This window comes from Centroberyx gerrardi, chromosome 4 (assembly GCF_048128805.1).
Source record: "Centroberyx gerrardi isolate f3 chromosome 4, fCenGer3.hap1.cur.20231027, whole genome shotgun sequence".
Taxonomy (NCBI): domain Eukaryota; kingdom Metazoa; phylum Chordata; class Actinopteri; order Beryciformes; family Berycidae; genus Centroberyx; species Centroberyx gerrardi.
In genome coordinates this window covers 22635559-22707647 of record NC_136000.1, presented here as the reverse complement: position 1 = coordinate 22707647, position 72089 = coordinate 22635559, and the positions used below count along the sequence as shown (strand labels likewise).

The window sequence follows — 72089 nt, the reverse complement described above, 5'->3', positions numbered from 1 at the left end:
TCTGCAAGTCTTAGAAAAGGTCCACAAGTGTTCTCAAGTAATCCTGAAAAGGGGAGAAGGGGGGTCTGAGGGTGCATTCATACATCACTGGGCACCATCTTTGCAATATTGCTTTCAGGCCGCGCTTAACCATATACCAAACCTTGACACCCAGGGCTTTAGGCAGTCTGAGTGGGAGATTGGTGCATGAGGGAAGGGGTCTTCATCATGTTTTATTTCAGGCTCTCAGTGCCCTCTGGCGGTCCTCAGAGCAGGCAACAGACCCCACTGCTCCTCAGCTAGTCTCTCCATTAGTAGCTTAGTGCCGCTCCAGCTCCCTTTGTTATTCCTGCCTGGCTGCATGCTGTACGAGGATGTAGTGGCACACAGAGCCTAGCACGCTTACCAGACCAGAAATATTGGGCCTTTCTGCAGCAAGCAACCCTCCTCTGGTTGCAGATGTCTCCCTCTTTTATTCTGTACCTTTCTTCATGTCTGTCTATCTCTTGCAGCATCTCTCTGTCCCTCTCTGATCCCCTATGAAGGGCTGCATCATGTAGGCCAAAGGCAAACAGCATACCATGGCTTACTGTCCCCTGTGGCCAAAGCACTGTTCAACAGACTGTACTCTGTTTCTATTTTATCTGAAGCATGTGTCACTGTTGCGGCCTTTGAAAGCAATTGGGAGTGTGTCAAACAAGGGATTTAATTTGTTGGCTAAAGAGCTGACACAGAACAGCACACAGATATTTGAGCCTTGGACATTCCCACATCTTGTGGTCTGTGCCATGCCTCTTGGTGCAGAAAGATGCTGATTGATTAAGAACATGTTCACATCTAAACAAACACACACACACATACACACACACACATATTCCCATGCTATCAACTTGTAGAGTCAGCTTTGTTTAACACACCAAAGGATTTGGATAAGTGATTGTCATTGAATCTGCATAATTAGGACACTATGTCATCTGAATACAAATGATACAAATGGCCCAATTGCCCTGATGAACTGTCACCATACAAGAATAATCATTGGACATATCAGCAGTATATTACTGAAAGGGTAGCATCACTTGTTTATATCAATTTTCCTTAAACACACATGTTTTTCTATGTGAAAATAAACTCAGGTGAACTAAAAAGTAAAAGAGAGGATACTATATTAAATACTGCATTTTCTATGCTGTTGAAACTGGAGGAACAGCCTACCTTTTTCCCAGTGACAGGGGTCTCTTTGATAAAAGGTTGTCTTTCACAACAGGTCCAGTGGCAGGCAGGGCAGACAGGCAGCGGTGCAGAGCTTTATCTCTCAGAGAGTCACGCAGCTTTTAGTGCTTATTAGCAACATGTCAGTCCCCTCTGGGACTGTGTGGCACCCCAATGAGGAGTGACAGCAGGGCCCTGCTGCCAGACAGTAGGGTCATCATCATCCTCAAAGGCTCCAAGGATACAGTACAAGTCAGTGAGCGGCTGCCCGGCTCTGGTCCACACTTCCAAGATCTCTGTACGTAGTCTGCCATGCAAAACATCCATCTGAGTTGTAAGACCATGATAGCAACAGGGACTGAAAGCTGCTCAGTCCTGTGAACCACTTTGTTCACAGTGGTTCAATGTTTAAAGCATGAGCACCAGAAAAGATAAGGTGCAGTTGATCGTGTCCACACCATACCGTACATGGTTACTTTCATGCATTTTTATTGATTTGGTTTGTCAGATGCATTTGATTACTGGCCAAGTCAAGTAAATCTTATTGGGTGGATTGGGTTTAAACTACATGACTCCTTGACTATTTACGTTAACATATTTATTACCTTAAATCACATATTTCATGTATGTGGTTTTAACAGGGTGTTTCAAGTAGATTCACCAAATAATTTCTTTGCCACAATGTTCATAGACTGATAGATCAATGATATATGAATATGTATTACTGCTCTCTACAGGCAGCATGGGGAACTGCAACACGTGGCTTTTATGGCAGCCTTATTGTGGTTTTATTTGTGCAGTAGTTACTGAAATAGTAAAGTAATTTATATTGTGTTCTATTCCTTTGTAGGAATCACCTGATTACACCAATGTCCAAGAGCTTAAGTATTTAGACATGGTTATATCTGAAGTGTTGCGCCTCTACCCAACTGCATTCAGGTACAGTAAGCACGTTAATTGAAGATTAATGATGCATGTTTACCAGATATATCACTATCAAATGCATGTAATCCTGTGGCATACCTAGACATTGGTGAAATCCCAGCACTGGCTTATAGTTAATGTGGAGTAGGGCAGTTTCTTCTCTTTCACATTGATTTTCAGTTATCTTTATACTGACCAATACGATGCATATAATTATCACTTGTCAGAAGGAATACAGGGAAATGATGTGTTGAGGTGTATAGAGCATGCAGGATCCTTCTTTTCAGTGTTATTTTGCCCCACACAGGTTTGGCCGTCACATTGACCATGACTGTGTGGTGAATGGCCAGTTTCTACCTAAAGGAGCGTCACTGCAAGTCCCAACATGTTTCCTACACCACGACCCAGAACACTGGCCAGAGCCTGAGAGGTTCATCCCTGAGAGGTAGGAGGCTGTCCTTACAGTACATAAACAAAACTACAGTGTCTGTACCTGTATTTCAATTTTATCAAGATCTAGCAGATTTCTGAACTGTACTTCTTGACAAATTCTAATTCTTCTTTCATCTTTTCAAATATCATCTATGTAACTAGCTAAAGCATATTCTGTTGCTGTGTGTTATGGTTTCTTGGTGAAAGAGTATTCAACTTTAACATGTCTTATACCACCCTGAAACTCTCAATTGTCCTCTCATCTGCCATACATTACTAACACTACATAAACAATGGTAGCAAAATCCATGTATTGCACCAAAGCTAAATGCAGTACAATATGTGTACTGCATTATTCAGTACCGCTTTAACTGCTATCTAGAATCATAGCATACCGTCTCATTTCCATGATCAGAAAGGGTGATAGACACTGTTTACTTTGTCTCAGTTGTAACAGACAGTCATAGCACAGCCTGTAAATGTAAATAGCTCAGCCTATCATAAGGGGATTTGAGTGCAGGTTTTTAAAGGTCCCATATTCTACACTTTCCAGTGTTTTATTTTATGACTTGAGGTCCATTCAAAGCTGTTTGTGTGGTGTCATGTACCAAAAACACTCACAATCCTTTTTTACACATTAATTTTCCAGCATCTCTCTGAGCCTTGCCAAGAACAGGCTGTTTATGTTGCTGTGCCTTTAAGGCTCATTAATATTAACGACCCCTCTGTTCTGATTGGCTAACCGTTTCAAGAGTGAAACATGAGACACCGCAGCCCGGCGGAAAACTCTCCGGTAATAAACAATGACAACCACTCAACCGCTTCGAAAAAAAACACTTTGTTAGTCTAGTCTAGTCTTACAAAAATGATAATGAGCGAACCTTTGTGACGCCACAAAGTTACGGAAGCCCAAACAGCTCGTTTAGAGGCTCGCTTTTCTAATATGGATTGTGTGGATTTAGTTGGCGACCGTGCATTTTGATACTTTCACAATGTTTAGATACCACATCCAACTCCTTTATAATCAAAGAGGCAAGGGGAATCCTGTTTTACACGATATGGGACCTTCAATGTAGTGTTTAAATTGAATTTGAACATCAAGAAAATGACTACTCACCCTCTGCTGCTTTTAATTAATCCCAAAATAAAACTTCTGGTTGATCCCCAGGTTCACGCCAGAGGCCAAGGCTAATCGGCATCCATTTGTATACCTGCCGTTTGGGGCAGGCCCCCGTAGCTGTGTGGGAATGAGGCTTGCCCAAATGCAGCTTAAGATGGTGCTGGCGCAAGTGTTCCACAGGTTCAGCATTGTGGCCTGCTCTGAGACAAAGGTGAGTTGGCCATGGGACACTTTAAGCACTAATGACAACAATCCCTTAAATGAACATTTAGAATTTTAGGATTCATATGACAGTGTATATTACATCCAGGATTATGGATTATATTACAACCCCCCAGGAGGTCCAAAGATGATTTTCAGAGGAGTCGAGAGATTATATATTTCCATATAAATGAGTGGTTACAAACCTTTTTTGGTGAAAAAGTGAATATTTGCAGCCTCTAGGCTTGTTTCAGTAATTAATCATGTAAAACAGCATGAAAGGGAAAATAAAAATCATCAGAGTTTACCATTCTGCATGTTTACACAGCAACAGAGGGACGTAACAAGGTATCAACTCTTAATGTAATAACTTCCCATTAATGTAGTAAACCATTAATGTAGTAACAACTTGCAATTAATACACTGCAAAAACTGACAAACTTGAGTTATTTTATCTTTGTTACAACCCCAGTATGAAAGGAGAATGAAGGGTGAGGGGAGACAACATAAACATGATTATTGTGATGGTAAAATGGGATGAATGAACCAGCAGGAGGACAGAAACACACTGATACATAAGAGTATAGTGAAATATTGTTTAGTGTTTGTTTTTACAGGTAGTTAGAATATTCACTATTAGCAAGGGAGGTGTTGAATCACCAAGGAAAACAAGGAGCCAGAGGGATGCCAAATCAAAGTAAAGAACAAAACCAAACCGAACTAACTCAGAAGGAGAGGTTTAACTCACTATCTAGAGAAAAGAAAGTTGAAACAAAAGCCTACTCCTGACTATCTGCTCTATCTAACAAAACAAATCTGCTCCAGTTTTCCTATCATATAAACAAATATAAGGTTGGCCTTAATAACAGAAATTAAATAAAAGAAAGACAATGGCCATGAGCTCACAACATACACACAACAGGCCAATAGCAAGCAGAGAGCAAAGAGGGAGTTCCAGGAAGTGCCAGGGCTATATAACATCAAGGAGGCCACCGATTGGTTGCTGTTGATTGACACCTCCTCCTTCCTTTGCACTGGTCACCAAACCACGAACCTGAGAGAACAAGGAGAGAGAGAGACCGAGAGGAGAAAAAAAGGCAAACCTCCAACAGAACACAGGGAACATAACAATCTTGTATCCAGACTTATCAAGCTTCTTGTAGGATTTTTTTTTTGTGAAATCATCAGATAATTTCAACAAATTTGACTTTTTTTCAGGATAATGTAAGTTGTTTCAGGACATTTCCTTGGTAAAAGTGAAATTGTCTTGGAGAAAGTTTCTTGTTTCCAAATTTTCTTCATTGTTTTATGATGATTTCTTGAAAGAAGTCATATTGGCATGTATCAAGTTAAATTTATTTAAACCAGCAAGATTATCTGCCAGTGCAGTGAGATAATTTGACTAAAAATATCATGAAATAAGCTTGATAGATCTGGAAGCAAGATAAAATCACTAGACAACATTTTTTGCAGTGTAGTGTAATAATCCTGGGCGCCCCGGAGGCTCAACCGGTAGAGCATGTAGCATTAAAGGAATAGTCATTATCCACTCACCCCCATGTCAGTCAAAACTCTGGTTTAGTTTGTTGGTGCATAAAACAATCCCGGAGCTTCCGAGCACAACTTCGTAGCAGCGTTCTCCAAAACAACTGAAGTCATTAGGGACCGATCTTTCGAGTTCCGAAAAGAGCAGAAAAATAACAGAAAATATCCATAAAATGACTCCATACAGCCAATGATCGCACAGACTGATATCGACGCCATTATTTAGAGCAAATCTTCACTACAGCCGAAAAACATTCGAAAAACATTGTGTGTGCACATTCGTGAATCTCCTCCACTTCCTTGTTTACACTCCTAGTCACACAAACAAAAACTCTGCTGAAAGTGACTTATAATGCTATCCACATACTTATCAGACATTCAAACATCTTCTCACTCTAACGCTATCTTTTCCACTCACTGTGCGATCATTGGCTGTATGGAGTCATTTTATGGATATTTTCTGTTATTTTTCTGCTCTTTTCGGAACTCTAAAGATAGATCCCTAACGACTTCAGTTGTTTTGGAGAATGCTGCTACGAAGTCGTGCTGGAAAGCTCTGTGATTGTTTTATGGACCAACAAACTTCACAGGAGTTTCAACTCGCATGGGGGTGAGTAGATAATGACTGAATTTTCATTTTTGGGTGAACTATTCCTGAGTCTTAATCACAGCAGCTTGGGTTGGAATCCGGCCTGTGCCATTTGCTGCATGTCATCCCCTGTCTCTCTCCCTGTCTCACTCTACTGTGAGACAGTAGACAGTAGAGTGAGACAGAAAAGTGTAATAATCCTGCTAATGTAACAAATTTCCGAGTGATTAATAATAAACTAGTAATACAACTTTTTGTCACGCATTCACATATTTTATTTTATTTTATTTTGTAAAGCACTTTGTAACATTGTTAAGAAAAGTGCTATATAAATAAGTATTTTATTATTGTTATATTTGGTTATTAAACATGGGGCTACATCAGAAAAAGAGATGAATATGTAATGTATGGTAGGTGTTCCTTTCACATATGGTGCTCTTTTCCTTGGAACAGGTTCCTCTGGAGGTGGAGTCTTTCAACACTCTTGGACCTAAAAACGGCGTATTTGTGAAACTCACCAGAAGAGACATGGGAAAAGATCAAGTGAATTCTCCACCAGATGATTAGAAGCTCACCGTTCCTATTCTTAGATGGTAGAAAAATTCCTATGAAAAAAGATAAGCAATAATGAAGCAGTACAATATTGTCAAAATGCCATAAGGTACCTAAAAATGATAGATCTAATGATAATAGTTATTCCACTTAAAATGGTGATTGTAATGCCTATATCTTGTGTGTTTTCCTGGGGTGGTGAATTGGAATATTACTAATACTGTTGAGTTGAGAAAAGTTGTAAACAAAATAGAAATTATTGTAACCAAAAAGCATTTCTGGTAAGGTAAGATCAGGAGCTAAAAAACAGTAAACTAAACTAAACCTGTAAACAATAAAGATAAGTAGAAACACTAACAGTTGATCAAATACATGAATAAAAACTCTTAGTTCTCTTTGAATTTGGCTCAGTGCTGACTCTCATTCACAAATCATTTTTCTGCTTCCTCAAGTTCTTTTTTTCCTCTTGTAATTTTGTCCGTCTGTTGCCATGGGGAGGGTTTCCCCACGGGTTTCCCTCCAGGAGCAGTTTAGGCTTGTTGCTGCTGTGTCTGTGCTGCGCAGCTAAATGGACACGATGGCCGCAAATCGTGAGCCACAGGTAGACTGTTTTTTAATTTTTAGTTGAGACAGATTGCTGAAAATTTGATACAAATAGCAGAGTATAGCAGCTAGCATGTTAATTTGATAAACAATTCCTTTCAAACAAATCAGAGAAATACACCGGGCTGTTAAAGAGGTTCAAGACATAAAAATCCCCATTTTCTTACTTAAATTAGAATATTGGGGCTTCAAAGGACTGTTTAGAGTTAAAACTTAAAGAGGACGTGGTGAGACATAACTTCCCAGCTTGGTGCGGCGTATTACGAAGCTGTGATATTATTTACGTATCACCGCTTCAAGGGGCTTATGTTACCTGACAAACACATGGTTTTAACATTATATCCTATGTTTGCTATCATTAGGAAGTTAAAACTGGCTTAATTGGGAGTTGAGCGGTATCAGAGAACAGCTATGTGAGAGCAGAGGTGGGGATGCAGACGCCGGTAGGGCATTCATTGACTGCCAGGTCTTCCAAACCCTTTCGCCTCTGGACCCCCATAGGCCGTTCTGCCCGTACTCAGCAGCTCGGCGGCGGTGAGGGCCATGGCGGCATATGGGGAATATCTAGCCTCTGCCCCACAGCTGACTGCTCGCCCCCTGACAGAATTTTATCAGGGGTGGCGGAGCCATTGTGTGTGGACGGAATGGATGGAGAGGACACTACGACTGGGTTATTCACTCCAGTTTCAGTGCGTGCCGCCCCCATTCACAGGTGTGAGAGAGTCGATCATGACTTCTCAGGGAGTCAGTGATGTGCTAGTGAGGACTGACAACCGGTCGACAGTGGCCTACGTCAACAGACAGGGTGGCGTTCGATCCTCACCTTTGTTGAGGGCCGTGGAGAACCTGTGGCGATGGGCCACGGAGCACCTCCGTTCTCTCAGGGCGCTGCACATTCCAGGCCTGGAGAATATGGGGGCCGACCTCATGTCGAGGGGCGGGCCCTAGAGAACGAATGGAGGTTACACCTTGAGGCTATGGACCAGGTTTGGTCCTGATTCAGGAGGGCGGAAGTGGACCTGTTTGCCACAAGGCAAAACACCCACTGCCCGCTGTGGTTCTCCCTGTGTCTCCGAGATGCTCCCCAGTTGGGGGTGGATGCATTTGGAAACACGCCATGGCCAAGAAAGCTGTTGTATGCTTTCCCTCCCTTCAGCCATCCATGCGCATTCTACACGTAGTGTAGCTGCGTCGACGCCACTGTTCAGTGGGACAAGTGTGGAGGAGATCTGCACAGTGGTGTCATGGTCGACGCCCTGTCCATTCATCAGATTTTATCTGTTGGATGTGTCTGGGTCTTTCTCGGGCTCTGTACTCAGTACTGGAACGCGAGAGCTGTGAGAAATTGATCTTGTAGGCTTGAGGGGTTGTATAGGCTCATCCTGATTGGCTGCACATGCATGCAAATTTCAGTGTGCTGAGGTGACTGGAGGAATGGTTAAGCTGCCTGTGATCATAGAACTAGAGTTACAATATGTAACTATCGTTCCCTGTAAAGAAAGTTCCATAACAGGACAATCAACAAGTCATGAACAACCGAAGTTGTTAGGGACCTATCTTTAGAGTTCCGAAAAGAGCAGAAAAAGAACAGAAAATATCCATTAAATGACTTCATACAGCCAATGATCGCACAGTGAGTGGAAAAGACCGATATCGACGCCAAAATTTAGAGCAAATCTTCACTACAGCCGAGTAACATTCGAAAAACGTGAATCTCCTCCACGTTTACGGCTTTGTCATAGGGCTACGTCACACAAAGCTTCACTTGGACCTAACCTTTTCGGTCTATGGTTTGTTTCCTAGCTGTTGTAGTTTCTCTCTCCAGCACCGATATTTAAAAAATGATCCGAGTGAGAGGTCTTCCCAGTTGGTTCAACAGAGAGAAGCCTGTGAGACTCCATGACCGGGCGTTATTGCGGAATACAACTGTGACTTTTCACAACAATCTGGTTAATCGCTGGATGTCAATTTCTCCGCTAAATCCTTCCATGTAGTACGGCTGTGTGGTGAACCTTCTCCTCGTAACTGCATAGCTGTTGCTTCATTACATCCAAACATGTTAAAAAGGCTGTCACACTCATTGACTTTTCTTCCCCTTTTTCCCCCAAAGCACCATTGCTCTCTCTCTCCCCTCTCTGCTAACACCTAGCTCTACCTGAGCATTTGTGATTGCCGCACACACAGCCCTATCAGTTGCAGCTTGCCTGATGAAGCTTTAAGACCTTTGTCACACATTAGTGGACTATTAAGGCCATATTTTCCCTTGTTGGACTGTTTTCCATCTTGAAGTTTGTGTGCGTGCCTTAAACAAGTCTTGGATGCTGTTAATTGGGAAAAATGGTTGTGATCGCTAATTGGTATGGAATTTGCTACACAGTTGGTAATTGTGCATGCTAAGTTTAAATTTGTCAGGAGTGCTACCTAAATATTGGATAGCCCAGTTGTGTGCATCCTGATAAATAGCTGTAGAACTTTGAGCTTGCCTGAAGTTGGTTGTAGTGTTTCATTCATGAGAGTATATTTGTTGTATCTTCATGCCCTACCAACCGGAATGTTACTGAGCATGTTCAAATAAGATGCAAAGTGATAATGTTACCATTAAAGGCTTTATGTGTAATTTCAATTCACTGCTGACCTCTATCATTCAGCGATGTCATTATAACAGCAAATCAAGGCTCAAATCAAATCTTGGCCCCTTCTCTGCCTTCCTCAAGCACATACCCACGGTAAACTTACCCAGGGTGCTTAGCTTCTTATAGAGTTACAATATATCAGCAGAAGTCTCATCGTTCAGGAGTGGATAACACATTTTCAAATATTGTTTGAAATATTTGAACTACTTGAGGTGAGCTTGACTTATATTGCCAGAGTTGCACAACATTAAATATGAGTATGGCTCATGTTTTCTAGTATATAAATCTATTCAACTACTGTTTTGCCCAGATCTGCCATTCTACATCTTAACTGGATAGGTCAGACCAAACCACAATGCAACACACTCACATGTCTAGTAATGAAATCGTCCACCTCTTCCTGCACTTTGCGGTGACATTCGGGGTGGATGGCCAGGAGGTAGCAGGTGAAGGCCAACGTGTTGCTGCTGGCTTCATAGCCCGCCAGGAGGAAGACAATAGCCTGGCCCACAATCTCATCCTCTGTCAGCATCATCTTCTGTGGACATTTGGTAGGTGAGAGCCGTAGGTTATAATCATTGTCCTTCTCTGAGGCTGGCTGGGGTGTCTGTTGGTGTGTGTGATCGAGTTGATCACCATGGTTCACCAAATCAAAGTGTTCCATAGACACACACTCCTTGCTGCTCCGCGTGTCCAACATCAGCTGGAGGAAGTCTTGACACTTCTACACACACAAATATATACATATACATATATATATACATAAATAATAATAATGTACGTATACATTTAAAGCAGACTTTTACTGTTACTGTACTATGGAAAGAGATTGTATTTTGCAGTGACTGTATTTGAATTTGTCATGCTTATATTGAACTGTTGAATGCAAAAAATAAAGGCAAAGGCACAATTTGAAATTGAATGGATTGAAATTCAATGTGATTATTATTGACACTATAATTCAAAATTCTGTTTTCTCATTTCAAATTGCTTTTTGTTAATTCAGACTCTCAGAATTCAGTTTTCTCAATTCAGAGCCCCCCGAGACAAACATCTGGGGGCTTTGGAAAAGCAAACTAAAGCTATTCAATCCAACAACGTTGGAGATTCCTTTTGATACTGTTGACCACACCATTCTATTATATCGCCTTGAAACTTGGGTTGGCCTTAAGGGCTCTGCTCTTAATTTATTATGTTCCTACCTTTCTAATAGAACATTTTCTGTTGTTGTAGGAAATGCTTCATCCTCTATAGCTCAGTTTAATTGTGGTGTTCCTCAAGGGTCAATTCTTGGCCCTCTACTGTTCTCAATATACTGTACATGCTCCCTTTGGGTGATGTTATTCGCAAAAAATTATGTTCTTTATCACGTTTATGCAGATGACACCCAACTGTATGTCCCACTTAAATCCACCAATTCTAGTAGTCAAGCTAATGGCTGCATTACAGATATCAAATTCTGGATGTCCCAAAATTTTCTAAAATTAAATGAGGATAAGTCTCAGATCATCCTATTTGGTCCACCAAATTCCACTAGCCTGCTTTATGACAAACTCGGCAGCCTATCAGATAATATTAAGCAGGCTGCTAGAAATCTAGGGGTGTTTTTTGATGCTGACTCAATGATCAAGTTAAGTAGATTGTTCAGTCTTGTTTCTTCCAACTCAAGAAGATCTCAAAAATGAGGTCATTTTTATCTTTTGATGACTTAAATAGAGTTGTACATGCTTTTATTTTCCCTTGCCTGGACTATTGTAACACACTTTATTCTGGTATTAGTCAGGGCTCTCTCAACCGCCTCCAGTTGGTTCAAAATGCTGCTGCTAGGCTTGTTAGTGGTTCCAATAAACCTGGACACATAAACCCTGTACTAGCCTCCTTGTACTGGCTCCCAGTTAGTTACAGAATTGACTTTAAGATATTATTATCCTCCAAGGCCCTACATGGCTTGGCCCCTAGATACATTATTGATCATCTGACCTCTTGCATGACAAACTCAAATGCATGCAATTCAAATACAATCTCTGCTGTCTTTCCATACTCTATCCCTGAAATTGTTTGGAAAATTAGAGTTATATTCTCTTTTCTGCTGATGGATTATACAAAGAATGAACAGCGATTTGAATGTTCTGTGTTACAAAATGCCAAATCAGTTTTTCTAAACAGAATCTGAAAACAATATTCTGTACTGATTGTTGCAGTACTAGTGGGGGGTGGATGCAGGATAGATGCAGGATAGGGGAGTCTAACCTAAACCCAACATGCCAAGACTGAATTGTATGACACAGTAGATTCTGTGTGCAATGGAATCACTATTTTGCAATCATCAAATGTACATTTTTGCTATATTTAAGATATTTCCACTTTGTGCATCTTTTTTTATTTATTATTCAAGGAATTACTTCGGAACTCTGGTATAGTTCTGTGATATAATCACTCTCCACTGCGTGGCCATACAGTATGGAACCGAATATGAAGACAAAATACTGTACAGTATGTAGATCATCTATGTATCATCTATAATATTTGTATTGATTACAGCATTTCTGCATAAACAGGGCTCACATAAATACAAATAGATAGAACTGACGGAGTAGAAGTATGATGGGCCTTAAGAGAGTAAAGGAGAAGAACATCTCGGCATGGTGGATGAATGGGTGATTTGGATTGTTCTAAGAGTCCACCTGGGTACCAAATGCCACACTGCCAATAACATCCATGGCGAAGAAACTAAAACACCTGCAGACCATACACACACACACACACACACACACACACACACACACACACACGCACATACACGCACATACACGCACATACACGCAGCCAATCGATATAGCAAGTCTAGGTAGTCCAGTACAGTACACGGAATAATGCCTAAATAGCCATAACATATCTTGTCTTCATCTATGTGACAACCATATATGCAGAAGAGACCCAATGAGTCAAGACCACATAGACTGCTGTAGCTGCAAGGGTACAACATATACTTCAGATGCTTTGTTCATGGTGAAAAAACAAAAATTGCAGAACCGAAAACACAGGAGAATGGATGTGGGTTTGGTAAAAGATACATGCAAACATGAAACCTACAGAGGAATTTATACAAAGCAATAAAAATTACATATAGAATTCTACCATGTGGAAAAGAAGAGAGTACAGAGTCTAAGGTGATTTGGTATTAGACTGAATCAAAGAAAAACACTGTATGAGGAAAGTATTTATATATGTGTTTGCAATTACCTGTGGATGTCAAAGGCCTCTCCTGACTCTGCATATGCATTCAAGTTGTTCATCAGGCTATTAATGGCTGTGTTGATGAGGGGAACCATCTATACACAGACAGAAAGACAGAGACACTTGCCATGATTGCTGGGATTTCCTGGGAATGGATTACACTTTTTCTTTTTTCAAAGACGACAATGTTTCAGTGGAGAAAATGGGTATCTCTTACAATGAGAGAAAATGCTCTTTCCTTTCATAATAAGATAGAATGAGGCAGCGGAGATCACCGGTGAATGATACAGTAGGTGATACATTTTCATTTATTTTCAGTTTAGAAAAACCCCATGTTGGAAAAAGGACACATGAATGACAATGTGTGTTTGAGCAGTCAGGATCAGCTCGTCTCCTCACCTCCAGCCCCTGTCTGAGGCATAGCTGAGGGGTGCAGGACACAAACACACCACTAAAGCAGCCAAATCAATTAAAATCCCATTAAAGTCAACACCATTACTGAGATCATTACCAAGGGGGAAAGACTCCTGATGATGATGGAGAAATATGAATATGAAGCATGAATACAACATCAAAGGCAACTCATTGCCAACGCAGAGCATTGGCTGCTTTTCAAAGGAGACCAAAACACATGGACAGTTTTGGCCCGCAGAGGACAGCTGCTTTAGCTTGTTTAGCTGGTTTAGTCACACACACTGTAGGTGTCAGTGTGGTTCTAGGGATAGGGAAGGAGAGAGAGAGAGAGAGAGAGAGAGAGAGAGGTTCGAGAGAGAGAGAGAGAGAGAGAGAGAGAGAGAGAGAGAGAGAAGGAATAGGAGTAAAAATATGAGAGCAAATAAGAGAGAGGAAGAGAGCTAAAATGAGGGGAGAAGGAATTGTGGCTTCACAGTCAGTCTGGATCTGGGAGGGTGGGGGTTAAGGAAGGAGGCCAAATATCAGAGAGCCATTAGATTAGAGCCATTCAACTCTAATCAGTAGTGCAGCTCTGTGTGTGTGTGTGTGTGTGTGTGTGTGTGGGTTGGAGGGGCATATAAAGAGAGAAGAGGAAAAGGGGCAGAGAGAGTTTGTATATGTGCATGTGTTTGTAGGTGTGTGGTTTTGCTTGTGTGTCTGAACGTGAATATATGCGAGCGTTAATGCGTTTTTGAAACGGAGGCTAAAACTGGACTACATTTACACATCCCGCCCCTATCTCCCCTCGCCATCTCTCACTATCTCCCCTTCTCCTCTGCTTTGGCACGCCACACCGCCCAGCAATCAATACATGTTGGATCAAATGAGAGATGAGATCTTTACACTGTGGGCGAGACAGGATAGCGTGTTTAGTTCCGCAGTACAGGGCTGTAATTGAGGCACAGTCACATCCACTTTCATTGCCATGAGTGAGATCTAAAACAATAAGATTACTTGAGGGGGTTCGAGTTGGAGAGAAAGAGGGATGTCTGGGCTGGGTATGGATTTAAGGCTGGGTTGAGGGCGGAGGCCCAGTCAGTGGCTGAGGCAGACAGAAGGGGGGTTAGATGAAGAAGCACAGGCCAGCTGATTGGCTGTGACAGGAGCAGTGTCCTCCTCCTCTACAGCACCGAGTGTCTCAAATGAAAATCTATATGGCGTGACGCTGGCAACAGAACGCCAGAGGCTAGGAGAGAGACCACTGGTCAGTCAAACACCGCTGGACCAGCGCCCACACACACACACACACACAGGGTTGGGGAGTAACGAAATACATTTAAAATACATTTGTTATGTATTTAAAATACAAAATTTGAGTAACAGTATTCCATTAAGAGTAACCATTTAAATTGAGGGTAATCAGACTACGGTTAGTTTTAAAAAAATATGTATACTGCTGAAGGGATTACTTTGAATTTCAGTGTTTATTTTAATTCATTTTATTTAATTCAGTGTTTAATCAATTGGAAAATGTATGCAATGATACTATGGGAGTGTCACTCCCATAGCTACTACACCCAGATGCCTGCACACCTGCATGCTCTCTTAATACATCCATGCTGCACACTCACAAGATGATGGAAGAGAAGCAGTGCAATGTCTTCATGTCCTGGAAATACAGGGAACATTTTATTTTCAATTATGACGATAATTAACATTACAGCGGAGGTGGGAAGGAACAAAGTACTTTAAATACTTTGTATCTGTACTTTACTCAAATTACTTTACTCAAAGACTTTTTACTTTTACTCACTACATTTGAAAAGAAAAATCTATATTTTCTAACCACTACCTTATCAAAAAAGTCATCAACTGATTTTTTTCTTCTTTTTTTTTTTTTTTGCATTCCGGAAGCAGCTGATCAAGTGCCCAATGCGATTGGCTGCTTGTACACCAAAGCAACAAAAGGAGGGAAAGGGACAGAGAGAGAAGCAACACGAAGAACAGAGGAGAAACAAGAGAGTAGAGAATTAACGTTAGTGAATTCAGCTTTTTCTGTCTTCTTGTGTTTTTATGTTTATTGTGTTTTCTACAATTGTCTTGTAAGTAAATCTGGATTGTTTGTGATGAAGCCAAAGACAATTTTGTGGACAATAAAGTTTCTAACTAACTAGCTATGCTAGAATTAACGTTAGTGATCTTAGGTGCAGACTCTTTCTCATCTGTGATTCAGAGTAACGCTCAACAGAGAACCTCAATTTAGTACATTAGAAATACCTATTTTTACTTTTATACTTAAAATAAATAAGACCTGTACATTTATTCTTTGAGTTGCACTTTTGCTTGAGTAAGGAATTTGTGTACTTCTACCACCTCTGCATTACAGTGCAAGCTGTGTCTGTCAGCAACTAAACTGCTCTCAGTGTCGAAAAATTTGACATCAAACCTCAAGAAACATCTTGAAGTAAGTTGTCATTTTTATGTTTGCTAGCTAGATAGAGTTTGGCTACATTTGGGTTAGCTAGCAGCTAGCTAGCTACGTAGTCTACATAGCTACTGTTACAACAGCGTATTAGGGCCATGGAAGAGGAAAAAAAACTGCTAGAAATCCTGAGAATAAAGTGAGAAATTGACAAGAAAAAAACTTTTGCATTGTTGTGTTTTCACATGTAGCTAACCTATAGGGAGTACACCAAAGCCAAACCCTGTTCATAAATCTGGAAATTTAATGGTGCCTTGCTAATCGGCAAACGTGCACACCTCGTAGTATACAATTTGTGCCCTTTGCCTGAATCAATAACATCCTTTCTTCCATTCAGCATTGATCCACGAAGCAGCTTTTTTTTAAATTCTGAACTTTAAGAATTGGTTCACTTGCTATCCCTCATCTTCCTTCTTTCCCTTACATCTATTAAAAACAAGCTATTCTGAAAATAATCAAAAATATTTAGATTACGTTACTGACCTTGAGTAATCTGAGAGAATACGTTACAGATTACATGTTTGAGCATGTGTTCAGTAATATGTAGTGGAATACATATTAAAAGTAACCCTCCCAACCCTGCACACACCCACACCCAAACACACACACACACACACACACAGACTCTCGTGCTGGCACATATGCATGCATATACACACAGAGATATCCATGCACCATGTACTGAACACACACATGCACACGCACACACACACACACACATAAACAGGCAGACACACACTAACCTGCCCTGAAGAAATCGCTGCGGTGAAACATTGTTGGTCAGTAAATGTCACACAAATGAGGGAAGAGTGTGCAGCTTTTTTCCCAGCTTCACTCTTGGTATGATGCATTAGCCAGCATCTTGCTGACTTTGTGCTCTTTTCCTCTATTTTATTGACAGACACACACACACACAAATACAGAGGGACACAGACACAAATGCACACATATCCATGTACCTAAAAACAATCATGCATAGCTAGAAAAATGTCAGACGGTAAGTGAATCTCTAAGTTACACAGAAACAAACAGATCAATGATCAGTCACAGCCTCCTCTTATCCCTGTGTGATCTTTCCTTGTCATCCAGTGGCTTTGCTCCTCTCTGCTCAGACAGTCACCCAGAGCTATTGATCAGTTGAGGACCAGAATTGGAGTGAAAGAGCAGTGCGCAATTTGGTAGTTGAAATGATGGGCTCTGAGTGGTACTAATAATAGGACACAAACTTTGAATAAACAGTATGGTCATCTGAGTCTCTCTCTGTCTCCCTCTTTGTTGTACACACACATAATCTCTGTGGCCAGGCTGAGACCAGTGGTAGCTAAGGTTGCTATGGCGACACATCCCACCAGAGTGGTAATTACAATTAACATCCCATTTAAATCACCTCTCTCTCTCTCTCTCTCTCTCTGTCTGTCCCCCCCTCTCTCTCTCTGTCTCTATCTCTCTCAATCTCTCTCTCCCTCTGTTTGTCTCTCTCTGTGTGTCTGCGGTAATTATGGACTTCTGCTCAGTTCACCCGAGCCCTCTGGTTGGCCCTTTTATATTACAGCTAAATAATCCTGTCTGGAAACATTGGAGGCAAAAATAATTATTTTCTTCAAAGCTAAACAGCTGTTTGCTGTTTCGTTACATTCATATACCGGTTATATCATCAGCATTTGCAAATATCAACATGCACTGTACAACTGTACGATGAATTGGTCAGAAAAACAAATTCCCTATTCTTGATAGAAGCAGCAGACTCCTCAAATACATTTTTCAAATAACATTTTTGTCCATTCATCCATCCATTTTCCATACCCGCTTATACCCTTTTCAGGAGCATGGCGGGCTGGAGCCTAACCCAGCATGCATTGGGTGGAAGGCAGGGAAACATCCTGGACCACCAGTCCATCACAGGGCTTACACATAGGCAGACAAATACATTCACGCTCACATTCACACCTATGGGCAATTTTAGAGTCTTCAATTTACAATTTCAATTGCATGTCTTTCGATTGTGGGACGAAACCGGAGAACCCGGAGGAAACCCACCCAAACACAGAGAGAACATGCAAACTCCACACAGAAAGGACCGGGGCCGAGATTCAAATCCATTACCTTCTTGCTGTGAGGCAATAGTGCTAACCACTGAGCCAACGGTGCCGCCCCCTACGGTATTGTTTAAATACTAATAGACTAGTGGTTATAAGGGTGAGTTACAAGGGTGGATCGGTCTTTGGTGTCACTGCCACTTATCTCTCAATCATAGAAGCAGGGCAGAGAGAGTGAAAAGAAATGAAGACGATAGAGATAGAGTGCTACAAAAGCACATGAAGCACACTGCAAAAGCCCCTCACCGTTACATTACAGGCTAAAATAAGTCCTGTAAGTCCACTGACTCCATTTTATTCTTTTACATCAACAATCTCTCTTTTGGGCACACTCCAACATTAAGAGAGGGGAGGAGACTGGAGACTGGAAGACTGGAATGAGACTACAAGTCCCAGGAATATGTTTGAAAATTCAAAAAATAGCACTAATGCAGGACAGTTCCAAGGTGGGGAAGACTAGGCTGTCCACTTCTGTACAGCTGAAGAGGACTTTCTATCTCAAGATCAAGACGCAATACATGTACTGTAGGATGCAATAAAAGGATGAACAGTGAAGAACAACTGCTGTAAGATGTAAATGGACATGAAAGATGAACATGTGATCCATTTGAACGTGGACATGTATAATGAGTAGAACATTGTTAGAATAAATGCTGTGGATTATGGATTTCATCTAGAAGAAGATTTAGATTGTGGTTGAGTGGTAAAGGAGAGAAGAGTTAGAGAAGGATAATAATAAAAGGAGTTGAGTGAGGAGGAATGTAAGAAGGAAGGACAGAAGTGAGTCAGTAGTAAAGGAGGAAGGTGGTGGAAAGGCCTGTGTGAAAGAGAGCGATGGTTACGCATGGTAACTATCTATGATCACAGATGGAGTCCTCTAACGAGTTAATCTGCCTCTCCATGAGTCACTGACGACTTAGTAGAGTAACGCTGAGTAACGGGCCAAGTGCCTTATTGGATGAGGCTCCATAGGGTTGAGTAGGTTCATCCTGGCTGACTGAGTACTCCGCCTGTGATCATAGAACTAGAGTTACCATACCTAACTATCATTCTGCTTCACTCAACTCTCCTTTTCTTCCACCCTGCTCTCCTTGCCCTCTTCTGCCCTGTTCTGCCACACACCACAACCTGTATTAGGTTCAACTGTGGGATCCTGAGGATGAGGAGGGCACATTCTGTCAGTGCCACGAAAGCCCCGAAGACTATTCTCCTGAAATCACAAAGTGTGAACTTGTACAGAAAACACACATCTGATCTTCACTCGCTTTGATTGAGAACGTTGGAGTCGGTTCCATTTGGAATTGTAAGGGCAAATAATAATATTTTTGTTTTGTTTTTGTATTGGATTTCAAGGCTGGGGTTCACGTTAAAAGAATAGCATTGTACTCATGTGGAAGTGTGTGTGTGTGTGCTTATTCTGTTAGGGAAGCTGCTGAACTCCTTGACCATCACTTGTTTGAGAATGTCAGGGTCTGCTACCAACACCACTGGTTTCCGGCCCATGTAGTACCTGAAACATAACAAATTGAGTCTGAGACAAAACACACAAAGACATGCAGGCACATTAGGGTTCGACCAGGTTTTACAGATCTTTTTTATATACCCGTGGAAAGAAACTGAACAAAGAACATCAACACTGGTCAGGAACAAATGGCTCTGGTAAAGAGCACAAATGGGCCTAGGCAAGGCTTTTTATGTATCTCTCTTAACATTTTTTATTTGAGTTTAATCATGACTGTCATGCATACACACACAAAAGAAGTGAAAACTAAAGCAACTTGAAGCAGAAATCACAGAAGCTCCTGCTTGTTATGAGCCTTTTAATTAAGAATTGCTATTGTGTAACCTGACTCTATGGTCCAGATGGATAAAATAACTATTCATTACTGGAAAAAGGTCCTGATTCCAGCTTGATCATCTGTTTACTTATATATTGAGTTATTTCTTTAACTATGCATGTATTTATTTATGATAACCTTTCACTATTTGTTTATTTTAATTTGTCCTGAATATTCCTCCACCGTCGCCTAGCATTATGTATTCATCTCACAACACATTGAGGGAGAATTTAAATCAATAAGATGCTGTTTAGACCATTGTGTTTGATGTAGAAAGGTCTCATTTACTTACCCACACACTCTGCCATATGTGACAGCTGAATTGATCTGTCTTTACAACTCCTGACTCTTTTACATGCCCATATAAGAGCTGCATTTATGATAGATGACTGACAGCTGAAACCACAGAGAAGAGAACGAAACAAGTTAAAGGAACTCAGTGTGTGTGTGTGTGTGAGTGCGCATTAATGTGTACACATGCACTGTGCACATTCTTACATGAAGCACATTTGTGAATGCATGTGTATGGGTATATTTATGTGTACGTGTGTACACGTCTTGTAGGAAGTTTCAGTGTAAGTTACATAGTTACTTCTGCCAACTGCATCAAAAGAAAATCCTCTTTCGTCTTCTTCCAGCTCAGAATCTCAAACTCAACAAACAAAACCTACAGTGGTCTCGCTTCAATCTCAGCATTGAACTGATCTTGTAGTCAAGAAAATTCAATTAAATGCCTTACGCTTGATTTGAAGCTACATCATACAAACTAATCAACCACTATTTAATTTTACATATCTATTAAATACAATGTATTTACTTGAGGGCCTTAATAGCCATGGACAGTTAAGCACATTTGCAGCTAGGCATAAGAACAAAGTCCATTAAAAAAAATAATAGAAACGTGTTGGCTGACAAAAATGTTTCCAGAACACTGAATGTTTTCAGTGTAAATTAATATATGTGAATGAAAATATGGAGCCCATGTGGTTCTATGTTAGCTAAGATCAAAAAGCTAATCTAGGCTACAGATATTAAAGAAAGCAGACAGTACAGACAGAAATAAATCATCATAAAATGTAACACACACTAAAACAGGACATTTCTGCAAGTTTGAAAATGAAAAGATTCCAAAAATGTAGCTTCTTTTGTTTATTGTGGCTTTTGAAAAATCACTGCTCCCTTTCTGGTGCCAAAGTCAAACTGAGAATGGCCTGCCTCTTCTTCTTTGTGATTGGCTGTCTTTTAGAACCAATCACGACACAAGGTGCCCTCAGAACGTTTTTCAATAACTAAAAGTCACATGAGCACAGTTTGAATGCAGGCTAGTTGCACAGCGTGAAGCTAATCAATATGGCAGATAGTGGTAACATGGAAGACAGGACTCTGACTGCTGCACCCTCTGCAACAAAACAAAACAAAAAACCTATAACAGAAGAGGCTAAAAGAGCTAAAAAGGAGAGGGAGGGCAGCGCGAGACCCGGAGCTCCCGGGAGCCCCACGGATTGATCGGCTTGAAGTACCCGTTCCCCGGCCCCCCGGAACACGGCAGACCGGAGACTCTGGTCACCAAACCCCGGGAACCCCACGGACCCATCGGCGGCCAGCACTAGTTCTACAAGAGGCTAAAAGAGCTATAAAGGAGCGTGACAAAGCATGGTGTCAGACCAACCAGAGTCAATGAAAATTGAAATTATAATGTTGCACATACTACAGTATATTCCAAGGAGTCCGCTCACCAAACCTTTTGCTTTTGCTAAGTTTTCTGATAAGATTGATGCCTTTGTTACATTACTTTACATTATATTCTGTATGCTTTATTGTATAGATATGTCTTTACTGATGATATACTGTTTAAAACAGTAATCTCTTCTTGTTGCACTAAGACCTCTGCAACCCTCATGATAAATAGATATGGCCACTCTATTACCGATGAGAACCTACCTTACCTTTATCCTACCTGTACATAGACTTCCCTAGCTCCATTTCCCATTCATTATGTACTATTTTTATTGTATAGTTTTGTTTTGATTTTCTTCTTCATTTTATTTTCATGGTTTCATTTCTTACAATTCATTCATCTTCTATATGTGCTCACCATTCGTTGATACAATTCAAGCTCCTTCACCGTATCTACTGGTCAAAGAATAAACTTGCAAAAAATGAGCCCAGATATCAATCCCATTTATGACAATTGTCACCAAGCCCCCGGTTCACTAATTCATATGTTTTGGTACTGCCAAGCTTTGGGCTCCCTCTGGAACTCCACTTTTAAATCGTTCTCTGACATATTTTCTGTAAAAATCGTCTGTCCTCTTGTGGCACTGTTTGGTCTGGATCCTGAAAATGTTGCAGTTACTGCCCAGCAAGTTAATACCATGACTTTCGCCTGCTTATTGCTAGGCGCCCTATTTTGCTCAATTAGAAGGCAGCTACTCCCCCCTCACATTTGCATTGGATGCGAGACGTCATGAACTCTATTCAGATTGAGAAAGTCACAAAATGGGGCCACACAGACATGTTTTTCAAAACATGGCACTCTTGTCTAGTCTAGTCTTGTTTATTTATATAGCCCTTTATCACAAGCATGTCTCAAAGGGCTTTACATAGCATCATATACAGTACATGTCATATACATACTACATCATATATATACAGTACATACTACATATACACATCATATACATCCTATACTATAGAATACATACTTCATATACATCATATACATACTATACATCATATACTATGTCACTCTTTCTACTTCAAACACATCTGACATAACTCTTCCCTTCCCAACTCCCTAAGCCCCAAACCACCCCAACCCTCATCTCCCCTCCTGGTGTTACCTGACCACTGCTGGCCAGGATGCCAAGTGTGTGTGTGTGTGTGTGCACGCATGTGCATGTATACATGCCTGTTTTTTATTATTATTATTAAACCTTTATTTAGACAGGTAATCTCATTGAGACACGGTGTCTCATTCTCAAAAGAGACCTGGTATGTTTCTGTGAATGTGTTAAATTATGTATGAAGCACATTATCATCTAGTTGGTGTGTATCCATGTGTACTCTCAGCACGTGCTGTGCTGTACAGGATGATAAAGGTGTCTGTGATAGCAGATGTGTGTGAGAGGTTCGCTGTGTGACAGTGGAGCTGCTGGGGAATTGATGGCCTAATGAAATATACAGCAGCAAACCATCCAGACAGCAGCAAGCTAGTCAGTCAACCTACATGCAGTCAGTCAGCTTGCTCAAAACCAGCCGTTTAGCCACCCTGTCACCAACAAGACAATACGTCAGTCCATCAGCCTGCCAGGCAGTCAGTCAGTGAAAAGGTCACTCAAGACAACTAGTCAGCTAACCCTGCCAAGCATACATCTAGTCAATAAGCCTGCTGGCTAGCCAGCTACCACCAAGTCAGTCATCATGCTAGCAGCCAGCCAGCAAGTCAAGGTCAGCCAGCCAACTATCCTACAGAAGCCAGCGGGTCCAAATTGAATAACCCAGCTTGCTCTCGTCACGGATCATGGTGGGCTCTCAGTAGAATACATCAGGCCTGACCTCTGCACTGCTCCTGTATGTGGGGTGTGTGTTTTTGAGTGTGTGCGCATGTGAGAGAGAGAATTCAGCTTGGCTTTTGTTTTTGTACATGGTAATGAGACATAAGAGAAAATGCTGAGCTATAATGTACAGTTTCAATTTAATGAACATTTTTAATTTACTGTGTTGGATATCCCAGATAACCAAATTATTGTGGACCAAATTTATCAAGACTGCTGTTCCCAAATCGCAGACCACTGTACCTTTGACCATTACCTTATTTTTCACCCTAATGTGAAAGGGACAAACTGATTTTGGATCAGCATTCCCAGTAAAAGGGGGTTGATGAATCCCATCCCAGGCCACTAGAGGTCAGTGGCTGGTAGAGCCAGTACTAGTGGTAGAGGGAATGGGAACGCTGCCCCAGGCTTAGAGAAAGCTTTGTCTTGAGGTTTGACCTTCTCAAACACCACATAAGAACAGATCACATACTGTGGCTGCAAACACTCAAATACAATTCATATCCAGTGGAGATACAACCTAAACTTGCATTGACATAACCTCAATACAAGATGCTTGTCTAAGAGACTGGGGGCAAGATGAAATGATAACCAGTGAAACATTTGCTACAATGTGGTTTTATTTGTGGAATTGACATTGACATTATGGGCACGTACGCCAGCTTTACATGTTGAAAGAATAATGCCTCCATCTGAAGACTTTCTGCTACAAACAGGAAAAGTTGAACAGGTTTCACTGTTGCTTTTTGAGAGAGAGAGAGGAAACAAGGGAGGGAGCCCAAGCTCTCAATCAGGGCACAGATCTTCAGTCATGTCTTACCTGGCGAAACAGCAATGCGTTGCCCAAGAACGGTGATGGCTTGGGATGTTTGATTCCACATCGAGAGAGGATCGAATAGGGGAAGACTGAATACCTAGGAGAGAGAGAGTAAGAGTGAAGAGGTGTCTTGGTGGGTGATGAATAAAAGCCGACAGAGTAAAGAATTCCAACGAATATTACCACATCTTCTGCACATACCGCCTAAGCAGCACATAAACACACAACATTATTGAAAGATTTATTTGCTCAGGGAACTGTAAACATCCCCCAAGACTCCTAAAACCTCTGCCATGTAGAATTTCTGTCTCCACATGTTGAATAAAGGATGTGGCCTTAATCAGCTGCTTGCCTGCATTATAAATACATATAAAAACATCCTGGCTTATTCACCTGCTAACTGGCTGTAAATGAAACGTGGGCCAGTGTGTCAGAGAGCCAGTGTAGAGTTGACCAAGCTAGTGATGGCAGAGAAGAGGGTGATGCTGATGCTATTGCTGCTGATGACATCTCTTCAATACACTGTAGCTTTACCACCTGGATATTTCACCCTCTGCACTCTGTAGGCTTGTGTAAAACAATTCAAACTTTAGTGACTCATTTGTAGTGGCTAAACACAATACCATGCCACTCCAAACTACACCCCAGGTTCCCACCACTGAAAATAACCCAAGAACCTGTGGGAAACACTGAGCAGCAGAAAATTATAGAATTTTATGTTGATATAAAGCATTTGGTGTGGGATAGGCTACTCTCAGCAGGAACATTCATTAAGCTGTAAAACCCCAGATATAATGTACCATACAGTTTACTGTTGCTCTGTGTCTGACACTAAGCTGCTATTGTATTCAATGGATTGTGTTCTGTGGCTTTGAGTGACACAGCGGTTGGTGTCTAATGTGAGCGAAAGCACTGCAGACTGGGTGAGAAACCATGTTTGTTTCCTCTGTTGCCGTGGCAGAGAGGGCTGTGTGTGTGTGTGTGTGTGTGTGTGTGTGTGTGTGTGTGTGTGACAGAGAGAAAGAGAGAGAGACAGAGAGTGTGAGACAGAGAGAAAGAGTGAGTGTGTGTGAGAGAGAGAGAGAGAGAGAGAGAGAGAGTGTGAGACAGAGAGAGAAGCTTTGTTTCCTTGTCTCCAACAGCAGGCATGTGTCATTCTTGACTTGGATTAAATCAACAAATGCGAGGCCATACAAGCAGCTAGAATTGAGAACAAGCACAGTTTTGTGTGTGACAGGCAAATATCAATTGTAAACAGAAGGATGCATAAACAAGCAGTGCCCATACACTGTGATAGAGTATTCCATGCATAATAACACAGTAAGTATAAATCAGGTTAGGTTACAATACACAATGTGGTTCACACTGTGTGTGTGTGTGTGTGTGTGTGTGTGTGTGTGTGTGTGTGTGTGTGTGTGTGTGTGTGTGTGGTAGTCACTTTCAGGGACACACACCAGACGTACGACCAGTTGATTGGGGACAGCTTGTGCAATTGGAGACAAAAGCCGTGTCCCCAATTGGTAAAAAGCTGATTTTTGGGTCAGTGGTCAAGGTTAGGGTTAGGGTTAGGGTTAGGTTAAGGTTAGGGTAAGGGTTAGGTTTAGGCAAGTAGTGGTTATGGTTAGGGTAGGGTTAGGGTTAGGGTTAGGGTTAGGGTTAGGTTAAGGTTAGGGTAAGGGTTAGGTTAAGGTTAGGGTTAGGTTAAGGTTAGGGTAAGGGTTAGGTTAAGGTTAGGGTAAGGGTTAGGTTTAGGCAAGTAGTGGTTAGGGTTAGGGTTAGGGTAAGTCTCCAGGAAATGAATGTAAGTCTATGTAAATACCCCAAAAGTGACTTAAGTAAGACTGTGTGTGTGTGTGTGTGTGTGTGTGTGTGTGTGTGTGTGTGAATCACAAAAAAATCATGATCATAAAAATATTGGCTGGAGTGCTAATTCAATGTCATTTTGATTATGCTTATTCCTGGTTCACCAGTACCCCAAAGTCCTTGAAGGATAAACTACAAACTTCTCAAAATAAGCTGGTCAGGATCATTTTGAAGCTTCCTGCCTGCTCTCATTTAGATTCCTCACACTATGGTAAGGTTAAGCAGCTTAGGGTACAAGAAAGAGTCAACCAGATAAAAATGTGTCCAGTTATCTTTCAAACTAACACTAGAGGGAGCTCTACAGATACTGTTCCTTTCAAATTTAAGTCTTGTATGGGCAAAGAGACTTTTCTTTACTCTGCTGCCGGTCTGTGCTATAATTTAACAGTGAACTTGTTTGGGTTTTTTTTGTTTGTTTTATTTTGATTTTAGTTTTTCTTTTTTTAGACCTATGACTGAGGTAGCCAATTTTTATGTTTTTGCTTTGGTTAACTACATTGTGTATTTTTGATGTTTTGTGTCATTGTGGCCCATTCCACTAAATTATATTCATTATGTATTCTGGGATTTTATGATTGTCATGTTATATAAGAATGGAGTTATGGTGAGACTTGATGATGCCATTCTGTCTTTGTGCTGACTTTTTAATAACCCCCACCCCTCTTAAGAACCACAATAGAAATACGCTTTTGAGAAAGCAGAACAAGATCCAATCAACGTGTTCCAGAGATGCTTATTCTGGGAGGGTAGCTCCCTGAGGTGGCGATCTAAGGCTACATGGTTTGTGCAGCTTGTGTGAAAAAGGAGAGACCACCAAGAACATGGAACTGAATAATGACACTGACTCATGTCTACTTGCCTCCGTCCTCCAATGAGGCGTGGCCGGAGGATACTCAGGTGTATCCTCCATGTGGGAATAATGGGCCTCATGCAAGAACATTTTCATATTCTTAACTCAATTTTCTCTTACTTTTTTTCGTGAGGTGGACTCGTACGAGTGTGCCATCTCAGATTCACCAAACGCTTGTATCTTCAGAAAACAGTCGTAAATGGCCTGTGTAAACATGATGAATTCCACCTGTTCTAAATGAACGCGCGTTCACGAGAATTGTGAATTAGCATAATTGACGCCCCAATATAATGCTATATAAAGTTAGGCGTCTGGCCCATTTGTGGGAAGCTTAGTCATAAAAATGACACGGAAGACTAATAAGAATTCTACCAGCTCTGAGATTGAAGTCCTACTATCAGAAATAAGTCAAAGAAAGCATATAATATTATATAGTGTCAATAGTGGAATCAAAGGCCCTGTTAAAGCCAAGGAATGGGAAAAAATTACTTGTGCTGTTAATGCAGTGTTGTCTGTTGTGCGTATGAACTATAGTATTCCTATACATTTTAGACTAGAATACTAAATAAATATCACAACAAAACTATAATTCCCTATAGGTAGGGCTGGGCAATATGGCAAAAATCTTTATCACGATATAACATTTTTCTATCAGTCGATATCGATATACAGTATATATATATATACTGTATATATACTATATATAATTATTTTTTTTATTTTTTTTACAGTCGTGTGTGGGCCCCCATTGGACCATAAAAACATTGGATAATTTGTGAGTTGATTGGTTAGATCAGTACGTGGTTCCCAAACTTTTTCTGTCAGGGCCCCCTTTTATAATATAGGAACATTTTCAGGCCCCGCAGGCTCCGCAATGTGAACGCAATGTGGGGGGGTATTATGTCGCACCCCCCCTGTAGTTCATCTGTTCCCCCCCTAGGGGGCACACCCCCCAGTTTGGGAACCTCTGATACAGTGGTTTCAAAATGTACATTTATTTTGGCGGATTTTATGTCACTGTGTCACTCAGTTCGCCAGCTGCGCTGCAAATTTGTGTGTAGGCTAGCAATAAAATGAGAAAAAGAGAAAATATGATAGCGGCGCACAAAAACGAAAACCACAACGATTGAAAGAGCAACGTGACCCGGAACAGCTAAAAAGATCCCCAAGTTGACTCAAGTCTGCTGTACTGCCACAGCGGGACCCCGAGCTCAGCCAGGCTGCGGCCAGTTACAGCCAATATTTCCAAATATTGATATTGCTCCCCGACTGTACATGTGAGTGGGGAGCGCTCTTTTTCAAAACTGGCCCTGGTCAAAAATAGACTGAGGTCAACAATGGAACAAAAGAGACTGAATCATCTGGCCCTATAGAAAGTGATCCTGAGCAAGATGGATTTTAGCCTTATCAATAACTTTTCTGCAAGGAAAACAAGAAAGAAGGTAAGAACATGTTTTGTTATGGTATGGTAGGCTACGGCATATTCATATAACTGCCCTCACATATTATTAACCATAACCGAACCCATGCCTCTCTAACCTAATACATTACCACATGCATCATAAACACTTCTAATATTGTGCACTGCTGTTTGCTGCCCGTATCTTTTAAGGATCTATTTACTCTGTACTTTATAGGGCTAATCATAGATGTGTATTGTTTGATCTGAGTCTATTGACTGCGATGGACAGCCAATAGACTCCTGTGAGAGTCCTATGATTGCTGATGATGCTGTTGTTGAGACAATGCACTCACTTGGACAGGGCTCTAATGTCTCTACTGTTGTTGCTGCATATCAGTCTCAAAGCAAGCTGTACATGATTTGATGTCAGCTCGCAGATTGGCTGCAGTGAATCTGATTTATTGGTTGCATTGCTGTGTTTACATTACAGGCTAGTAGGCTAGTGTGTGTGTCTGTGCTCCCTGTGTAGTGTGTGTGTGTGTGTGTTCTCTGTGTGTATTCCCTCATATTCTGTTTTGCCTTGGCAGCAGCAGGCTCTTGCCTTTTAAATCCATATACATCCATTCACTGGCTGAGGTGAGTTCAAGTATCTCCACAATTCTGTTGGCTACAAAGACCTTACACCTACAAGACTCAGAGTGAAGCCATGTCAGTACAACAGTGGAATCAGACCACAGAATAGTTCTGTCAATAGGGACTGTAAGCTCAGCTTTGATCACCTTACTTAACTGGGCTCCAGTTAGGGCTGCTGATAACTCCAAGCGGGGGATAGTAAGCTGTTTCAATGGAACTACACGTGATCTAGTCATTATGAATGAGATGTTGATCTGCCCACTCTGATTAGTTGTTCTCATATGTAGCACTAGGTCACAGTGCCAACTTAATCCCAGTGCACTCTCCACAGGATCTGTCCGGTTCTGATTCAGCCAGCGCTCAGCACTGTCTGAACGAGCATCTGAGGGTAAGTGATCAACAACGGATTGGCCCACTGCCTAATTTAGAAAAGACCAGAGGATAACAAAGCCCTTATCTTGAGGAGGAGTTGCTTAGCAGTGCATTGCATGGCAATGCTCGAAGGCGATTATCCACATGAAATGATTCCAGGACACTTTCCACGACGTCCTCATTCTGATCACTGTGATCCTGAACATGTTTCTGGACAGCATATGTTGCACAGCATGGACTCTCTCTGCTTAACATGAGATATCCATAAGCTAAAACGTTTGGGCCATTAACTCCCAATTAAGTCAGTTTTAACTTCCCCCATGATAGCAAAGACCACCACCACTACCTCTTTAAGTTTTAACTCTAAACAGTCCTTTGAAGCCCCAATATTCTAATTTAAGTAAGAAAATGGGGATTTTGATGTTTTGAACCTTTAAATGCTGAAATGACGCTGTGGCTTAAAGGGCAACTTCGCCGATTTTCAACCAGCATTGTATCATTACAATATGGGTAGTATATGCAAATGAACAATGTTTAACTTCCCTCCATGTTGCCTGCACCCAGAGCTCCCCGCTCATTTGCCAGCAAAAGTCTTTGGAGATCGGCCTTAGACTACAAACTACGTTTCCGCATTTTCTGTAGTGGTGCCTTCAAGGACGGTAAAATGTGGGTCTCCCAAAACACTCCCGTCCCATGCTACGCTAGCGATAGGGAAAAGCAGACACTAAAATATCATACTACTAAATACTTTAAAATATCAGTATATTTGGAAGAAAACTAGTTTCATGATACGAGGCCAAATATCGCGCTGTTGAATCAGACACAACAGAGTCTGGAAGAGGAAGCGACCACCGGACCGGAGCGACGTTTCAGACAAAACAGAGTGTGGAGGAGAGGGCGACCACGGGAGCCGTAACAGCGTCAGCTGAGAGAGACGCGCCTGCAGCCGGGGGAGGCTGAACACCTGTGAACGCCCAGTGATGATCGTCAGGGGGACAGACAGAAAACTCCGCGCTGCAACAAACTTCACGGTGCTTTGGTGAACCTGACTTTGTTTACTGACAGAATATTATATCGGACTTTGCCAACTCTGGAAACAGAACAACAGCGAACAGCGACTGTGTTAACTTTACCTGTAACTTGCGGCTACATCCAGTGGCACCGTTCAGCACTCGGTAAGTTGATCCCCTGACTCCAGCGCGCTGGTTTGTTTTATGATCCTTTGAAAACGGGTGCGATTTATCCAGACTCGAGGAGGAAAAACGTTTTGTAAATGAAAATAAGCCTCAGTAAAGAGATATAATGCTACTTTGTCTCTGCTAACTTTGTGTTTGGTGCTACATTGGCCGTGAACACACCGTCAGAGTCAGTTACGCGCGCAATGCGTTCTGGTTGTTGTAGGATTCCCTCTTAAGAGCGATATGAGGAATCTACAGCCGTTTTCTCAGTTTTCTCTGGTCATAGGGCTTCAATTTCAAAAATAATTGCACATTTCTACTACATGGGTGACCTAATTTTAATAAATCATCATATTAACAGCAGTGAAGTAGGCCTTTAAGGACCCGCCCCCTCAACCATGATTCGTGGTTTCAATGTCAACAGATTTCAGGTCAACGCCCCCTCCACACAGAATTTGGATACGTTGCTACCAGAACCTTGATAAAATATAGGCTATTATCAAGGGTCTGAGAACGAGACTACTCCTGGAGGGAAACCTGTGGGGAAACCCTCCCCATGGTGGGAGAGGGCCAAAATTACAAGAGGAAAAAATGAACTTTAGGAAGCAGCAAAATGATTTGTGAATGAGAGAAACAAAGTTGGCACTGAGAAAAACAGAAAAGAGAATGATTTAGAAAATCTACTTATTTCTACTTATCTTTATTGTTTACAAGTTTAGGTCTGACCTTAGAAGAAATGCTTTTTGGTTACAATATTTTTTGTTTTGTTTACAACTTTTCTCTTTATTCAACTCAAAACTATTAGCCCTACAGTATATTGATCCCATAATATTCCAATTCACCACCCCAGGAAAACACACAAGATATAGGCATTACATTCACCATTTTAAGTGGAATATATAACTATTATCATTAGATCTATCATTTTTAGGTACCTTATGGCATTTTGACAATATTGTACTGCTTCATTATTGCTTATCTTTTTTCATAGGAATTTTTCTACCATCTAAGAATAGGAACGGTGAGCTTCTAATCATCTGGTGGAGAATTCACTTGATCTTTTCCCATGTCTCTTCTGGTGAGTTTCACAAATACGCCGTTTTTAGGTCCAAGAGTGTTGAAAGACTCCACCTCCAGAGGAACCTGTTCCAAGGAAAAGAGCACCATATGTGAAAGGAACACCTACCATACATTACATATTCTCTTTTTCAGCTGTAGCACTGTGTTTAATAACCAAATATGTGAATGGGTGACACTTGCACATTGAATTTTGGCTATTACTTTATCAGTTCAGTTATTTCATTGTTGAAAACTGAAAATGTATTCTCAGTTATGTAATAAAACCCTATAACATAATAATTGTTTGGCAGTCACAGTAGAGAGAGACAGGAAAGACCGGGCAGAGAGAGGGGATGACATGCAGCAAATGGCACAGGCCGGATTCCAACCCATGCTGCTGCGATTAGGACTCAACCTTAATGCTACATGCTCTACCAGTGAAGCCACCGGGGCGCCCAGGATTATTACACTATTAACTGCAAGTTGTTACTACATTATTGGGACATTATTACATTAAGAGTTGATACCTTGTCACGTCACGTGCATGTGTAAAGAATGGTGAACTCTGATGATTTTTACTTTCCCTTTTCATGCTGCTTACATGATTAATTACTGAACAAGCCTAGGCTGCAAATATTTTTCACAAGGAAGGGTATGTAACCACTAATTTATATGGAAGTAAAGTATATAATCTCTCAACTCCTCCCAAAATCATCTTTGGACCTCCTGAGGGGCCACGACGATGTAATATACTGTCTTGTGAATCCTTTCGAAAAGTCAAATTTTCATTAAAGAGATTGTTGTCATTAGTGCTTAAAGTGTCCCATGGCCAACTCACCTTTGTCTCAGAGCAGGCCACAATGCTGAACCTGTGGAACACATGCGCCAGCACCATCTTAAGCTGCATTTGGGCAAGCCTCATTCCCACACAGCTACGGGGGCCTGCCCCAAACGGCAGGTATACAAATGGATGCCGATTAGCCTTGGCCTCTGGCGTGAACCTGGGGATCAACCAGAAGTTTTATTTTGGGATGAATTAAAAGCAGCAGAGGGTGAGTAGTCATTTTCTTGGTGTTCAAATTCAAGTACATTAAAAACCTGTGCTCAAATCCCCATATGATAGGCTGAACTATTTACACTGACAGGCTGTGCTATTTACATTGACCGTCTGTTACAACAGAGACAGTAAACAAGTAAACAGTGTCTATCACCCTTTCTGACCATGGAAATGAGACTGTATGCTATGTTTCTAGATAGCAGTTAAAGCGGTACTAAATGATGTACACATATTGTATTGCATTTAGCTTTGGTGCAATACAAGGATTTTGCTACCATGCACAATATACATGGTAACAAAATACCATGTACTACATGTAGTGTTAATACTGTAATTGAGAGGACAATTGAAAGTTTCAAGGTGGTATGACACATGTTAATGTTGAAGACTCTTTCACTAGAGACCATAACACAGGGAGACAGAATATGCTTTAGCTAGTTACAGTTTAAGTGAATAGATGAAAGGCTTAGAATGTGTCAGCAAGTACAGCTCGGCAATCTGCTAGATTTTGATAAAATTGAAACACAGGTACAGACACTGTAGTTTTGTTTATGTACTGTAAGGACAGCCTCCTACCTCTCAGGGATGAACCTCTCAGGCTCTGGCCAGTGATCTGGGTCGTGGTGTAGGAAACATGTTGGGACTTGCAGCAATGCTCCTTTAGGTAGAAACTGGCCATTCACCACACAGTCATGGTCAATGTGACGGCTAAACCTGTGTGGGGCAAAATAACACTGAAAAGAAGGATCCTGCATGCTCTATACACCTCAACACATCATTTCCCTGTATTCCTTCTGACAAGTGATAATTATATGCATCGTATTGGTCAGTATAAAGATAACTGAAAATCAATGTGACAGAGAAGAAACTGCCCTACTCCACATTAACTATAAGCCAGTGCTGGGATTTCACCAATGTCTAGGTATGCCACAGGATTACATGCATTTGATAGTGATATATCTGGTAAACATGCATCATTAATCTTCAATTAACGTGCTTACTGTACCTGAATGCAGTTGGGTAGAGGCGCAACACTTCAGATATAACCATGTCTAAATACTTAAGCTCTTGGACATTGGTGTAATCAGGTGATTCCTACAAAAGAATAGAACACAATATAAATTACTTTACTATTTCAGTAACTACTGCACAAATAAAACCACAATAAGGCTGCCATAAAAGCCACGTGTTGCAGTTCCCCATGCTGCCTGTAGAGAGCAGTAATACATATTCATATATCATGCATCTATCAGTCTATGAACATAGACATAGCGTGGCAAAGAAATTATATGATGAATCTACCAGTAACACCCTGTTAAAACCACATACATGAAACCATGAAATGGTTTAAGGTTGTGAAAAAGGCCCCCTCTTTGAGGCTATTCTTGCCATTTTCCCCTTTACTCCCCCTACTGTCTCTCTCTCTCCCCTCACTTGGACTATACCTCTCTCCACCCGGACTTTGAGCCAATCACAGCGCAGCTTTCTGACGTCCTTGAACACTTTTCTTCGAGCTGGAAAACGTGCTCTTTGCTGACCCCTTTGGCCGCTGAACAAAGGGGGCAGCAAAGAGCACGTTTTCTAGCTCGCCACACAGGGAAGAGCGTAGAAGAAGAGTGGCAGCCATGACATCCGTATGAAAATAACTCGGACAAGCCACACAAAGGTATGATTTTATACTTTATTGCAAATGCTTTCAAAGAATATGTTTTACTCGTGTAACAGAAAAGTGTTCAAGGATGTCAGAAAGCTTGTCAGAATGGCAAAATTTGGTCTGGAAACCTTGCCTAATGATGACAAAGTGCCGCAAAGATTGCTGCCAGTAAGGATTTGGAGAGAAGGACTCGGGACTGACATCCACGAAGTGTGGTGTCAGTCCCAACGGGCCTACAGTCATGCGCATTCCCAATAATTTCCGTCTTCGAATTACAGTGTTTTATGTAGTTGTATTTTCCTTCCAACTAACTGCACTGATATTATCTGGTTTCTAGTCATTTCTTTTTTGCGGCCCACTGGTCCTTTTTAAGAGCCAATTAGCTCTTAAAAGCCAATTGGGTTAGTTGGCACTGACTGGCTTTAGTAGTACATACAAAAAGCCAGCACAGTACCTGTTCCGTTACAGTAGAATAATGAGCCATGCAAAGCAACATTTTAGACAAGATGCAAACCATCCAATATGGTGAAGAATAAAGTTTCAGTTTAGCTGCAAAACAACTAGGCCTAACCTACCTTGCCATTTAAAAAATCAGCACAGACTAAAATATAGTGCTGTAATCAGAGAAAGATTACATACTTACAAGCATACAGGAGACTGAGGCAAATAGACAAAGTATTGTCTTTACATAACTGACGGACAGAGCTGTCTGTGCTTTTTGGAGGCAGTGGCAACAATGCTATTGACCTTTTGTTGGTGACAGTCATGATATAAGAAAACTAGCGTTATATAAGTTTTTACATACATTTCCTCCTTGGCGCAATATCATACCTTTCATTTGCTACACATCCTCTTTTTTCTTTTCTCTCTCTATCGGCACCTGACCAGTAGTGTTGACTGGACATCTTGCCGTTTGATCACCATGAATTTCTTCATGATTGACACTTTAACGGCCCTGTGCTCCGCTGACTGCTCTGCTCCATCAGATCAACTGAAGAGGCATCACTCTGCTCACAATATAAATGTATAAATCATTCCATTGTCGTTTTGCCCACAAGGCCTACATCAGAATGTAAGCCATTATATTCTTTACAATCTGCCTTTGCGGGCCAAAACGTCAGTGGAATGATTTTAATATTGCAGAACACGTAATTACAATATATTTAATTTAGGGCCAGAGTGACACCTCTTCACTTGATCTATGCAGCTTTGTTTTTGGCAGCAGTTTGACTCAGCCTCAACTCATAATGATATAAACCAATATTCACACACGCAGGCCAGCTGTGTTGCTGTTTTCATCTCTTTCCTTTTTGTCAAATTCCACTCCGGAACGAAGCTAATACCGGTCCATTCAGTAGCTTTTCATTTTTTTTAAACTTGCTTGCCACCTCCCTCGCTGTTTAAAAGCAGCCCTCTCCCCCTCCCATTCCTGAAAAAAACTCTTGTAATGGCTAAAGTGTAACGGTAACGGTAAACTTGTTAAACTAGTAAACTTGCTACCTTCCTCTTCACTTGTCATTGTGGGACATGTAACCTTCATCGGGAGAAAGATCTGTCAAAGCGAGACTGGTAACTGGTGACTCTTCTCCATACGTTTAGCTTAGCTATTAGCCTTTATGCACTGTGCTTTTCAAGGTTTGTACTTAGTAGGCCACCATAGAGCAGTGGGTTTGCTGTGTTCTATTTACAAATGTGTTGCAATTTCTGTCACCCTCTAGTGATCAGAACATTTTGCTTATTATAGCTTTAAATATGAGTACCGTATGTCTCATATTTTCTAGTAGAAAAATATATTCAACTACTGTTTTGCCCAGATCTGCCATCCTACATCCTAACTGGATGAGATGTAGGTCAGACCAAACCACAGTGCCACACACTCACATGTCTGGCGATGAACTGGTCCACCTCTTCCTGCACTTTACGCTGACATTCAGGGTGGATGGCCACGAGGTAGCAGGTGAAGGCCAACGTGTTGCTGCTGGTGTCATAGCCCGCCAGGAGGAAGAGAAAAGCCTGGCCCACAATCTCATCCTCTGTCAGCATCATCTGTGGACGTTTGGTGGGTGACACCCGTGGGTGATTATAGCCATTGTCCTTCTCCGAGGCCGGCTGGGGTGCCTGTTGGTGTGTGTGATCTAGCTCATCAGCATGGTTCACCATGTCAAAGTGTTCCACAGAGACAAACTCCTGGCTGCTCCGTGCATCCAACATCAGCTGGAGGAAGTCTCGACGCCTCTAGTCGCCACACACAAAAAAATATATATATATCAGAAAATAAATCACCTACAGACGTCAGAAGAACCACTTTTTAGTGAATTCAACAGTCGACTTCCACAGTTACTGTATTTAAATTGCATACATTCAAATTTCTCATGCTCATATTGATCTGTCAAATGCAAAAATGAATACAAAGGCACAATTTGAAATGTACTGAAATTCAATGTGATTATTATTGAAACTATAATTCAAAATTCAGTTTTCCTTTTTGTCAATTCAGACTCAGAATTCAATTTTCTCATAACTTGATTTTCCATTTTTGATACATTTTAAAGGAGTTAAAAATGAGAGGTGCTCTTGGGCGATATAGTGAAATATAGAATGGTCGCTTCTGGCTGCTATGGGGTCTAGAGGGATATAAGCCTACTTCAAGTTGTCATTGATGAACCGGAACCGGAAAATTCTGTTAAACTCTGAATTGGGCCTCTGTCTTCTTCGCTGGTACTGTGCTTCTTAAATCACTCATTTCGACTGATGAAATACGGTCATAAACAAGTGAGGCGACAAATTTTAACTCGTCTGATCGTTCTAATGATTTAGCTACTTCGATTGAGGGCATCCACCGCACAAAGTTGTTGTAGTCTTACTTTTCGACCATCGGTGGCAGCAGCGAGCATATTGCTCAGAAGCAATACGCTCGCCAGTGAAGAAGTCGAGGTGTCTATGGTTGATTCCGTTACAGTGCTGTTTTTGGGTATATTTGTTTTTAACTATGTTTTAAAGTTTATTTATGCACATATCAGCGGTGTGAAAATAGACAAGTGAAGAATTACGTATATCTGTAAGTGAAAGTGAAAATTGGACGTGTTTTTCTGTTACAGACCTCTCCAACTTTTGTAGGGAGAATTCTTAATGGAGCAGGATAGGGTCCCTTTGGAGAGACAACAAGCAATATGACCAAAGGGTCCTGTATGAGGGCTAGTCTGTTCCTTACAAATTTATTTTTTTAATTAATTTATTTAAAAAGTAAAGTTTGGCAAGGGGAAATTCATTCAAATTCGAACAGTATGAGCGAGACAAATTCAGCAATTCAAATACAATCTCTGCTGTCACTAATCTCTTTCCATACTCTATCCCTGAAATTGGAAAATTTGGGTTTTATTCATTTTTCAGGTGTTGGATTGAATAGAATGAACAGCCATTTGAAGGTTTTGTGTTACAAAATGCCAAATCAGTTTTACTATACAGTATCTGAAAACAATAGTCTGTACTGATTGTTGCAGTGCTAGTGGGAGATAGATGCAGGATAGATAGGGGAGTCTATGTTGGCTACCTTTCTAAAAACATTTGCCACACCTTTTTAAGTTGTGTGATGTATGTGTTGTATGTGATTGTTTCTGATATTGCTGTGAATTCACTGGCAGGTACATTGGTCAATTTGATTCAGCAAAGCATGACTGATTGTTGTAATGCCCATGAGATTCAGTAGCACCTGTTCAGGAGGCTGCTCATCTCTCTGTTTGATCATCTTCTTAATGCTGCTGATGAAGAAATTGTTTTGTTGTCTTTTCTTGGGGATGAAAGCCAGCAGAGGAGCCAAGATGGAAGGAAAAGCAACTGGAGACACAAACCAACTTTCTGTTAGTGCCTCACCTAAACCCAACATGCCAAGACAGTCCTCATGTCTGAACTATATGACACAGTAGATTATGTGTGCAATGGAATCACTATTTTGCAATCATCAAATGTACATTTTTGTTACATTTAGAAGAAAAGCATTTCACTTTTTACTTTGTGCTTCCTTTTTTAATTTATCATTCAAGGAATTACTTGGGAATACTCCACTTGAATGTGGCCATACAGTTTGGAACAGAATATAAAGACAAAATACTGTACAGTACGTAGATCATCTGTGTATCATCTATAATATTTGTATTGATTACAGCCTGTAAAAAAAGGGCTCATATAAATACAAATAGATAGAACTGACTGAATAAGAGCATGATGGGCTTTGAGAAATTAAAGGACAAGAACGTCTTGGCATGGTGGACGAATGGGTGATTGGGATTCTTCTGAGAGTCCAACTGGGTCCCAAATGCCACACTGGCAGTAACATCCATGGTGAAGCAACTAAAACATCTGTAAACCACACACACACATACACACACATATATAGCTAATCAATATAGGAAGCCTAGGTAGTCGAGAACACAGTATAATGCCTACATAGCCATAAGACGCCTTGCCTTCATCTATGTGACAACCATACATGCAGAAGAGACCCAGGGAGTCAATATAACATAGACTGCTGTAGCTGCAAGAGTGCAACATATATTTTTGATGCCATATAACCATTTAATGAACTTTGTTCATGGTGAAAAAACAAACATTGCAGAACTGAAAACACAGAAGCATGGACGTGGGTTTGGTAAAATATACATGCAAACATGAAACCTATAGAGGTATTTATATAATGCAATTAAAATTACATACCGAATTTGACCATGTGGAAAAAGGGTGCAGACTCTAAGGTAATCTGATATTAGATTGAATCAAAGAAAAACATTGTATGAGGAAAGAATTTACCTGTGGATGTCAAAGGCCTCTCCTGACTCTGCATATGCATTCAAGTTGTTCATCAGGCTATTAATGGTTGTGTTGATGAGGGGAACCATCTATACACACACAGAAAGACAGAGACACTTGCCATGATTGCTGGGATTTCCCACTTTTTTCAAAGACGACAATGTTTCAGTGGAGAAAATGTGTTGAAATATGTCTCTCTTACAAGAGAGAATGGTCTTTCCTCCCATAATATGATAGAACGAGAAAGAATTCGGTTTAGAAAAACCCCATATTGGAAAAAGGAGACATGACAGAATGTGTGTTTGAGCAGTCAGGATCAGCTCGTCTCCTCACCTCCAGCCCCCGTATGAGGCATAGCTGAGGGGTGCAGGACACAAACACACCATAAGACTAAAGCAGCCAAATCAATTAAAATCCCATTAAAGTCAACACCATTACTGAGGTCATTACAAAGGGGGAAAGACGCCTGATGATGATGGATCAAACAAGATCTAATTAATTCATTTATTCATTAACGGGGAGCTCTCATGCAAGCATGGTAAATGCAACGTAATGAAACTGGGGGGGGGGGGGGGGGGGGGTCGCTATTTGTCGTTTCGATCATGAAGGTGTGTCTCAGCAGAAATCCATTTCATTTAAAAATATAGCCAATTTATATATATAATATAGCCAATTGCGGGGTCAAAGCACAATTTCAAAAGACAGACAGACAAAACATTACAGAAGGTACTGCAGCCTATGATTGACAGATTGACAGTGCTAATCACTTTGTAGAACATTGTAGTGCTCTCTATTAACAAATAAAACAATACTAAGTCACATGGGTCAGAAAACTGCTGCTGCACTGCTCTCTCTGGATGAAACTTCTAGCCACACCCCAATCAGTGATGACAATCAGGTATTTTGTCATTGACAGATGTCAAACACCTGTTTGAGTGTGATTTAGTGTTGATTTACTTTTCATGAAACTTCAAAATGCTCACTGTTCATTAGGGACTTGAACTCACAACCTTGTGGTCCAAAGACCTGAGCTTAACCACTCTGCCAACTTCCACTTTGGTGCGCCACAGTGGATAAAAGTGATTGGTCATAGGTGATAGTCCAACCCATATTGAAAGCCTCAGAAAGAATATTATAACTGTATTAGTGCCCCACATCAATCAATTTAGACATGGCTTAACAGACATCATCTTGAGAGTCCAGACATCATTTGCCTTTAGTTTGATGGAGATTGATCAAACTATCTTGAACATATCACATTGTCAATTTATCAAACTATTTGCAGCTGCACATTTCCATCCACCGTACGCTCAGTTTTCAAGATATCAACACAATTTTTGGGCTGTTTACTAATTAAGGTATGACGATTTCAAAAATCATGTTGTTTTTTTCCTGTAACATACGGTTTAGGAGGACAACACTGTGAGATCACAGTCAGTTTTTGCTATAAACAGAGGGGGGCGACTTCAGAATCGGGCGTAGGTACCAGTGTACGAAAGATTTATCTCACTCCAGCCGATATATCCTGAAAATGTCAGCTCTCTAGGACATACGGCTGAATTTTTATGAATTTTTGAAGTTTTGACTGTAATATCTGTGAAGATTTGGTTATTATGCAATAAGCCACGCCCACTTTCATCAATCATGACCAAATTTATTGGCTCAACTTGGACATGATCCTAGCACAAAATTTCATGAAAATCTATGCAGTCAATTATGAGATATAAACTTTTTGCATTTGTAGCGCCCACTAGTGGTAGAGCTCAAAATGCTTCTGGGGCCATGTTCAAGCAACACTGCTCAACGTGTGTTTCAAATTTTGGCTTGATTAGATGAATGGTTAATAAATTACGACCAATTTAGTGTTAGGGCGTGTTTCGTTAAAAGTTTATTGGTCAATAAAAGCCAAACCATTTGGCCTATCAATAACCTTAATGCAACTTTGAAAGAGGACAGTCCCAAGATTTTCCACACCAAGTTTTGTGTGAATCAGATGAACGGCCTAGGAGGAGTTGCGAAAAAAGTGTTTCTTAAAGAATTCAAAATGGCGGACAATACAATATGGTGGACACTGAAAGTGATATATGGGTTGGACTCAGCACCTTCCAAAGAATCTATGGACACAATTTTCAGTCTACGACACACGGTTCAGAAGTTACTGGCGAAAACGTAAAGTTGCTTGTTATAGCGCCACCTTCTCGCCAATATGCGTGGGCTGCCTTGCCTGAGTAGTGGGGGGCTGTGACGGCCGCACCATCAGCCGCACGTTGAATGTTAGTATCACACCCTGCACCTTGTTTTATTTTGGCCTTTTTAGACATACACAATGCATATACACACAGACCCCATAATAACGACACATAGCATTTGTTTCATATAGCATACTCAAACCTTTATTAGCGATTTGACATTACAAGTTTGTCTAAGTTGAGTGCACGCTTCTTAGTTAAATTGTTTAGTCACTATTGCTATTTGTTCAGTTATTTTAAGTTGACCATGTTTCACATTCACCTCATCTCTCTCTCCTCTCATCCTCTGTCTCTATGTGTGTCATCTCACCGGGAGTCGTCCCCCACCTCGTCCAACTGCCAAAGAGTGAGCAGCTCGTTTCGGCCAGTACCAAATACTGGGTTGTGGGTGGTGGAATGAACCATCTCCCAGGAGATGAAAGGGGGGGTTTAATTGATACTACCTAAAGAGTTCATCTGTGTCTTCAATACTAAAATGTATGAAATGTGTATGTTACTAGAAAATAACTTAATTAATGTAAGTTAACTGAATTTTAAAAACTTAAAAACAATAATATGTATAAGTTGTATAGCCTGTATTTCGGAACTGTGATGTACTAGACTGGCCAGCATGGTATAGGACCCACTCTCCATCCTCAGGCAGGCAGTTTGGTTTAGTTGTGCACTGGTTATGTTGCTTTTTGTTAAGTTCTGTTCTGTTAATTTGACCTCAGTTACAGTGAGGCTTAGAACAGCTTATCTATTTATCTGCACTTTTTAAAGCTGGTTTTTGTTACCCATCCTATTGTAAATACTTTTGGGTTAAAAAAAAAAACTTATTTTTTTGCACCTTATTTTTGTCTCTTGTGTCCTAACTGCTCGGTCCCTCACAGGGGCCATAGGAGCCCACCTGCCAAATATGGTTGCTGTAGGACTTAGTTTCTGAGCTGCAGACACTTTTAGGGGAGAAAAAGAAAGAAAGTAAGAAAGAAAGAATTCCAGCAAAAACAATAGGGTTCCAGCATTACGTGCTTGGACCCCTAAAAAAAATTTTTGAGTAGCAGCGCCACTACTGAATTACTATAGAAATGCTATAGAAAACAAGATAGAAAATATTTTAGCATGGTGGGTCATGTTTTACCGTGGCGGCCCACCACAGTACAATATATTTAGAGGAAACACTGGTTAGCTCGCCACAGCTTCGGTGTGCATAGATAAATATCTGTCAAGCAACATGCTCTAAAGGGTAGGCTATTGGGACTTGTGGAGGAGGACACACGTTTGTTGATGTTTTAGTTCCTGTGGCTCACAAAGGAAAGAGATGATATTGTGCCAAGGAGGAATACAATGTATGTAAAAAGTTATAGTCTGCTTATATCATGACTGTCAACAACAAATGGTTAATAGCTTTGTTGCCACTATGTGCAACACCACTTAGGGCCCCCAAAAAGCACAGGATGGCTTTGTCACAATTAGGCTCATGTAAAAATTGTCAATATTTGCCTCCGTCTCCTGCATGCTTCTAAGTATGTAATCTTTCCCTCTTATCATTACAACACCATATTTTCATCTGTTTATTTTTAAAATAGCAAGGTGGTTGTTTTGCAGCTAAACTGACTCCAACGTTAGTTTGGTAGCTATTCAACAGGGCCTGAAACTAATGCGGTCCCAGAGGCGAAAATAAAGGTCCTTTTGGACATAAACCAGCATTAACACCAGTAGCAGCAGACAGGATAGTCCTTCCACCCCCTATGCAAAAAACAGGCTGACATTAGCCTACTTAGCCAGCTATCTACACTGGCAGTTACCAGCATGACTATGAATATGTTAGGTACTCAGTTAAGCTAGTGTTGACCATCAGTTTAGCTAAGTAGGCTACAGATAGTGAGGTAGCTAACTTTATTCTTCACCATATTACAGTAGATGGGTTGCGTCTTGTCTAAAATGTTGATTTGCATGGCTCTTTATTCTCCAGGCTAGCTTTTTGTATTGTACTTTATAATTAACAGTTTTTTCAAGCTAAAGCCAGTGTTGTAACAGGGCTTGGACAAAGGACCAGTGCACCACAATAAATAAATGACTAGAAACCACATAATATCAGTGCAGTTAGTTGGAAGGAATACACAACTACATAAAACACTGTAATTCCAAAACGGAAATCTTTACTTATTCATATTATATATTATTATTATTGTTGTTATTAATTAGAAATAGGCCAAACTAGATAGCTTGGCTGAAAGCCTACTGACAAACAGAGTCTGAGTCATAAAACATCCTAAAGGTTTAAAAAGTGATATGATAAAAAAAAATGATATTGGTGGTTGTAAAAAGCAACTGTTTGATGTGGCATCTTGTTTTGTATGATAAACTTTTGATTTATGGGAGTGAATTCTTTCTTCGATTTTAATTTATCTGGTATTTCGTCAGATATCCTAATTAAAAGTTACTAAAAATTAGCATTCCAGAGCTGTTTTTGGAAAAAAAAATCCTCCTGGGGGAGCATGCCCTGGAGAGGTCCTGGCTGAGGTAAGGGATGAGAGAAAGAGAGGAAGGCGGTGACAGAGGGCATAAAGGAAGCAGAGGTCACTCTCACCTCTTTCATCTTAGCAGCGCTGAAGGATGGGGTAAACCTGCCGCGGACTTTCTTCCAATGTTCGTCCCTCAGCGCCAGCAGAGAGTCCCTCATAGGCTTGGTGGGCAAGCCAAATGGCTGCTACATAGGAGGAAAGGAGAGGACAGGGACAAAACATCTGTTATGATTACATTCAATTACAAAGCTCATGTCAGCTCATGCTCGTGTCAGAGTCATGGGTAAGCATGCATGTGTTTGCCATAGACACACATCTAAGACTCATGGTGTGGTTCACATGCATAAACAGCCCTCTATAGTGTGCACATTACACTGGGGATCCAGAAGTCTGAGCAACAGAAAAATGGCCACACTGTCTGTTCCCCCAGCCACCCACCCACCACACCACTGCCGTCCCTTCTGTCACCTCCACCCTCCATCAGCAGCTCCCTGGATCATTATTTCATTCCACCGCCCCGCCACCCAGCCGGTCAAATCATCTGGACAATAGATGGAGGAGTCAGAGAGCCTGTCCTGTTGTGTTATTCCTGTCCAGTCCAGTGGGTTTGATCATCGCTAAATCCTCAGAGACCCTGGGCCTCTGAGGCAGAAATCCAACAGGAGAAGAACTCTGGAGGAATACAAAACATTGCTACCTGACAGCCTTAGCAGCTGCTGGCTTTCACTGGATAGGATTGGCTTCAATATGGATTCAGTCTGGTTTTAATAATAATAATGTGATACATATATACATATATAAATGAAGTATAATTATTATCATTATTATTTGATATAGTTATTGTTATTATTATGTATTATTATTATTATCATTATTATTATTATTATTATTATTGTTATTAAGTTAACCTCAGCTCAAATTCATCTTGTCACTCTGGGTTAGGGTTAGGGTCCTAACTTTGGGGGTAAAACGCCGGCTTTTTAACCTTGTAAAGCCGGCCTGATACCCTAGTAAACGTGATTATGAATGGTGTTGAAGGATGCGCGCAGCTGCGAGGCCGTCACAAATCTATACATTGGGGCACACTCCCATTCAAAGTCTATGGTGGGAATTTTTGAGGCCAGATTAAAGAGATCTCGCGCACCTGGCCTCAACCCTGACCCGACAATGCCTATTTTATTTTATTTTACGCCTTTTTTGAGGTGAAGTACACCCGAGTGACTGCCCAGGTGGCGCTATGTTTTCCATAAGGTAATTTGCATGTTATCGAATCTTGTAAAGCCGGCTTTATACACTAGTAAATGTGGCTTTAGTTTATTTTCATTTTTTTTATTATACTTACATTCTTAACAATCCGAGGTTTATTAAAATTAAATTTTTAATTAAATTAATTTCGTTTTTCGTAAAGCCGGCTTTGCGAGATGTCATATGAGCCGTGATTATGAGGCGATTTGCATGTGATTTGGCCTCGTGAAGCCAGCGACGCGAGTACATAATGACACCTAGTAAAGCCGACTTTACTAGATGGCCCCGCCCCCTCGGCTAACAGAGTACGTCGGCCCCCTTGTAATCCTTAAAAAGCCGGCCTCGCAAGATGTTATCTTTCAAAACTTCGTAAAGCCAGCCATGTGAGTACATATTGACACCTAGTAAAGCCGGGTTAGGGTTAGGGTCACCCTGCTGCCACAGTGCCGGCTGCCCCTCATCGGAAGTGTGTGTGTGTGTGTGTGTGTGTGTGTGTGTGTGTGTGCGTGCGTGTGTGTGTACTTTGTATATTCTGTTAGGGAAGCTGCTGGACTCCTTGACCAACACTTGTTTGAGAATGTCAGGGTCTGCTACCACCACCACTGCTTTCCGGCCCATATAGTACCTGAAATACAACAAATTGAATCTGAGACAAAACACACAGATACATGTATGCACAATTAGGGTTTGACCAACATGGGTTTCTGAAGGCCAGTAGTGATAGATATGTTTGTATTGAAGCTGACAATAGCTGAAATTTTGTGCCAATATTCAATATCTTTATATTTTTATGCCATAAAAAGTTGAGAGTGGAAAAGCTTCTAAAACATTATTTAGAATATGTGATACTCAAACTGTCATTGAAACTCATACTAATGAAATTCTTTCAGGGTTAGCAGCTCTTTAAGGCAGGGTGATCTCACCTCTTCAGTGGAAGGGGAAACTCTGAGATACATTCCTGCCTTTAAATTAGGAATCAAATTGCAGGTTTTACCCATAAGTTTTACCTGACCTTTTCTATATAGGCGTGGTCAGGGAACAACCTTCATCATATCAGAGGTGGATGACACTGACTGACTGATATTTGATATAATATTAATAAAAGCCAAATATCAGTGCCTGATATATCAGTCTAAACCTAATGCACATACAGAAACACACATGTGCACATGTACTGTATGCAGTGCAAGCATAAATAAATAACAGCATGCCAATCACACACAGTGGTCATTACAGCCAGTCTGAGGCCTGGAGAGATATGTGTGTATGCATGTCTGTCATGCATACACACACAAAAGAAGAGAGTTGAGTCTGAAAGTACCCTTCCTCTATTCTATAGAAATCAATGTAAGGGAAAGGTGGTATTAATCGATCAATGTAGATAATTTGGCAATAAAGTATGAAATAAAGTGTTTCATTTCAAACATGAATATTGATACTTTTAGCTGTAGCAGCCCATGTATTGAGTGTCTTGGGCATAAAATGAAGGTTAAAAAGTAAGACAAGTTCTATTTCACACAGGCTTCGCCCTCTGACGGGGCTCTATTGGCTTAACCACTCATCTAGTTGCCTCAGCGCAGTGTAGCCAATCAGGATAAGCCTACACAACCCTATGGCTTCTCGCCCTATATAAGGTGAGCATACCGCTACTCTGCATCCATATTTCTTCAGCACTTGAAGACAACATCGCGGAGGACGGCGTCATCTGTACGAAGTGTCATGGTTGACACCCTGTCTGTTCATCAGATTTTATCTGTTGGACATGTCTGGGTCTTTATCTGGGTCTGTGCTTACTTCTCGGACACAGAACCTGTGATGAGTTGGTCATGCTGGTTGGTGGGGTGGGGGTCAGGAAGGGGGTCCTGACCTTGACGTACTTGTGTGCACGGTAACAGTCAGGTTTGTGTGTGGCAAGTTGTCAACATAATCATGTCGCAGCAGGGGGTGGAGTAATCGGGCTTCGCCCCCTAAGCCAATAGAGCCCCATTATAGGGCTCTGCCTGTGGCAAAGACCAGTGCTTAATTTGTGCCGGATCCTGCACACCTCGCGGTTTTGGACTACCTGCATTCCGGTACCTATTTGCATGGACCCGGCACCTGGTGGCATGAAAGGTTGGTTTTTTTTGCCTGCCATTTAATACTCCCAATAGTTGACTCTTCTTTCCTTTCCCCTCCCTTCCAAAAACCTAACTGTCTCATTTCCATATGAAGACAGGTGATTACCCTATTAGAAAGTAACAACAAGCGCATAGTAATCACTTCACACATGAGTGAGCTGCTCTGCATCAGCGTCATGGCTAAAAGTTGAATTTGCTGTCCATATGTCCACTGTGTGGACTATTTTGGAAAATTGGACAAGGTAAGCATGATTTTTTTTGTTTGTAAACGTGTTAGCATATTCTGTAATCTATTAGGTCTTTGCTGGGACAATTGAAATTCATATTTGCAGACAGAATTTTTTTGGAGTGCGGACCTGTAAGTCCCACAGTTAAATATGCGAGCAATTGCACGTTATGTTGAGTGTCCAGAAATAATTGGTAATAACATGAGAATTGGTTGACGTGAAGGACTGTAAACCCCACATTAATGTGAGCATTTCAAAACCAGCGCGGTACAGCTGAGTGTCGCATTTAGGCCGACTTCTAGCTGCACCACAACACATTTTATTGCATTATTCGCTGACATTGTTTTCTACATTCAAAATCGATATCCTATTAAAGTATTTGTATTGAATATTGATGCGTAACTACTCTAACCAGAATTTCTCTGGTAAATGGTTGAAGCCATTGCAGTTTCCTTTATGTATGATTAGGATGTCTCATGGTGTGGGCATTTTTATGTTGTGCACAGTGCAGTTATATCTTTAGTCTACTACTTGAAGGGCAGGTTTGTAAAAAATGAGCATTATGTAGCCTATGCAATAATCAAATATTGTTATTGGTCCCCAGTAGTCGGAGCTCTAAGGTCATATAGTCGGTCATTTAGTAATGTTTAGGCTGTTAGGTCTACAGTAAGCTATATGGCTGTACTGAGCACCACCGTGCCTCCAATGTGCAATTGTCTTGATATGTTCCGGAACCTTTTCCCTCCACACCGACTCGCGGGAACACCGACCCCTTGGTGTTCCGGGACCTCATCATTTACAAATTAAGCACTGCCCATGACTCACCCTGCTGCTCTTGAAAGCACTGAAGAAAAGTGGATGCAGAGTAGAGGTACATTTGACTTATACAGTATAAGTTGGGAAGCCAAAGGGGTGAGTAGGCTCTATGTGTTATGCTCTATCTTGAGCCAGGGTGGCTGACATTCCTCTTCAAACCATTTTTGCAAAGGGCGAAGCATAAATGAAATATAATATAACTAAAAATTAGGCAAATTCTGTCCTCCACATTTTTTACTATGTTGCAATATAGAAGTCTTTATTCTTGGTTTCCATCCATGAATGGGCCATGACAAATTTACAGGCCAGAAAAGAGCCATATCTATTTAACACTTCTTAAACCACATGAATAAGTGCATCAAAATATGTGTGGCCATTTCAAAACTCAAACAATAACCACATACAGGATCGCTGCACTTGAAGCTTAATATTAAAGAAAAAAAAAAATCCTAGAATAAAAATAATAAATTTTTTTCAATCTCTTTACATACCTCGGTTGGTTTGCAGGTCTACTTTACTCACCTATTTGTCACCTATTTGCTAGACACCTGGCATCTTTTTTTGGCTGCAAATTCATCAATGTTTGGAGTCATTTTCTGAGCTGTTGAAACTCTCAGTATGGAGTGCAGGTGTCTGTCAGTGAGACGTGTTCTGTGTAATGTTTTATTTATTTTCATGACAGAAAATAGCTGCTCACACAGGTACATGCTACCAAACATACACAGCATACGGGCAGCATGCAGGCGGATTTCGGGCATCGCTTCTGGGATAAAACGGTGGAACTCGCTTACCCCGACAGAATTGTACTGGCCGTGAGTGTGCTGTTACACTGGAGTTAGTTCAACTCCATTTGCATGTTCATTGGTGCGCTGTCCACATCAGCTGCAAACGGATTACTGAACAGTTCAAAATTGAATTTCTGAACCTCAAAGTCTGCAAATCGTCTTGTAAACTGTGCGAAGTGTGCTCAGTTTGTCGGCTAAGTGCGCACATGGGAAGGAGGTTGTAGTTATTTTGTTTTTTTTTAGGATGTCGGGAAATGGCCTAAGCAGCCATGCTGCATTTGATTCTCCCACAAGCGCAGTTTGGTTTGAAAGGCTTTCACAGCATCATTCATGTCACTGATCACACGGTCACGTCCTTGCAGTTGTAGGTTGAGCATATTGAGACGATCTGTTATGTCACACAAAAAAGCTAAATCACACAGCCACCTCTCATCCTTCAGATCTGTGGTGGTTTTCCCCTTGCTTTCCATAAATTTCCATTGCATTTCCATTGACACATTTTTCCACCTCTTCAAAAATGTCCTTTCCCGTAGTGGTGTCGTGCATTGCTTTAACACCCAGTAGCTCTTCCGTAACAGAAAATTTTGAATCCAAGCCGCGAATGAAAATTGACAACTGTGCAGTATCTGTACTATCAGTACTCTCATCAACAGCAAGTGAATAAGCTACAAAGTCTTTTCCTTTTTCAATAAGTTGCTTTTAGACTGGTAGCTAGTTTGTCAACTCGATCGTCCACTGTATTTCTGCTAAGGCTTACGTTGGCAAATGCCTGTCTTTTTTCAGGGCACACAACGTCGCAAACTTTAAGCATGCACTGCTTCAAAAAATCACCTTCAACAAATGGCCGGCCCGATTTAGCAATGTCTTCTGCGACGATGAAACTGGCCTTTACCGCAGCATCACTCTGTGATTTGGCCTTGGTAAACATAGCCTGCTGTGTCATGAGAATCCTCTTCAACTCCGCTGCCTTTTGTAGCCTCTGTTCTCTGTCCAACTCTGCATATTTGTCAAGGTGTTTTGTCTCGTAATGTCTCCTAATGTTGTACTCTTTCATTACGGCCACATCAGCTCCACAAATGAGGCAGGCAGGTTTATCCCTATTGTATGTAAACAGGTATTCAACCTCCCACCTGTCTTGAAAACCACGGTTTTCATTGTCCACTTTTCTTTTTGCCATTTTGGCGACTGCAAGTTAGTTAGATAGCTATCCCATTAGGAGCGAAGATGACCGGTTCAAGATTGGCTGCTACTGAATCTGTCCAGTAACCGATTGATTAAAAAAAAAAAACAACTTGTCAGTAGGAGGAGGGGGCGTCTAACCTGTAGTGCAACATGCTGCAATGCATGTTGGGGATTGTTGGGGGAGTGTAGCATGTTGTTTGAATTACAGAAACGGGCCAATATTAATAGAAAATCAAAATCATCTCCCGGGCCGGATAGCATTGTGCCACGGGCCTGATCTTGAGTTTGACATATGTGAACTAAACTCTTTAAATACATCTAATACTGATACTAATGCTGGTCTTCTTCCCGTACCTCAAGTAGTAGTCTGCTGCCTCCTTAAATTGTTAAAGACTCTCTCACTGTGACTGACAAGTCTGCTATCAACTGTTTTAATGAGCATTTTGTTTCCTCTGGCACACATTCCTTGTCACCTAACTGCCTCCAATGTCCAGCTGAACTCTTCATCCTGTGTTTCATGTGAGAATTTTAAACAGCTACTTTACTTTACCCCCTTTTCTGTGGCTGAGGTCCATAAAGCCTTGAAGCAGCTAGATCCTAAAAAGCCTGCCTGATAAATTGGATCCCTATTTTTTAAGGCTCGCTGCTGACTTTATTGCAGAACCCTTGTGCGTTATTTTTAATCTCACACTCACTAATAATGACGTTCCTAAATTTTGGAAGTCATCTTATGTTCTCCCTCTATTAAAAGGGGGGGATCCTTCTAATCTGAACAATTATAGGCCGTTCACTAGTTCTTGAAAAACTAGTGAGTGAACAACTGGAAGAATGTTTATGCTCAAATTATATTTTATCTCAATATCAGTCAGGTTTCAGGAAACAACACAGCACCGTCACTGCTGCTTTAAAGGTGGTAAATGACATTATTGAAGCACTGGACTGCAAAAAATTCTCTTTTATTGATTTGTCAAAGGCTTTTGACAGGGTTGACCACAGTATCTTGCTAAACAGCCTTCTCTTCTATTGGTTTATCTAGTCAAGCTGTGGGATGGTTTGCTAACTACCTCTCTGGAAGAATGCAGTGTGTGCAGTTTGATGGGTCCACCTCACCTGTTTTGAATGTTTCCAACGTTGTTCCCCAAGGCTCATTACTAGGCTCAATTCTGTTTACCATCTATGTCTACAACCTGTGTCACAATATATCAAATGCTATGTACCATTTATATGCCGATGACACTATTTTATTGTTGTTCGTCTTCTGTTTTACAGGCTTTTAATTTTTTGCAATCTGCTTTTGATGTTATACAGTCCTGCTTATGCCAATTTAAACTGGGATTAAATGTAGACAAAACCAAAGTTATGCTACTTACTAACTCAAGAAAGTGTCCTCCAAATCTTCCAAGTATTTTAACTTCACAAGGGAAAAACATTTAGTTAGTGTCTAGCTACAAGTATCTAGGAGTCATAATTGATCACCGCCTGTCTTTTAAATTTCACATTGAAAATCTTGTTTCTAAGCTTAAACTGAAGTTAGGTTTTTATTTGAGGAATAAAGCCTGCTTCTCCTTTCAAGCTAGGAAATACCTGGTTTTAGCAACATTTTTGCCACTGCTGGACCATTGGGAATCTCCTTTACATGAATACCTCAGCTGAATGTTTACAGAACATGTTCCTCGTGTTCGAACTGAGTTGGGTAAAAAGGCCTTTAAGTACTCAGCTCCCTCTACATGGAACACACTGCAGAATGATTTGAAACTGACATGATGATATGATTTCCTTTGGTGAATTCTCTTCTATTTTGAAGGGTCTAGAAAGTAACTCTATTGGACAATGTTTATGCACTGTTTAAATTATGTACTTGATTGACTGACTGTGCAAAGTGTTTTGTTTTTTGTGTCTTGTAAGCAACTTTTATGTACATTTTGTCCTACATGCTGCCCTCTTGGCCAGGTCTCTCTTGAAAAAGAGATTTTTAATCTCAATGAGACTTACCTGGTTAAATAAAGGTTAAAAAAAAATGTTGAAGGTAGCTTATCCATATACAACAAGATGTCATCCGCATAAAGCAAAGTCTTGTGGGATGTATTCTGTGAGATTCAGATTTTTTGGGCTAAAGGTTCTAATGAAATCACAAATAATAAAGGTGAGGCTGGACAGCCCTGTCTTGTGCCCCTAGTTATTGTAAAAAACGGTGAACATTGATTGCCAGTAAGAACTGTTGCTGTTGGTTCACTGTACAATGTTTTTAACATACCCATAAATCTGTTACCAAAACCAAACTTTTCTATGGTGTACCACAAATATGACCATTCCAACCTATCAAATGCTTTGTCGGCATCGACTGAGAGTATAGCACATAGGGATGTTATATTAGATGATAGGTGTATGATATGTAGTAACTGACGTATATTAATAAATCTAATCTAATCTATGCTTAACAAATCCTGTTTGATCAGGATCAACCAAAGATGGACGAGACGTTGTGCTATAACTTTAGCACACAATTTAACATCAGAATTTATTAAACATAAAGGTCTAAAACTTGAACATAATTTTGAGTCTTTGCCTTTCTTGTGTAATAAAGAGATAATAGCTGTATTAATGTCTTTGTTCAGCCTCCAAAGGGGATACGTGGGGAAGATTCAGTCCTGTGAAAAATTTCTCTAGTTTGAGGGATTAATACTAGATGTATATAACCTATTGTAAAATTGTTGGAATTCTGAATTTATAAGGGAGGGATCATACAGAAGGGTGCCAGCTTCATTCATGATTGAGGGAATTATAGCCAATTCTCCATTCTTCATCTCGCTGGCAAGTAAAAAACTTGGCTTACTTCCATCAAGATAATTATTTTCTTTGACCCTATGCACAAGAAATTCTGAATGCTTCATAATAAGAGCGTTAAGCTCTATCTTGATCTTAATTAACTGTCTTTCTCTCTCTGAATTGAAACTATTCTGCTGTTCTCTGATTAATTTAGACTGCCTGAATTCTAAATCTGATATATCTTTATGTTGGATTCTATTATATAACCTTTAATAGCATTCCACACATATCTCACATCAGTCACTGAATCCTTATTGAAGGATATTAACTCCTGTAGTCCTGATTTAAATTGCTCACAGAATTGTGGATTTTGTAATAATGTCAGGTTTCACGAAGTGCAGTAATCTAGGGATGTTAAAATAAAATCTATCCTAGAATATGTTTGATGTCTGGCTGAGAAAAAAGTGAACTCTTTTTTAAAAGGATTTTTAGACCTCCAAACATCAGTTAATGTATAGTTTAGGGATAAATTACATAATGCTATATTAGAGAGGGGGTTGTTAACAGTGTTCTTAGATCTGTCTAACAACGGATCAAATACTGCATTAAAATCCCCACCAAGAATAATTTGGTAACCAATCATGTTGGCCATAAAATTTGATAAAGCTTCGTAAAATAAAGGTTCATAAGAATTGGGAGCATACACATTCACCAAAGCTATTTTTTTTACCACAAAAAATTCCCTTTAAATATGCTATACGCCCTTTATGGTCGGAGCCTCGAGCCCTTTACGCAAAATTGTAGCAGCACCCTTGGATTTGTTATAGGCAGACGAAAACGCAGCCACACTGTAATTGGAGTTGGCAATTCTATATATATCTTGTTTTATAACATGTGTTTCTTGAAGTAATGCAATGTCTGCTCTTTTTCTGCCAATAACATCAAGACAGCCAGTGATCTTTAATACTTTTCTAACATTATGTACTCCAATTGGAACCTATTCCACCCCCCATTCGCCGCAACACCCCAGCCTTTCTCCACAAAACCCTCCCATCCCAGAAAGGGTGAAAACTGATCACAATAACAAATACAAAACAACATTAGACATATAATTCCCTCTCTTTGACCACTCTTTCTCCACACAATAAAGTGGAGCTGTGACAGCATAAACAGACCACTCTTGCCTGCAACCCCCTGTAAAGTTTAGCCTGTCTGACGGCATGTAGCCTACCAAAAAGGTGCATAAGCCCCCCCTATCAATGAGGCATAAAGTTTCTAACCGCACCCTCAGGGGGGCTAGCTTGTCTTTTCCGAACAAGTCATAAAGTCGTTTTTGGGTAAACATAGTTGGTTTCCCCTGCTCAACGCCCTCGTTGAGCACAAGGATTCTTAAATTTTGTTTCCTGCTGTGATTTTCTAATGCCATTGTTTTTTTTGCCAGCAAATCATTCTTAGCTTGCAGTAGTTTGTAGTCTTTCTCTATCGATCCACATGTGCATCCGTCACCTGAGCTGACTCTTCCAGCGTCTTCACTTTTGAGACAGTCCTTAAGCGACTCCTCGCAACTTTGGAACGTTTATTTATGATAACATTTCACTATTTCTTTGTTTATTTTAATTTGTCCTGAATATTCATCTCACAACACATTGTGGGAGAATTTAAATCAATAAGATGCTGTTTAGACATGTTTGATGTAGAAAGTTCTCATTTACTTACCCACACACTCTGCCGTATGTCTTTATGAGATCAATGGTAGGGTGGAGACAGCCCTGAAAAGAAAGTTAAAGAACAACATCAGGAAGGACTGTAGCAATGACTGCAGCATTGGATAAGCAAAAAAAAAACCATCATCAGAAAGGAACCTTAGAATCGACTGTGTGAAGAAGAATTCTCCTCATTAGAATGAAATAATTCCCTGTTGGAGACAGATTGATATTTGGTCAATAGGCACAGCCCATTGTCTTATTGTAAATTGCAGAGCAGCTGACAGTATGAGAGAATCTGGAACAAGGTGACAGCTGAATTGACACAGAGAAGATAACAAAACAAGTAACTCAGTGTGTGTGTGCGTGCACGTGTACACATGCACAGTCTCACATGAAGCACATGTGAGTGCATGGGTATGTTTATGTGTACGTGTGTAGATGTCTTGTAGGTCAATGAAAAAATAAAATTGAACTGTTAAGTAAAAATGAATTGTGTCCCTTTTGAGACAAATGGGTAGTTACTTCTGCCAACTTCATCGCGGCTCAGATTAAACTGTGTGTGCCTGTCATTTGATTGTGCGTTTGTTTAATGTGGCCCGGCTTCCCGGTTGAGTGGAGTTTTCCCTTTTTAAGCACTGTGATTGGCCTGAAGGTCCAAACACCGCCCAGCCAACACTTTGGTCATAAAATGAACGGAGCCAGTTTAAGCTCCTATAACAGGTACAACCACTGTACTGCTCTGTATTTATTTGTTCAGAACCGTAACGCGCGTTATGTCGTCAAATTCACTCCCGGAACGGTGTACCGGTGCGTTCCGGTGCGTTCCGGCCCAATGACCCCCTGATATAGCCTAGATTTTTTCCCTCTGTCAAGAGATTCGGGGCTAGTCAAAAAACATTACCAGCTAAAGCCCCAGAAGCCCGATGCTGATGACGCCACTGGTCGGAGCAATGCTCGGCTAGTGCAACACATTTATCGGTTAAATTACCTATTCCACCAACGTCACATACCACAGGTAATAACATTACATATGGTTTGCAGGACAGCAGAAGATGTGGATGTCTCTAAATTGACAGCAAAGAGTGTGGCTCTGTGTGAGATCCAATATGGCACCATCAGTGTATGAGACTAAATGTGGCATTTAGCCTTAGTCCATCGGCCAGACCAGATTTCTACCACTCAAGGTTGCAAAATCTAGTTAAAATTTTTTAAAAGGTATATGTCCGTAGATGATATTTTGGTATGATAACCATTGCTGAATGGCAGCTTTGTCACAGTAATCAGCTCATGAAGTTAACCACCCCGTACAATAAATTGGATTTTAGGCGCTTGTGCATATGCTATTTTAGGCTCATTTTCAGGACCTTTATTAATGTTTTATAAGAATATGTTTGATAGAATTTTAAAGGGTAGCTTTAGCTTTCATTCAAGCCCAGTTGTGAGTCTATCTGATAAATAAAGAGGTTGCGTGGGCTCTTCAAAGTGTCAGCAATACTTCAATTGAACAACAGACCAGAAGGAACAAGTGGGAGAGGGAGGGAACCTGGTCGAAAAAGAAGATAAGGAGAAAACTCAAGAGAAGGAGAAGAATGCACTGCAAAAATATCCATTATGAAGTCTTAACATTATTTTTCATTAAAGAAGTGGAAGAATTGTCAATGGGGGTAAGATCATTTCACTTGTTACCAATGCACATCTACTTGAACAAGAATTTCCTTTAATCAAGTGCCATTTTCCTGATACTGAAACAAGCATAAGCATCTCACCGCACTGGCAGAATTTTTCACTTTAAGAAAAATAAGGTTTTAGAGCATGCTTTGACAGGGGGGTCGCGCCCACTGTGCCTGGCCCACTGAGTATTGATTCCCATCAGGATCTGCCCTGCAGAGACACATCTACATGCTCTCTAATGTTACATGACAACATAGAATAAGAGTAGGCTACATATCCTTCTTAACTAAAGACTGGTTATCCTTCATTTTTGCCTTTTTAATTTTTCAAAGCCGCCATGATAACAGCATGGAAATTATTCATAGGAATACAGACATATTTTATATATTCAAGTAGTAAACTGATAATCCCTTCAGTGAAACACATGGCATTGAAAAACCTTGGTGTCTTTGTCACCATGGCAGAATTGAGGTTGAGATAAAACGTCATTAATTCAGCAATATTAAAACACACCCACTTTCCTTTTCTTCTTTTTACATATTCATACTAAAGCAATTAGCAATACATTCAATCAATACAGTTACATGGTACAAAAAAGTAATTACTTGTGAGCCTTCTTTAATGAACAAATCTAATGAAGTGCAGTAATATGTTGGAAGCAAGATTTCTCTCATCGTAGGGGATAACATGTCTCTGTGTGTGAGAGTGTGTGTGTTTGATACAAGGTCTTAAGTGGTTTTGACACGGGTGAAATGCTTTGCTAAGGACAAAAGACTAGAAAACCAAAGGAAAATCTCACAAGTTGGATGGAGAATGCACAGCAGATGTTAGAGATTCTATCAAACCTTCCACAGTCATGTCTTACCTGGCGAAACATCAATGCGTTGCCCAAGAACGGTGATGGCTTGGGATGTTTGATTCCACATCGAGAGAGGATCGAATAGGGGAAGACTGAATACCTAGGAGAGAGAAAGAATGCAAAGGTGGTAAGTTAAATCAAGGTTAGTGTTTGAATAGATTGATATTTATGTATCTACACAAAAACTGCTCTTTGAGTTCCAGTCTGGATTCAGAAAATCCCACTCTAATATGTGTTTGCTTCATCTAACTGCTCATATACATAGAGAAATATATGAAAAACTATGTGGAATGGTTTTGTTAGACCTTCAAAAGGCATTCGACACAGTAGATCACTCTATTCTTCAATTCTGAAATTGAAGGCTTTGGGTTTTAAGGATTCAGCTATTAGCTGGGTAAGCTCATACCCGAATGGCCAAGAACAGATGATGGAAGCAAGTGGGTGCTGTCTGAACCCAAAACTTTGGTCTGTGGAGTCCCTCAAGGGAGCATTCTTGGTCCACTGTTATTATGTTAATGATATGAAAACTGCATGTTCTTGTGACCTCTTTCTTTATACTGGTGATTCTGCATTACATTTTTCCCACAAAGACAAAAGTGTGATAGAAGATACTTCAGTTCAAAACTCAACTAAACTAAAGTCAGAAGATGGTTAAGTGACAATTAGCTGTCTCTTCACCTTAGGAAGACTGAGTCTATCTTATTTGGATCTATCCATTTCAATGAGAGCTAAGAAGGTGTTGGTAAGTTGTCTTAAACGAGATTTGGCTGATCTGCAGTCAGTGATTCCAGGTTTCCTGCAGATCACCTGATGTGCCTTTCCGCTAATATATACAATAAAAACAAATAAACATGGCCAAATGTCTCCCCGTTGCATTTGCATGCATTTAACCAGCAGGTGTCACCAGCGTGCGGTGTGTCAAGTATTTCGAAACAGTGAATCATTTTCCGAAGCAATTGGTTCAATTGGTTCAAAGCTTCAGAAAGCCTAGTTTCTCCCATCACTACATAACACCAAGTCTGACTTTCCCTAAATCCACTGCTATTTACCAATCTTGCCTTGCCCCTAGCCCCACCCCTAGCTGCCCTAAGACCTGCCTGCCTAAAATGGCTTCCTTCCTGGTCTTTTCTCCCTCTCTGACAAACTTAATCTTAGTACCCTCTTTCCTGTCAGGCAATGAATTTATCTCTAATCGCTTACCCTCAATTGCTGCTGCTAGGCACCTAAGCACTTGATTATGTCTTCAGGTGTATCTTCCCTGAGATACACTTGTTTTACAACCTGATAGTATATGCCTAAGTGTAGCTATGCCTGAACACCGTGAGCAGGCAGGATCCTCACCTACCCATTGGCTAAGATTTTGGGGAGAGGGTAACACATCATAAGTAGCACCTATGTTGAATTTTATGCAGTTTGCCTCCATCCCCCATAGCTCTCTCCAGCTGAGTTTCTTCTTCTCGCCTTACTCCATAACGGTTGCCCTATTCCCAGGCCTAAGCCCCCCCCGCCCTTGTTGCACCTGCCCTACAATATCCCTATTGTCTTGGTGCAGACTGTGCCTGTTGCGCTGCCTCTCTTGGGTTCCATTTCCACCCTGCTAACACAGGAGGTGCTGCACTCCTGACTTGGATCCTTAGATTCTGTCAGTGTCAACTCCAGTCTTACCATTGCACATTTAAACTCCTCTGCTAGGCTAGATATAGGTAGTTCCAGAATTCCTTTACCATACAAAGCTACACTACTAGACAGCGTGGAACTCCAAGCCATTTCCTGACATATAATAATAATCTTTATTTGTATAGCGCTTTTCAAAACAAAGTTACAAAGTGCTTTACAAAACATGATAAAAGAGTACAACATACTCAGGAGTCCAACATTGTCATAAATAAGATAAAAATAAATAAAACATGAAGCATAGACACCAAATAAAACAAAGTTTATAATAAAAGTAATAAGATAAAAGTGATAAAAATAAATGAAAAACAGACAGAAATACTGTAAATACTATGAAAAAGCCTTCCTGTAAAAGTGGGTTTTAAGAAGCGATTTAAAAGAATGCAATGACTTTGCTAGCCTAAGATCCTCAGGGAGGGAGTTCCACAGCTGCGGGGCTCGAACAGCAAATGCCCGATCTCCTTTTGTGACAAGGCGGGCTTTTGGAACATTCAGGAGGGTCAAACCTGAGGAACGCAGGCAGCGACTAGGCTCATATGGAGCTAATAAATCTAAAATGTAAGTAGGAGCAAGGCCATGTAAGGCTTTAAACGTAATCAGTAAAATCTTAAAATCACATCTATACCTAACAGGTAACCAGTGAAGAGAGGCGAGGATGGGTGTGATATGGTCTTGTCTCTTGGAATTTGTTAAAAGTCTGGCTGCTGCATTTTGTACGAGCTGGAGACGGGAGATGGCCTTTAGGCTGAGCCCAGAATACAGGGAATTACAATAATCCAGTCGCGATGAAATGAATGCATGGATGACTTTTTCAAGGTCCGTTTGAGACAGGAAAGTTCTGATTTTTGCAATGTTTCTAAGTTGGAGAAAGCATGATTGAACTACCTTAGTGATTTGTTTGTCAAAGCAGAGCTCGGAGTCAAAGATTACTCCCAAATTGCGGGCGGACTGTTTAACATTGGAGGATAAGCTCCCTAGGTTCTTTTGCCAGTCACAAATCGAGTTAGGAGAGCCAAATAGAATGACCTCAGATTTGGACTCATTAAGTCGGAGGAAGTTTTGTGACATCCAGCACTTGATATCCGAGAGACAAGCCATAACACGTGAGAGGTTATCAGTTGCACCGCTTTTAAGCGGGACATATAGCTGGGTGTCGTCTGCATAGCAGTGGAAATTAATATTATACTTGCGGAAGATCTGTCCCAAGGGAAGCATATAAATGGAAAATAATAAAGGACCAAGAATTGAACCTTGGGGAACACCACATGAGAGGGGGGCTGGGGATGAGGAGACTTCTCCCATTACAACAGAGAAGGACCTGTCAGAGAGGTAGGAGCGAAGCCAGGCAAGAGAAGTGTCCTTTATGCCAACACAGTTTTCCAGGCGTTTTATCAGGATACCGTGGTCGACTGTATCAAATGCAGAGCTCAAGTCAAGCAGGATTAAAATTGAACAGGCCCCAGAATCAGCTGCGAGCAATAAGTCATTTGAGACCTTAATAAGAGCTGTTTCTGTGCTATGCTGGGCACGGAATCCTGATTGAAATTGCTCAAAGATGTTACTGTTATTCATAAATGAAATTAATTGTGAGGCAACAGCCTTTTCTAAAATTTTTGATAAAAAAGGTAAGTTCGAAATTGGTCTAAAATTATTAAAAATGAGAGGGTCAAGTGTAGGTTTCTTCAGGAGAGGTCGGACTATTGCATGTTTAAAACTGGAGGGGAATGAGCCAGTAGACAATGAGCAGTTAGTAATTGAAAGAATATTTGGACCAATTGTCTGAAATACCTCCTTCAGAAACCTAGTGGGGATGATATCTAATTGACAAGTAGATGAATTTAATTGAGAGATTATCTCCTCCAAATCCAGCATAGAAATTTGTTTAAAGTGAGTCATATTGGCAGAGGGTTCAGTACAGATACAGAGGTTTCTGGATTCCGGTGCAATCTGGAGCCTTATGTCATCAATTTTACTTAAAAAGTGTTGGAGAAACTGCTCGCATTTCTCAGTGGATGCTTCCATATGCTGACTAGGAGGAGGACTAACTACTGAGTTGATTGTTTGGAATAAGACCCTGGGGTTGTGGCAGCTCTTAACAATCAAATTTGAGAAATAGGAATACCTTGCTTCCTTAACTGCATGCTGATAGGCCAACATCAAACTTTTAAGGGTGACAAGAGATACCTTGAGTTTGTCTTTTTTCCATTTCCTCTCAGCTCTCCTACATTGCCTCTTTAGGTCTCTTGTGTGGTCATTTAGCCACGGCAAGGCGTTGGGTTTTGCACTTTTCATCTTAAAAGGGGCGATGTCATCAAGGATGGTCAGGCATGTTCTGTTAAAATTATTTACTAGATCATTAGCAGAGAGCCCGTGCTGATTAAAAGTATTGCTGGCAGAAGCAGTTAGAAACATTTGGCAAAAACTGCTAGCTGACTTGTGATTAAAGAAGCGAGAGCAGATACGGGTAGGTGGCTTAGGAGTAGGAAGCGGGAGCAGTGTATGAAAAATCACAGCCTTATGATCAGAGACATTAAAATCTAGCAATTCAATATTGTTTAAAGAAACACCATGGGACAGCACAAGGTCAAGAGTGTGACCCTTATTATGAGTAGGACTATTAATAGACTGTACAAGATTAAAAGATTCAAAAAGGTTAATAAAGTCAGCAGTAAAACATGACAGGGAGGGGCAACAGACATGTATATTAAAATCACCAAGGATAAGAACTCTATCATATTTGGCCATAATGAATGAAAGAAGTTCAGAGAATTCCTGAATAAAAACAGTGTTAACTTTAGGTGGTCTATAGATTAAAACACACAGTACAGGGAGCTGGCCATTTAGTAAGAAACCCAGAGACTCAAAAGAGGAGTAGCTATTAAAAGAGACAGGGGAACATTTAAAATTGTTATTGAAGATGACGGCTACCCCACCTCCACGGCCTGACAGTCTGGGTTGATTAAAACAGGAGTAGTTAGGGGGACTGGCCTCAGTTAGTGGGACACAGTATCCAGGGCTTAACCAGGACTCAGTGATAAAAAAGAAGTCAATATTGTTCCTCATAATAAAATCTTGGCATATAAAGGATTTGTTTACAAGAGACCTCACATTAAGTAGACTGAACACAGCCGAATTCCTAGTTACGGGTTCAACAGTAGGTACAGTTGAGGAGTGTGGTTGAACATGTAGTATTTCAGACTTAGCAGTAGTTGGAGTAGGTAGAATGGGAACTAAGTATGCTCTTTCTGCAAAATTAGCAGAGCAGCTGGGTCTGTAGTTGACACGGTTCGAAGTGACCCTAACATGAATGTTGTTAGAGGAGAAGTGATCAGCAGGACCCAGGGAGAGATGCTCGAGATTATGGACAGGTGTAGCTGCCAGAGTGGGGTCATACTGAAGTAAATATCAGTCAGAGTTAAACGCAATATACTGGATAAAATTGTGAACAAGTTGTTTAGTACCCTTCATGTTGGGGTGCAAGCCATCCGATTTATAAAGATTATGCCTGGTCCAAAAACAGTCAAAGTGACTAATAAAGCCGTGACCAGTTGCAGCGCTAAAGGATTTTAGCCATTCATGTAGACTAAAAAGACGGCTGAATCGCTCCGGGCTTTTTGAATGAGTGGGAATGGGGCCAGAAAAAACACAGGTTTTGCCCAGGCTCTGGATTGTGATTGCTAGGGATTCTAGTTCGTCGTGAAGTTTGACCGATTGTTTGTCCATGACGTCATTTGTGCCCACGTGGACAATCAGTGTGTGAGCTGACGGATGAAGGTCTGTGAGCACTGGAGAAAGTTCGATAATGTCTGCTACTTTACTACCAGGGAGGCAGTAGGTAATAACACCCGGGAGCTCAACAGATCTGATTATGGAGTCGCCAATAATCAAAATTTCAGGTGGCCTCTGCTCACAGCCACCGTCATACACGGAGAGATTGGGGGGAAATGTTACCTGGTTAGCAGACTCAGTGCTAGCCGCACCAGCGGATACTGTGCTAGCCGTGCTAGCCGCGCTAGCAGACCTGTTGCAGACCGGGGGAATTGCGATTCGGTCTGCCGTCAGCGGAGAGGAAAGCAGAGCAGGGGAGACGACAGCTGAGTCCACTAGATTGTAGCTGGAGTCCGACACTGGAGCTGACATTCGGGGACGCTTGCAGCTCGGAGAGGTGGACCGAGAGTTGGAGGAGCTGCAGGGCGAAGAGCGTTTCTTGCACGAAGTTGTGAACTGGTTACTTCCGACTGCCAGTGGAGCTGCGTCCTGGATTAGCGTAGCAAGAGGGGCGAAGTGATTAAATAGCTCCAGCTCATCATCACCGTGTGGATCGAAAAGAGGAAGGGAAACTCTTCTCCCTCCCTTCACCACCGAGGCCCAGGTCGAGCAGCCAGCATTGGGAGTAACGGCATCCTGGTCCAACACAGTCTCCTCAGCGGAGGAAAACCGGCTGTCCACAGGCTCCAGGCTGGCCAACCGGGAACTAAGGTCCGTCTGGCGCCGAAGCAGATCCTCGATGAGAAGCTCGATGGACCGCAACTCAGTCTTTATGACTGATATCTCCTTCGAAGGAGCCATGGTAGCTCGGCACAGACCCAGAATTGGTCCCGTTGCGAGGATCTGGTCCCGGTAAGCTTGAGCTGAGAAATGTCCCTCCCGGTAGTCAGATCAATGTAATCGGCTGTAAGAACAGGGTTGTCAGGCTTAGCCACCAGGCTAAAAACAAGCCTAGCTAAGCTAGTGAGCAGACAGAACGCCATAGACAATCTGCTTCCTGTTTACAATGGCGGTGTACCCGCGTTCATATGAGCTGACTGGTCTCTCCAACTTCTCTACCCTTGACAGTGGTATCTCATATACTGTCATGGGCCACATTAGCCGAGGCAATAGGCCAAACTGCAAACACCACAACTTTAGCTTGCCTGGTAACCTTGATCTCCCTGTGTCCTGAATACCTCCAACCAGCTGCTGTCGTATCTCCTGAACCTGGTCCCTATCACTCAGATTTAGCTTCCTCATCTATGTAAAACATTTTGCCTGCTAGCTTCCCCTTAACAATGGATATGCTCCTTGACTTACTTGGTTTAACTTTCATCCTAGCCTAATTCAGGTTATCATTCAATTTATTCAGCAACCTTTTTGCACAAGGAGCTGTAGTCGTTACCGTAGTCATATCATCCATATATTCCCTAATAGGTGGGAGGCGCAGCCCTCCCTGCTCAGCCCTTCCCCACCTAGTACCCAGTGGGTACTAGGTGGGGAAGGGCTAGTACCCACTTTGACCCACTTTTGATGCCCTAATAATTACCTCCATTCTTACTTGGATAGATTATCAATTGCGTTACAAGTTTCACACTTTTCACAAGTTTTACTTTGGAATTTCCTGGCTTTTTGAAAGTGATTGGTCAGCGCAGCGAATTACTCGTGTCCCTTAGAAAATGAAGGACGGCAGAATTGGTCGGCAGCCAATACACATTCAGCGGGCCATCGGCGTAAAAGATAAGGAGCACAAGCCTGTGACTTACGCTGCGCGTTCGTTCTGCAGCCGTGGCGATAGGCGCGTCTGTGTGGCCAACTGTGGCGGACCGCCAAGGCAGAATATAGATATTGGGGAAGACTGGCAGATCATAGATGAAGATGGATGGTCAAATCACGTTATACTGTATTTCTGTATATGGGGAAAACAGGGTGCCGGAACGCTGTTCCGGATCGTTCCGGTCCAATTTAGCCCCTGGGCTATGCCTGTCTTTATAAAAGACAAATATTTAAGCACCTTAATTTTTCGATTAATGAGCTGAATATTGAATATTCCAGCTTCATCCATGGCTCTGTGCTCCAAAAAACAAGAGCCTAGGGTTATTTGATTTAATTTTGGTTTGCTGTTAAATATTGTTTTATCATTAGGCTATTCCTGTTAGAGGCACGTAGCCTGTTCAGCTAAATTGTTGCCTCTTTATTTGTAGAGAAATTGAATTGAATGATGATGTAGCCGTGAGAAGAATTTGAATGGGCACTGTGGGTGCCCTGCAGCCACGGCCAACAATGCAGAGCATGAGTTTTCATTCCTGGTTCTCGGCCAGGGATTGTTTTACACCTGGGATGACAGGTGAATGCAATGAACTAGCTGGTGGGAAAGAGTACCAGCACTCTGGCTTTGCAGGGGCCTCATACATGAAACGTGCGAACAATCAGATGAACGTTTCCATGAAAACATTTCAGCATTCATCATTTTTTTCTTACCTGAATTTGTTGGTATGAATTATATACAAATTATATACAATTTGAAACACTTGTTAGCTGATTGATAAAGTGATTTATTATGATATAAAGACCACGGCATATTTGCTGTTATTGGAGCAGATTTCCATGCTATTGCTGGCCTGCCAAACATCATAGGAGCAATAGACTGTGTGCATCACAGAATCGTCTCCAAGCACATTTCCCCATTTAAATCACAAACAATACCACTCTATAAACATTCATTTAATCTGTGACGCCAACATAAACCTCCTAAATGTGGTTTCCCGCTGGCCAGGAGAGATCCACGACTCGTTGGTGCTGCAGAACAGTAGAGTGGCCGTGCGTCTTGACCAGGGTGCATTGGACTGAATGGAAGTTAAATTAGCCAGAGTCTCAAAGCGAACTAGTTTGTTTCTAGGTGATAGAGGTTATGCCTTGACCCAATGCCGGAGTGGGTAAGAAACGGGAAGATTGTAGTAGGGCCGATGACGGAGCCAGTCTATTCTCTTTCATAGCATAGGTCAGGTCTTGCATTGCCATTATGAAGTGAGCAAATAGAATGTTTGCAGGTATGTGTGTGTGTGTGTGTGTGTGTGTGTGTGTGTGTACCATTAACTATAAAAAAAATCAGTGATTTCATGGGAAAAAGTCATTGCAGAGTCACTGCACAAAAACTATTCAGAGAAATAGGGAATTTCCAGAACCAGAGGTCAATTGGGTGAGCTTCATCTTATCTGTACTTGTTCACAGTGATGTGGCATAAAAGGGCAAAATTCATAAAGCCTCTTGAAGTAGGGTCGGTCTGTGAACAGTTTTCTTTTTGATATAAGGACGATCACCACAGAGTAGATGTAAGAATAGATCAGATATCTTTGAGATTCTCTGTGAAAACAGGTCCAGTGTCCCAAACATAATATTCTACAAGCAGAAATCATATGATTTTCAATTGCATCAACTTGGCAAAGTTAGAAGGAGGTAAAAGCAGACTAATCTCGTAGGCTATCACAGGTGCATTAAATTGTATGTATGTAATTAATTGTGATGTAATGTAATGTATGTAAGTAAATGTATTGGTTTTCTGGATGATGATACCTGGGATCTCCATGGATGGGTCCCTCCAGTAAAATCTGACCATTTCCAGCACTCAAGCACACATCGTCATCTCCACTCGTATTTATCGAGATCATTATCTCAGAATTAAGAGATTATTATCTCAGAATTACAAGACTGTTTCTCATAATTATGAGGAAAATATGCTTCTGTTCTCAACCTATTGAGCTCAAGGCAGAAAGCAGTGACTCACCAGTAGAGAAGAGCCAGAAAGATTAAGAAGAGGCTGAGTGACACGGACAATCCACTGGCCTTGACCTGGAAAACCTTTGGAAGGTCAATTACAGCCTCCATGATGGACAAAACACCTCTCAGTTGTGCTCCTATGAAGAGAGGAGAAGCAGAAGAAAAGATTAGGTCTGTGTAAAAGTTGTTGATTATATGGTTATGACGCACTGATTAAGACTGCAGGTATTTTAACTGTAGACAGATTGCCTCTGGGTGAGAGAAAGAGTTTCTAAAAGTATGTCTTAAGAAAATTAAGCACGCTATTGGTTTTAATGGTACAGTCAATGTGCCAGTTATCCAAACAGGAATTCCTTAGGCTGTAGTCCCTGATTAAGGCAAGTTTCCAGTGTAAATACTGTGCACATCTTAAACTGGGTGGGTCAGTCGCCTTAGAGCAAAACTGTTTTTCCATGGAAATTTCCATTGAAAAGTCTGTGGTTTGATATATGTCAGTGAACAAGATAATAAGACACTAATTCTAATATGTAAAGTAGCCTATAATTGGCCCTGAGGGGCTAACGGTGGAATGCAGCAGTGTACAGTTTGGGGTCTTTCATGACCCGCTCAAAATCATGACAAAGTGGACCACAATACCATAAAGTATAAACAGGTTTATTGCAAACTAAATCATAAATCACAAACCAATATGATGTAGTGTGGTCTATCAGTATAGTCAGTATGCCAGTAGGGTGTTACATGGGTGAGAATGGATGTGGTGTGTGTTGGGCGTCAAACATAAAATACAAAGGAAAACCAAGAGCTAAACTACAAGGTGCTGTCCATGGCCATGCTGTTGTGATAGAGACCAAGCCCAAGCCCAGGGTCTCATGGGCTTTATAGGCCTGCCCACAGGTGCGTCATTTTAGGAGTAATCACAGCCACTCCTTCCTCTCCACTGGGCCAATCTGCAGCATAGAAATGAAGCACACAGAAAAGACACCAGGGAGAGAGAAGCAGGGCTGGGGAAATAACAGGGCCATGACAAAAGGTTAGGGGTCAGTAACAACTGAGAGTGTTTTCCACTGACACAAGAAAGGCAGAGGGAAAAGAGGAAGAAAGATGCTCCCTGAATTTGTCATGTACAGGCTCCTTGACTTCCCTCAAAGTTCATTTTCAGCGTTTCCATGCAGCCCAAATGAACACAATGAGATGCCTGAGATAAGAAGAGATGAGCAGGATGTGTAATGTAGCCTACATAAAGACACCTGGAAATGTTTTGTCCCGCTATTTGTTCCTGGTAGAAATGAGACCAATTGATATGAAGAATGAGAGGTAGGAATGAAAGAAGGGGAGACTGATCGCTATATTGTTTTCATTCTGTCAGGTAGTATAGCCGCTGGGCTCACTCCACCCTTTGTAAATGATGGCTCAAATAGCACTTTTGTGGTGTGGTGTTTATTTAGTGCTCCAAAAATACCAACAAAACCACCAGTGGAAAAAAGAGTTATTTTCAAAAATATTTACAAGATATTTACAATGCCAGCCTATTGGACTGCTATACATACAAGCTCGCCCTAGCAACAGCCAACCACAAGCCTCCTCAAGCCCTGGAAACAGGGACTTCTAAATGGTAAGCCACATCTACCAGGTGTACCAAATATAAAATAAATTTATTAACTCCCAATACACTTTTATAATGATACACTGATACACAGTTTAAAAGTATTGTAAGGCATAAACGTAAGAAAAACTACAACAAAATATACCATGGTATGCCCAATACCATGCAAGCATGCCTTTTCGTGGGAACGACATCTTCTTAAGCCGTCCTGAAACAGCAACTCTGTTTATGGAAAGCATCCAACTGGTCTACTGTATGTGATCTGTCAGGTTGAAGAGTCAGTCAAACATGTAATATGAATATGAGGAGGAAAGGGAACAAATGTAAGACAAATTTACAAAGGCGGGAATCCGGGAATTTAATGTGAAGACAATATTGAACTTATCAAATGGCACATGTTGTTTTCTTTGAGTTTATTAAAGTGTCTTGAGAGCTGAAAGGAGTGAGGTGTGGACTTCAATAAGCAACCTGATGAAGGAGAAGAGGCTGGCACAGAAACCATCTGCAGTGACAACAGGGAAACAGCCACCAAAGAAGAGGAGGACGCCCGTCTTCTTACTTGGTTCTGTACATGTCAGGCTGGCACGCATTGCACCCAAGTACCTGTCGACACCTGCAACCACAGTACCTTGTGAGAGGTTGTTCTCACTCTCAGGGCACATCATCCAAAAAAGGGAGCTGCTTTGACCCCCAATCAGTAGCTGGCTCACTGTAAAGTAGACTGTAGAGTACAGTAGGTAGAATTGGGGTGAAAAAGATTCAACATTCTGAATTCTCAGCAGGATTTTTCTGTTTTTTAATTTTGCATATTGAAAAGACTGTTATGGACCTTTTTGAAATTCAACTGGCACTTTAACAGATTTTTTTTGTTGTTGCTGGTTAATTATTTTAGTTTGTTGTGTATAATAAAATGGAGTCTTTTTTTTGTCTATTTCCTTCTAAGCTGATGTAGCCTTTTTTGATGGTCTTGGTGGTTTTGAAATTCAGCTGTAGCTTTTGTTATTAAGCAGTAATACTTGATTTAAAATATGCTTCCTTTGTGTTGATTCTACATTCATTTGGTGATTTAGTGATTAATTTGGTGATTCTACATTTAAATATCCATGATTACAAGCTTCAGTCTTAAGGGAAAAAAGAGCGATTAATAGCTATTAATCACAGCAAATTCTGCGATTGATTAGTGAATTTTTTTTTATTGATTCACAGCCCTAAAAAAATACCATTGTCTATATCAAAGAGCATTTAAATACATAATAATAAACCAGAAGTCACATGATTTGAAAGTAAATCAATGCAAAGAAAAAGAGACAAAACAATCATTGTTCAAGATACGTCAATGGACACAATGAGGCCAATCAAACGTGTATATCACTAGTGCTGGTAAACATACGTATATGTCAGTAGTGATAAAATATATAAATAAAAATAAATAAAATATAGTCACACATAGTCATTCACTTCATGACACTTCATACAACATACCATACACTTTATTACAGCTCCCTGTACTTACCCGTTATTCAATGTTCATCTAAGTCAGTTTTCCAGATAGTTATACTGTCGCTCCTTTATTGCAACCATTGCTGATTCATGTCTTCCATTGCTCAACTCCTGTAATTGCTGAAATATTGGTCTAACTATTAGTATTGTATATGCTCATATGATCATCTATTCCTGTTACCACTGATTCATCACAATTCAACCATAGACCTACCTCTTGTATATATTATATTCATTTGTTTTTACCTGATTATGTAGTGTGCTTAAGTCTAGTAAAAAATATATTCCTTTACATAAAGTCATCTCCTGTGTTCATTGTGTGGGTTTAAATTCAAGCAAGCTCACAATTCAGTCCTCCAGATGAGACCTGTTGATACTGTCAGTTACCTGGTGCCACATTCTTTAGTTCTTACTGAAGCTAACTCTAAATTGTATTGATATCAGACACCATCAATAACTACTTGCACTACACCTGATACTACTCCTATGCTCACTAATTTTAGTCTTCAGATTTCTACTAGTCAGGGGTGGACTGACATAAGTACTGTAGTTTATCTAGACCCAAATAATTTCACAGAATAACTGCTTAATAAAGGCAATAGCCGCAAAAACCTGACAGCACACTGTTGGACTATAGCCTACATTCTGAGATCTGTTTACATTATCATTCAGCATCAGCAAGAATAGTAAAAACCTAGCACATTTGGTATGCTTCCAAGTATCACTCAGGGTTCATCAAAGCCACACATCCGCAAATGACAGGTGAAGCAGCCTGAACAGCATGGCATGGAGGCCTCCACCAACCAGCACATAGAATAGAATAGAATAGAATAGAATAGAATAGAATAGAATAGGGCTGACTAGGGTCGATTTAGGTCTGAACACATCTGTAAGTTTGTTGCACTTAGCTGCATCAGCTTGTAGCATTTATTTCTTACATATTTTTTCCACTCCACCTTTATATTTTTTTGCTGTTGGTAGGCCTATTTTAACAACTGCACCAAAACTATCACTCTAACTGTCACGATCTCAGCCCTAGCCCTTGTGTCCTGTCATTGTCTGCCCCTGTCTGCTCCTGTTGTCCGGTCCATCACTTCCTTTCACTCCCCAGTCCTGCCATTCTCCACCTGTCCACCAGATGCCCTCGGACTTTCCTCCCTTCTGTGCTCCTTCCCTCCACACCTGCCCTGCATCACCCTCGTTAGCCAAGTTACCTTGTTCCCTCTTCTCCTGCCTCTGCCTATCACCTCCCGGACTCTCCCCTGCTAGCCAGCTGTCCCTCATTTGTAATCTGTGTGTGTATATCTAGTCTTGTTTCCTTGTAGTCTGTGCCAGTTCGTTGTTCAGTGTTCACGCGTGTGTTACCTGCGTTGTCCTGTCCTAGTCTACTAAGACACGATCAGGTTTGGACTTTCTGTTCTCGTTGTCTTTCGTCCTGTTTTCTGTTATCTGCCTTTTTGGATTGCCTGTTTTAGTTCTGGACTCCGCCTTAGTTTTTCATTAAAGCTCTTGCTTCTACCAAGTTCTCTCTCTGCCGGTCATTGCGTTTGGGTCCAGTCCCTGAGTTTCTCCACATGTGTGACACTAACATCTATCACTTCACACTGTTAGCTAGAGTGTGTTAGTTATTTTTGATTAATTTCCACTTTGACCTCAACCATGGGCCAGTCCAACTTTGGGAGGGGCTGCCATGCAATCAACCCATACCTGTCTTAATATCACACTGCTGTCAATCAAAGATGTAGCGTATTTTTCAACACACAGGTGAAACATTTGCATTTATTGATGATAGCAATCACATAATGAAGCCTTGCTTCACCCTGTAGACGATAATAATAATAATACAGATAGGCTTCAATCAACAATAGAACAAAATTGGATGAGTGGCTAACATGAGGAAAATACTTTGTTGACCTACAGTACCATGTGACTAGCCAGCTCTGTAGGAGTGGGGAGCCAAGGAGGTTTATAATGGCAGCAGGAGTTTGTTGCAGACAGAGAGAGGGGCATTCAGTCGTAAGATTTGTAATTTATAGCAATTTTTTTGTTTCTACCAAACATATGGACTTAGATAATACTAAATAAAACTCATTAACACTTTTGAGTGGAGTAGGACTAAATTAGTTGGAAACTCCTGATTCCAGGAGGAATTAACATTGTGGGTCTGCTGGTCAGACACAATGAGCACATGAGGAGGATAAATGCGTTTAACAATTTATTGCAGGACATGAAGTTGATATGACAGGATGTTTGGTTCTTGATATTACTTGATTGGTTTTCTAAAACAGACATAGGAAATATTATTTCTACTAGTAATCAACACAGTAGAATTTACAAGATAAACTTAATGTGAACATTCCAACATCCACACAGGCATGTTTACTAAAATAAAAGGATAACTGAATTCAATTAGGAATCATGGTCATAGATTACATAATAAAGAATAACAAAGTCTGCTGAATTAAAGATGAACAACAGAGTTTTCCATGTAAACAATGTGGATTTGTTTATATTCATAATTTCACTCATACAGACATGGAGTATGTTGTTAGAACTCAATGCCTATGTTGAATA

At 40.9% G+C, this 72089-nt stretch overlaps 3 protein-coding genes across 3 annotated transcripts in view; 1 reads left to right on the top strand and 2 right to left on the bottom strand.

The window, feature by feature from the left end:
• Window positions 1-6569, top strand: part of LOC139912492 (thromboxane-A synthase-like) — a 64032-nt gene extending 57463 nt beyond the window's left edge. The window contains exons 10-13 of the mRNA XM_071900314.2: window positions 2042-2130; window positions 2423-2560; window positions 3716-3878; window positions 6456-6569. Coding sequence (XP_071756415.2) covers window positions 2042-2130; window positions 2423-2560; window positions 3716-3878; window positions 6456-6569 — 504 coding nt within the window. The remainder of the gene's footprint in view (window positions 1-2041; window positions 2131-2422; window positions 2561-3715; window positions 3879-6455) is intronic.
• A 12568-nt stretch (window positions 6570-19137) lies between these two features.
• Window positions 19138-24398, bottom strand: LOC139912503 (thromboxane-A synthase-like). Its single transcript, XM_078283278.1, has 5 exons — window positions 24394-24398; window positions 24214-24307; window positions 21357-21442; window positions 19411-19508; window positions 19138-19151 (listed from the first exon to the last, which is right to left on the bottom strand). Exons 1-5 carry the CDS (start codon window positions 24396-24398, stop codon window positions 19138-19140), a joined length of 297 nt encoding a protein of 98 aa, XP_078139404.1.
• A 7139-nt stretch (window positions 24399-31537) lies between these two features.
• On the bottom strand, window positions 31538-66520 carry LOC139912490 (thromboxane-A synthase-like). Its single transcript, XM_071900312.2, has 13 exons — window positions 66420-66520; window positions 57218-57311; window positions 54692-54744; window positions 45605-45707; window positions 43903-44019; window positions 39082-39170; window positions 38486-38634; window positions 37988-38112; window positions 36160-36513; window positions 33631-33719; window positions 33201-33338; window positions 32406-32568; window positions 31538-31651 (listed from the first exon to the last, which is right to left on the bottom strand). Exons 1-13 carry the CDS (start codon window positions 66518-66520, stop codon window positions 31538-31540), a joined length of 1689 nt encoding a protein of 562 aa, XP_071756413.2.
• Window positions 66521-72089: the final 5569 nt, after the last annotated feature.

What these genes read in the sequence shown, in the direction of transcription:
- LOC139912503 (XM_078283278.1), bottom strand. An exon ending in ACGCATTGCTGTTTCGCCAG is followed by an intron (nt 21,443 to 24,213) that starts GTAAGACATGAC and finishes TTGTAGAACTAG; the next exon opens with TGCTGGCCGCCGATGGGTCC. An exon ending in TCCGGGGGGCCGGGGAACGG is followed by an intron (nt 19,509 to 21,356) that starts GTACTTCAAGCC and finishes GTTATGTTTCAG; the next exon opens with GTACTACATGGGCCGGAAAC.
- LOC139912490 (XM_071900312.2), bottom strand. Translation starts at nt 66,520, where the DNA reads ATGGAGGCTGTAATTGACCTTCCAAAGGTTTTCCAGGTCAAGGCCAGT. An exon ending in ACGCATTGATGTTTCGCCAG is followed by an intron (nt 54,745 to 57,217) that starts GTAAGACATGAC and finishes CTTTCTTTTCAG; the next exon opens with GGCTGTCTCCACCCTACCAT. An exon ending in ATGAGCAGCCTCCTGAACAG is followed by an intron (nt 36,514 to 37,987) that starts GTGCTACTGAAT and finishes TGTGGCGACTAG; the next exon opens with AGGCGTCGAGACTTCCTCCA.